General features: G+C 43.8%; 1 protein-coding gene and 1 long non-coding RNA gene across 2 annotated transcripts; both read left to right on the forward strand.

Moving 5' to 3' along the window:
* Positions 1-1868: 1868 nt before the first annotated feature.
* SEC62 (SEC62 homolog, preprotein translocation factor) lies at positions 1869-50589 on the forward strand. Its single transcript, XM_053308317.1, has 8 exons — positions 1869-2021; positions 21768-21876; positions 27691-27796; positions 28670-28886; positions 30238-30330; positions 43821-43881; positions 45733-45852; positions 48609-50589. Exons 1-8 carry the CDS (start codon positions 1986-1988, stop codon positions 49088-49090), a joined length of 1224 nt encoding a protein of 407 aa, XP_053164292.1. The 5' UTR covers positions 1869-1985; the 3' UTR covers positions 49091-50589.
* Positions 50590-63168: 12579 nt separating this feature from the next.
* On the forward strand, positions 63169-63774 carry LOC128352557 (uncharacterized). Its single transcript, XR_008320489.1, has 2 exons — positions 63169-63301; positions 63409-63774. It is a non-coding gene; the product is annotated as an uncharacterized LOC128352557 (long non-coding RNA).
* Positions 63775-72089: the final 8315 nt, after the last annotated feature.

Consider the following 72089-nt stretch of genomic DNA (forward strand, 5'->3'; position numbering starts at 1 on the left):
TTATTATACACCAAAGAATCCAAACATTTGAAAAATAGTGACCACACATTTTGCTCCATAACTCTACTTCTACAAGGTCTAGAGGTTAGCATTTTTAAACAAATGAAAGCTAGGAATCTGGAGAAATTAACAGGAGGAATCCGAATCTCAAATCGATTCGAATTGAATCTGGCACGATTTGGTTTGTACCCAAATCTAGCCAATGGACCACAGGGGTGATTTGTTCTGTCTCCAAATCAGCTAGTTTCGGGTAATTGATTCGCACATCCCTACTGTGCATCACAATTTCATCTTCAGAGACCCTCCAGGTGCTCCTGCTATCTGAGATGAGTCAGGTGGCTAGTGGAGAGAGGACTTTGTCAGCTGTATACTGAATACCCTGACTAGAGAAGATGAGCTGGTGCATATACCGTGTCTCCCCGAAAATAAGACAGTGTCTTATATTAATTTTAGCCCCCAAAAATGCACTAGGGCAATTAGTGGTACATCAGAAATTACTGCTAGGTCTTACTTTCGGGGTAGGTCTTACTTTCGGGGAAACAGGGTATTAATGTCTTTTTGGTGCTCGGCAAATGCCTTTCTAATTTCCCCAGGAGCTTTCCCAGATAGCAGGCTTTAGCACAAGCGAAGCTTTACTGCGAGTTCAGGGCATATCGGATACTCCAACACAAAAAGTGGATTTTTTCACCCCTGATATAAATTGGGCAAGGTTCCAATATGCAGAGAAAAAACCGAATAATGTATGGAGTGTCCTCCGATATGTCACATGGACTTCAGTTTAAATCCGGCCAATATATGAACGCACACCCACTCCAGTGGAGATGCGAGCTAAAAGCCCTGTCTGGGAATGCTCCTGGTACTTTAGTGGACAAAGAGGCACTTTTTAGACTGGTGGCTCTCATGCATAACGGGGGAAACCCCTATTCAGCCCAACACAGTGTCTTTACAGTGGCTGGTGCTTCTGAGCCTTTTGGGGACAGAGAGTCATTTTCTTATTCCTTTTGCTATGTAAACCACTTTGGAACTCTTTCTGTTGTGGAAAAATGGTATATAAACAATACAACTATGCTGCTACTTTCATTCTGATCAGCTGTTACTGAATACAACTGCCTCGTACATTTTTCTGGTTTTACGGTTTTGTTTCCTTTTTTAATGTGACGAACTCCCCTGGAAATACTTACTAAACGGCTCAGTTTGCAAACGCATAACATCAATAGTCATCCCAGGCCCTTCCTTCTTGTCATCATCTCAATTAGCACCCCAACAACACAACACAGAACTCTAACTCTCCCTAGTCCGAGTTTGTTTCGCCTTCTGTTTTCCTTCTCCCAAGGTTTATCTTTATCCGCTAATATTGACAGAGACCCCCTTTCAGCCTTAGGCGACTCCGAAGGCAGTTTACGATGAAAGAAACGAACAAAAAAGGCACACAGCGATTCAAATCTATCTCGAACTGCAGCAGGGGGGTGAGAGAGGGAGCCCGTTTAAACGAAGCGATTCGCCGAGGCCAGCCTGAGGCGAGGTGGCCGGTGGCGACGAGGAAGGCGGCCTTCTCGGCGGCGGCGGCGGCACCCCGAAGGGGGCAATCCGCCCGAGAGCAAGCAACTCCCCACGACGTGCTCCAGCGCCACTATTCCCTTCAGGCTGCCACCACCACACCGACCCGAGCCGGGCCCTCAAGCTTGCGAGGAACAAGGGGAGGGGAGGGGATGCTGCAGAGCCAAGCCGGCCACGCTCCCCTCTTCGAGGACCGTCTCCTCTCGTGGGGGGAGGGAGGGCCTCGGTGGCGGCAACCTTGCTCGCGCGGCCCTCGCCCTCCTCCTCCTCCTCCTCCCCTGCTGCTGCTGCTGCTGCCGTTGCATCAGGGCTCGCGCGGCCTCTCGCGAGGTTGCCGCCCGCTGCCCCTCCCCCCTCCGCCTCCCTCCCAGCTGCCCCCTCCACCCCCCACTCAGCCCCACGTCACCGGGAGACCAGACGGGGACAACATGGCGGAGCGGAGGAGACACAGGAAGCGGATTCAGGTACCGCGCACTCGCCTCTCTCCTCCCTCTTTCACCCAGCCGCCCGCAGGCATCGCCTCCCGCTTCCCGCTCTCCTCCCACCACCCCGCCTGGTCACCGCCTCCCCCCCACCCGCCACCCCTCAATATTTCGCCCCCCTCCTCCTCTTGCCTTTTCCGGACCCTTTATTCCTGCCCGGTCCCTTCCCCGCACAGGGCCCGCCGCCACGTCACCGCTCCCCATCGCAGCAGCATCCTCTCCCCTGCCCCCTTCTTCTCCCCCCTCTTCTCCCGTATGCAGCCTCCGAGCCCCCCCCCCCAGTCTCCTCCCCACCGCCCTCTCCCTTTCCCCCTTCCAGTGTGTCATCCTTTATGAGTACACCTCTCTCCCTGTGCCTCCCTTGGACACCCCTTCTTCTCGCTCCCTCCCCACAGAAACAGTCCCACACACATACATACCGTACGTGTTGTTGATAGAATAGGCAAGCTATCTCATTCATACACGCCACACACTAGTCCTCATTCCCAGGTATAATCTCTCACCAGCCTTCTAAAATCAATGCATCCATCCTCTTTCTTGCCATCTCTCTCTCTCTCTCTCTCTCTTTCTCTCTGTATTCCTCCCTGCCATGAAGATTGGGATGCAATTTGTATCTCACCTAGGTGCCCATCAGAACCTAAAGCCTTATTTTATTCCAACTTCTCCAGGTAGTTTCCCTTTGCACCTTCCCTCTCTACAGAATGTAACTTTTCACAGTGTCTCCTGCAAAGCCCTTTCCCCCTCCAAGTGTAATCCTTTATAATACCCCAACAAAGTTTCAGGGTAGCCCCACTAAATAGTATATATGTTTTCCTTTCCAGCACCTTTCAACACCCACCTCCCATCATGACAACTGTTACATCAACCCTCACCACTTATCTCTTCCTTCAGAAGCATATCCTTCTTGCACCATGGCAAAGCGTACAACCTCCCCCTTGCAACATTTCGCTGCTAAACGTTTCCACAAAACCCACAGCCAATTCCTTGATAAACTGTCTTATTATCATACAGCTCTTCACCCTTAGCACAGAAGAATGTCTGCGTCATGTACATCCAAAATATAGGTTTGGCGTGCTTGCCTCTGTCACACAACTGTAACTGAACTGTAACTGAGAATGTCATATTTAGTGAGCAAAGCACATCTGCTATTTAATCACTTCTGTACCTTTGCTTGTGGCATACTAGTAGATGCCACCCTGTTGCATTAAAATAACAGTTGATCACCTCTGCTCAGTCCTGATAACTGTAGCACGCCTGCCCATATAATCTATCATATGCATTCACACCTCCTATGTTGTCTCTGCATTCATATACACCCTCACACACACCTAGAATGAGTCTTTCTTTTTGGCTGTTCCAGATGTAGTGACAACATATGAATGAGTCACCTTTTCTGCAGTCAGCTGCAGTAATTATTTTTTGCTTTTCTTCTTATGAGAGATAGAGAATGGGTCAAATCCAATGCTTTAAATCTGCTGCCATATACTGAGCATCTTATGGATGCTATACACCTCTATGTGCTTTATGTGTGTTGTAGTGAACAAGTTTTATATCCTCAGAATGGTTTGGGGAAACTGTACAATGTTTAATAAGGGATGAAACTGTACAATGTTTAATAGGGAATGTTAGAGAAGATCACATGGCATCTGAAGTTGTAAAGTAAAAACACTTGAAAAGCTTATTTCTCCAAATATGTTCACATAGGAAGAATTGTATGTGTGGACAATACTCATGAAATAGTGCTGAAATTTCAATACTCATGAAATTAGCACCATGCGTAATACTCTATTTTGCAAATTTCAGCCATTTTACCAGCTTGCATGTAGTCTGACTGTGCACAAAGTCTAAAAGTGTAGCATTCTTTGGAGTATTCCTTAACAGTAACATATGTAGGGCTCAGGAAATCCACTAGTCTATGATGAGTGAAAAATGATGCCTGACAAGTGTTGAGAAGTAATGTACCAACATAGTTTGAGAAAACAACTGAAGTCAAATATTTTGTCTGGCTGGTGAACTGAGCCAACATTTCTTGACCTCTGAACATACGGAAAGAAATAGAATATAGTATATGATACTAGGGTGCTAGAATTAGTAATTATTATTTAATGCAAATAGTGTCTATGGCCAACAGTCACATTAGTTAGTCATGACTAAATACCACTGAAATCCAGACTAACTTAGTTTGGAGGTTGCCCAGTGTATGTAATGAACAATTATGCAAACAAATACACAAGAAATGTATTAACTATTGTTAGACTCACATAGGTATCATCCTGTTTCACTGAGGTTAGTTTCAAGATGGGTCAGTGACAAAACTGGTCTGGAGCAGGGATTCTCAACATTGGGTCCCCCAGATGCTATTGGATTTCAGCTCCCAAAGTCCTTTGGCTGGGAATTATGGGAGTTGAAGTCCAATAACATCTGGGGACCCAACATTGAGAATCCCTGGTCTGGAGGATCATGAATGAACTACACACTTCTATCCCACCCTTCTTTCCAGCTTCCTTCTCCGCCTTCCAAACCAGAATTGGAAATTCTCTTCAAATCATGGTTTCTGATTTGGTTTAGAGGGCAAGTGCTAACTGTCATTTGCCAGTTTATACGTCACAGCAAACTATGATTACTATCAAAATGAAAAGGAAGACACTAGCGGGGAAAGAGCAGCCAAGTCTAATGGAGGGCTGTCTCACTTGAGCCTGTGATAGATATTCCAATAGGCCAAATTCTGTGATTGCAAAGATCAGCAGAAGGGCCTTGCAATGGAAGAAGTGCATTCCAGTTCCTGTTACCTTGTGATCAGAATCTTAAACTGTTCTTTGCAGGGGTGAAATGGCCACAGGAAAGACACTTCAGTAGTGGTTGTCTATTTCTGCTTTCTCCTTAAGGCCCCTGTACTGGCATTAAATATTGGATCTGCACAGATAGTAGCATCAGTGTAGATCTGAGGATCCCAGGTTTTTCAGGGAAGTGCATGAGCAACTACTTGATGCAGCCTTTTCTTGAAGACCAGGCTTAAGAACATATTATGTAACTAATGGCTGGAGTAGGATATTTGTGGGCTTCCTTTCTACATGTCTGTAACTGTCTATAAATTATAGAAAAGAACATTCAACTGAAAATAATTTCACTACTGTAGAGGAACTGCAGGATAATGTTTATAACACAATGTGTGTGCAACAAATGATAATCTAATATTCAGCCCACATTGGCAAGAAATCTGCAGTCATCCCAGCACACACAAATTTCCCAATTTACTTCAATGCCAGGGCAGCTGTCTCCATGCAACAGGTATGTATGTGTAGATCTGCTGTTGGCTCTGCAATAAATTGCAAAGCTTTTCCTCTCATAGCAGCTTCCTTCTATACAAAAAGACCCTATATCAAAGTGAGCTAATATCAAACACATGCCAACTTTAAAACATACATCTGAGGGTTTTTTCCCTTCACTCTCTCCAAAATGGGAGTTAATTCCTGGATGACTGGTGTCTGTTAATTTATTAAACTCACCTAGTAAATGCTGGAAAGAGCATAGTTACCATGAATAATAATTTCATACAGAATTGAAAAATGTTTAAATTACAGCAGTTGTGTGAAGAGTGAATGAATAACTTAGTACTTCTGAACAAATGTATACTGTACATTGGTAAACCTACAATATAACATAAGTGAGTTGGATTATTTCTGATACGGTTTCCTGTAATAATTCTGCCTAATATTAAATGATGCAGATGCCTCTTATATATTATTATTTTTATGTATAACTTTCTTGTTGTGAGTAGTCTTGGATGGTTTTCAATATTTAAAGAGAACATTTGTAAGCATGTACAAAATCTGGCTTTTCATGAAATAATTTGCAGTTGTTCTTTTGTGCGATCTTCCAGAATTTATATACTCTTGGTGTAGTGATGGAACTTGTGCTCTTAGAGAGGGCTTCATATCAATGTACATAAAATGCAAACTTTCTTGCCACCATATTTCACTTATTCTCATGAAACCTTTTGTGTCTGCAAATATATATCTTTGCTTTGACAGAAGGATTTGAATTTCATGTGAACGTAGTTGAAAATATAAGAATGATAAAACAATGCAGAGAGATTGGGATTCTCTGTTCAAACACTAATGAACAAAATGCAGTCTTTTGCATGCTTACATGGGAGTAAGTCCTCCTGTTGTGCTTAGTGGGATTTCCTTCCAACATGGTTGAACTAGATTCTACATTATTTAATAGGAGAATAGAGGCAATGGAATAAATGCACAGGTGTAACTGGATCCAATTTTCCAATCTTTTCTGTTGTATATATGACTATTGATGTGTGCATCTGTAAAACAAAAGCAACTCAATCTATTTTTGGAAGGTGTTTTACATTTTCCTTATTTCTTTTGCATGCCAGCAAAGACCTCTATTCCCAGATTAAATTGAAGTGATTCCTTCCAGATGTTCCTGGATTTTTTGCTTCTGTGCCTTGATCTCATGTGAGATGCAGTTACGGGAAGCCTTGGATGATTAGCATATGTTTTGCCTGCAATGTGTTCCACAGTCATACCTTGCCAGATATGTGTTGGGTAGTTTTCAACTTTATCTTATTTATCTTAGATTTTATAGGCTGCCTCTATATTTATTTCATAGGTTTATACTGTTGTTATCGACATAGCACAAGGCAATTACAATAATAAAAAATGCAACTAAACAATAATAAATAACCAATTAAAATTACAATATAGAGAATAATTACACTAAATAGCTAAAAGTAGCAGATAACAATAAAAAACCATGACAAAATACAAAGCCAACACAATCAATGAAATATAACTTCTTATTTAATGAAGAATATTAGATTGGATTAGTTTATTTTCAAATACTCATAGTATTTCTTTCTTTCCAACAGTTACACAATCTTCTTGGCTACCCTAATTGTTCTTTCCTTGTCTTTCTTTCATCCCACTGACGTGTCATAGTGTTCTGTTCAAAAATTTGTAAAGATTGATACAAAATTCTTTCCTTGCTCTTTGTTGTGAAAAGCATTTGGGGATTGTCTTTACTAATACTAAGTGGATGTGGCCCTGCAGAAGTACCATAGGTTAGCCAGCATGGTGTAGTGGTTAGAGTTCTGGACTAGGACCAGGAGACCTGAGTTCAAATCCCCATTCAGCCATGATACTTGCTGGGTGACTCTGGGCCAGTCACTTCTCTCTCAGCCTAACCTACTTACCCCTACAGGGTTGTTGAGAGGAAAAACTTAAGTATGTAGTACACCACTTTGGGCTCCTTGGAGGAAGAATGGGATAAATAAATAAATAAAAATATTTTTTGAAATCATAGAATAAAATGCACATGTACATCTGAGGAGATTAATATAATTAAAACAGATGTCTGGAAACATTCCTTGGATTTTTTGGTTAATGAGAATTCAGTTTTCTTCCATACCAGATGTATGTGGCCTTTGCTTGATACAGTGGCATTAATTGGGATCAATCTTGTGATAATGGATCACAAGCTGAACATTAGTCAGCATGTGATGCAGCTGCAAAATAGGCAAATGCAGTTTTAGGATGCATTAATAGACCAATAGTTTCCAATTCAGGAGAAGTAGTAATTCCATTTTATACTGCATTAGTCAGACCTCATCTGGAGTACTGTGCCCAGTTCTGTGCACCACACATTAGAACAGAGTAGCCAAATTGGAACAGGCAATGAAAATGGCCAGGGTTCTGGAAGCAAACACTACGAGGAAAGACTGAATGAATGAAGAAAACTGAGGGGGAACATGATAACACTTTCCAAATACCTGAATAGGTGTTCTGTAGAAGAAAGCAAAGACTTGTTCTCTGCTGCTCTACAAGGCAGGACTAGATCTAGTGGACAAATTGTAGGAGGGTGAGTTTTGGTTGAACGTTAAGAGAAACTTCTTAAAGGTAACAGCATTTTGACAACGGAACCAGTTACTGACATGGAGGGATCACTCTCACTGAAGACTTTAACTTGACGGCCATCTTTAGGTAGTGTTCTAGTTCTGGATTTTGTGTACTGAGCAGGGGGGCATGGCCTACAAGGTCCTCTCCAACTCTGGTGCCAGAGTAAAATATTCATTCTATTAAACATGAATCTACTTTAGTCCGGTTTGTTTTCATTTATGTCATTTGACTTTGACTTTTCTTCTGGAAAGAACAGAATGTATGACTTCAAAACATGATTGGTTCAAATCTAAGGCCATTTCAGGCTTTAGGTGAGGAAGTTGGTAAAAAAAAAGTTCTGAGAACAGATTGTACTTGCTGGCTACTTGCATGAATAATTATATTAAACTGACCTAACCATTTGTTTTAAAAGTTCCTTTTTGTAAACTACAAGAATGAGGATAGCACAGTGACTGGTAATGGAGGGTATTGTAGACAGAGAAGCTAGGGAATCCACAGGCAACTCAGTCCTTGGCATCAATCCCGCAAAGTCCTGCTAGTGTGTGCTTGCCAGCCTGAACCCAGCACTGGTACTGTTTACAGGTATATTAGCTAAGGTAGGACTTACTGTTCGCTCTAACAGGGATTCCCAGATGCTCCTAGCATCCCCAGCAGCAATGGCCTTTGGCTGGGGATTATGGGAGTTGTAGTCAACAACATCTGGGAATCCCTGTTAGAAGGAACACTGTTAGGGCTGCTTAGTTTCAGCCCTTCAGCTGTTTTTGGACTACAACTCCTATAAACCCCAGCCACAGTCGCCAGTAGCCAGGGATTATGGGAGTTGTAGGCAAACATCTGCAAGAGGGCTGAAGTTGACCAGCCCTGAGCTAAGTGGTGACTGTCCATTCCCCATCCCATCTCCACATTCCATTTGGGAGAGATGATTTAACTGCCCTTCATGCAATTACTTGCAAAGGCATATATGGAACAGGCAGGGCAGAGCGAATCCTACTGTGATATATTACAGGTCCACCAGTGGAGCAGGCCACCTCAAACCAGGAAATCCTGCTTTGAAGTAGATTTGCTATACTGGTGGACCTGTAATGTGCCCCTGTCCCCGGACATGTATGGTTAAGAGCTCATTAGTGTAACAGCAATGTTAAGGGATTTCTACAGTTGTATTACTTGTTACGGTTGTACAGTTGTACTACTTGTGAACAAAGAGCAGAATGCAGTCTAGAGAAATGATACTATATCTTTAGTCTCACTCAAGATTTTTGATTAGTTTCAAAAGCATCCAAAGTGTTCATCTTTCGGCTTTTTAAATGGTTGTTTTATACATTTGTTAAAATTTTAAAATACTATAAAATGCTGTGCTAGGACATTAATAATAAATCCAAAAATTCCATTTCATATAAAGAAAACCTCCAAATATTTGACTTTTGTAAAGTTCACAGAGAAACCCTGAGATATTTGCAGCATGAGAATTCTCTATAAGTAACTATTGCATGTGGAAGGAAGTTTCTCTAAAGCAGGGGTTCTTAAACATGGGTCCCCAGATGTTGTTGGACTTCAACTCTCATAATCCCCAGCCACAATGGACGAATGCTTTGTGGAGTTGAACTATGGGAGTTGGATTATGGAAGTTGAAATTCAACAACATCTGGGGACCCTTGTTTGAGAACTCCTGCTCTAAGGGAACTTCCACATTCCTTCATTGTCACATCAGCCCTGAGAAACATTTCCTAAAGGTCAGGGACCCTTGGAAATGGGGTTGAGTGAGGCTGCAATAAATCATAGAGTACTCACAGAAAGTGCCTCCTGATTTGCAGTGATTTCCCCACCACAACCCTTTCCCAAGGATCACCTGACCCTTCTTGCTCTTTATAGCGGCATACAGGGGGTTGCTATGAAGAGCAAGGGATGGGGAATTTCCTTTGTGGGAGTGTCCTTCCAAATGCAGTATGGTAGTTTGGATCCAACCTCTTTTTAAAATCCATCTCTCTGAAGAGAGAGCTCCTGTACTGTGACAAACAAATTTTATAACTACTTATTTCCTGTAGCTTCACACTATCTAGTAAAAAGTTGTTCTTCCTGAAGAGTCTTAACACTTGCGGTTATGCTCTTAAAGTGGCTATTAATTTAAGTGGCAACTTATTTGAACTTTTTGGAAGATGCATATGTACAAACCTACTATAGCATTATGCTATACTTGAGAACTTGATAATGTCCAATGCCTACATATAGTAAGTGTATATATATTTAAAGTACTTCAGTTTCTAAACTCCCTTATGTGTAGTGGTTTTGAATGTTAAACCTGACAGAAGAATAACTCCACCTGCATTGTTTGTGCAGTATTTATGGTAGCTGGCTCTGTGCTATTCCACATGAAACACATATAGGGCAAACATTGCACTCAAGTGTTTCTTTTATAGGGTAATGCATGATTAGTGTTAAATACTTGAAGACAGCTTATCCAGGCTAAAAATACCCAGCTTCTTCAACTATTCCTCATAGGTCTTGCTTTCCAGACCCCTCACCATCTTTGTTGCCCTTCTCTGAACACATTCCAGTTTAACAATAAACATCCTTTTAAAAATGTGGGACCTGGAATTGGCCACAGTATTCCAAGTAAGTTTTTCCACCCATGTGCAATAGAATGAAATGATTACTTTTTGTATTGTGGGCACTATGTTTCTGTAATTGCAGTTTAAGATTGAATTAGCTTTTTTAGCAGCTGCACCACACTGCTGCCCCACATTCAGGTGATGTTCACTAAGACACTTAGATCCCTTTCACTTGTATTGCTTCCAAGCCAGGTGTCTCCCCTTCTGTATTTGTCTGTTTGATTTTTCTTACCCAAATGCAGGACTTTACATTGTCTCTTTTGAACTTCAACTTGTTGGTTTTGGCCACTGTTCCCTCTAAGGCGTGCACATGTGCACGCGCTCACAAGTTTTAGGATGTCCGCTCAGTTCATTTTCAATCCTGCTCAGGTTGAATCAGGAAGGCCCCACTCTGTATGCACGTGCACACACACTGCCTTGATACAGAACAAAACTTGGTCCGCACAGAGATGAAAAAAATTAGAGGCACCACTGGTTTTGGCCCATCATTCAAGCCTGTCCAAATTGAACTGAATCTTGAATCTGTCTTCTTTCTGTTTGTTGCTGGTCACAGACTGTAATACTGAATTGATCTAAAGCGTTAATTCTCCCCCTCCCCTCCCCTCCCCAGCTTTGTATCCTCTGAAGATTTTATGAGCATCCTTCATCCAAACAATTTATGAAAATGTTGAACAGCACAGGGCCCAGGACAGAGCCAGTGGGGCACTCCACTTGATACCTGCCTCCTGGATGACATGGATATGCTTTACACACATTTACAGGTCCTTTGGGGTCTGTTTTAAAACCTACTTATGTGATCATATATTCTGAAACAATACCCTTAGTAAGAATTGGTTGCTTTTTGAACTAGTTTTTAAAAGGAATTATTATAGATGAAGAGTTTAGTGCTCAGAATACTTTGGGATTGAAATTTATGCTATTTGGATCAATAAACTAGTCTCTGTTCCTCCTGGATTTTGTTTTTCTAATTTGCAATATTTGCACATCAAAGGGTTTATAGCACAATCCTGAGCATGTTTACTTGGAAGTAAGTCTTGTGTTCAATAGGACTTACTTCTGGGTAAGCATCTATAGGGCTGCAAGGCTGAATCAGATTGAGAGAAGAGCTCTTGATTAATTAGGGATTCTTAACTACTCTACAGTCTGTTTCACCTTGGGATAGAATATTGTGCAGAGATTAATGGAGTTCACTGTGGCCAATGAAAACACTGTATCATGATGAGAATGATCACACTTCAAAGGGTTAACCATGATTGACAAGCCACACATGCTCCCACAGAGCATGTCATGAGATCTCGGAATTTTCAGGCTATCCCAGTTAAATTGTTGAGGTTAACTGTCCTGGTCATCTATCCCCAGTTAAATGCTGGTTAATGTTAATAATTTAAATGGATAGCCTGGAAATTGCAGCTTCTCATGACATCTCCACGAGAGAACACAGGGGTTGCCAATGGCAACCATGTTCTTCAACCATGCTTACTCTCATCGTGAGAATGCGACCTGCGTTTATTGTGTGATTGGAATGAGTGTGCTATAGTGTGTTGCTAAATAACTCTCAGGTTACAGTCTGAATCAATAAGCTTGGTTTTCTGATCATATTCCATAACATTGCTGCTGCCTGCCTCTGACACCTGTTCCTTAAAAGTTTCTTTTCTGCTGTACAAGTGGACCTCACTATATGCGGATTTGTTATCTGCAATTTCGCATATCCACAGTCGGGTAATTGACACCCAACTTCAGCATACATGGTCTCCATCACAGTTTTTAGAAAGCATGTCAAATCATGGCTTTATACCCAGGCTTTTATATGGTTGTCTATGCTGCTGCTTCTTGTATTTTGTACTGTTTTTATGCTTTTGTTTTAATTTTTTATTTTTTTAATCAGATTTGTTTATATATATATTTAGCTCAGTGTTTTAATGTGTCTTTTTTATAATCTTGTTTTTAAATTTTATTGTGAGCTGCCTTGGGATTTTCTTAATGAAAGGTGGTGTATAAATTTAACAATAAATAAATAAAATAAAAAGGAGCCTAATTTCTCATATCTGCAATTAGGAGACAGTGAGAAATGACCTCGGAGGTCATTTTTTCCAGCTGCCATTTTGTAAAAGGGAGTAATTTTGTGGTTCATTTAGTTTAAAAAACAACATACACCTTGGGGGGAGTGAAAAATCATTGGGAAATTGATGTATTTGGACTTCTGGGGGGCATTGCTGCATAGCTGGAGGTCCCCATAGCATGGTAGGGCACTTCCCCACCCTTTAAAAACATTTTTTTGGCTATTTCCCCCTGCGATTTCCCACCCTCTGGGAACCTAACACCTCAATTTCCATAGGTGCAATGACTCGTTATTCATAGTTTCATTACTTGCGGTTGTAGGCAAGGAACGGAAACCCTGTAAATAATGAAGTACATCTTTATGTGTATGCATCTCATGCTACTTGGAATAGTAATTGTCCTTGGGCTGGTAGCTAACTGTAATCTTCCTTTATGAAAATGATGTTAATTGCATGCACCTAGAATATGCAGGTAAAGTGAAAGGTTTCTGCTCATTGTACATTGATAAAATATGGCCCTCTGCACAACCAATTGCGCAGATAATTTATTCAACCCATGTCAAGGAGATGAAAGCAAAGATAATTCTGTTAACGCTTCTAAGGTTGTGCACTTCAGAAATAACTAAATGGCGGTTTTCTACTCAGGTTGCACCATTCCCAAGCAGTATTCATTCCAAGATGAATGTGTAAGAATTTGAGAGATGATGACACTGTTTCCTTATCTGCAGTGTTTCCTCATCAGTACTGGCTCATACAGAGAAAACTATATGTTTCTTTCTGGCAACTGCTGCTTATGAACATTAAGAGCCAGGCTACACTCCTTGCTAGGCATAATACTTAAGGTTTCTACTGAATGAGTTCGGTTTTTTTGCACGGGTTCACATCTGCTGAAAGGCTTCATGTGAGAATCTGAAGATGGGATGCCAGAGAAACAGACCCTTGTCCTGTCCAGAACTTCCTCCTGATCTCTGTGAAGATGAGGTGCTGATTAGTCATTTGGGGGGGGGGCGTGGAAGGGGTCGATTTCTTAATTGTGGGATTATTCATTCAGTGGCCAGACGCCTCCCCCCCCCCTTTTAAATTCGGAAGCATTTTCAAGCATACTGTTTTGCAGATGTTTAAAGCTCTGATTCAGGACACTCCTAACCTGCTTACCAAGCACTGAGAGTGCTGAGCCATGTGCTGCTGATTATTGCTGCTAGTGTCATCCTAGATGGCATAGCTACCATCATGCCAAAGTAGTGATGGCTGCATGTAAATCCCTGCGATAGGAAGTATCTGTTGTGATGTGTTTACTCCCATTATTGCTGGAAGGGACATCTAGATGCTCTGACAGCACTTAATGTTATACCTAATGGACCTCCAGCTCTTGCAATTTGGTATTCCCATTGAGACTATGTTTGTTAAATATTCCTCGCTTGGTTCTGCTGCACTTTATTTTTGATTTTTTAATTGTTAATACAGGGAACATGGCACATGTGTTGTACTGCATACAGAAAATACTTTTCTCTGTGTGTGTGTGTGTGTGAGAGAGAGAGAGAGAGAGAGAGAGAGAGAGAGAGAGAGATTTGGATTGGATAAAGAAACAGTTCTTGATGCAGAAGATGTTACCTTCCAGTGTAAACTTTTTGATGCAGAAGATTTTACCTTCCAGTGTTTGTCTAGGTTTCACAATTTTATTTTTTCAAATATATCTAATGCTAACATAATTAGACCTTGCCCTATACTGGAACTAAGACCTTATGCTTACTGAGGTGGCAATTCTTTGTCTGGGTTGCTTTGCTTCAATCTGAAGATGGGGGCTCACTTGATTATATGCTCCTCCATACAAAAAGCTTATTGAACATAAAAATACTAGCATGTGAGGGAGAAGAGTTCGAGCCTAGCTTTCTCTCTGACACATAAATTTACTATGTGCAGGGACCTTTCTGCCCCCTTCAATGTGGGTATAATCAGTCAAGTGAACTTCTTGTTTCAGTTGGAAGTGATGCCATAGGTTGACCATCATAGTGAGCACAATGTTAAAGTGTGAGGACTTGTGCATATTCTTCCCCTGGAACCCTTGCTTCCATATCCCTCACACCTTCTGTTGTCTTTCTATCTGTCAAACTTTAGGTTTTTAGTTATTTGGGGCAGGACCTATCATTCTCATTGGGATATATTTAGTTATTTCTTGTTAGGTCCTGTAGAGGTTGCTGTAGATTCTTTCAATCTCGTTGTTCTGTACAGGACAATGACAATAAAGATTTATCGTATCGTATCGTATCTTATGTTACCTGGTAAAATGCCATGTTCACTGAGGGCACTTTGTATTTTGACCCATATTATATTCTCCTGCCATTTTGCAAAGAGAGGAAGAAGCAACTATGTAATTAATAAACTTGCTTCACATGCTCAACATGTTTAACATGTTTGTTCTTTCATAGGTGGAGGACATTCCCTGACATAAACAGTTTTTAAACTTACTTTTAGCTTTAATAGCTTGACCATGCAGGAATGGTCTAGTAACCATAACTTCACATGATCCTTGGCCTGTTTTGTGTGTCTATGTGTGTGTGTTGTTTTTATGAAGCTAGCATGTTCTTCCCATTTCTCCTTGCAAACATGGTGACTCCATTTGTATGCAAAATTTTAAAAGGTGAAAAATAGGGCCTGTGCAATAGATGCAAGTCCCAGAGAAAACTTTTTAAGAATCATGTATAGATGGTACTGTACACTATGAAGTTACAACAAATGTTTGCAAACGTAAAGTGACTTTGTTGGCAGTGTCCCCTCTTAGAGGGAACACTGATTGTTGGCATTATAAACACCATAATGGCACTTTTAATGCATTTGGTAGAAATGTAATTTACAATGAACTTACTGGAGAAATGTTTTGACCTGCCTTAAGAACTAACCGGATATGAAATCTCTTTAGAACCCATTGTACTTTATTAGGATATTTAAATAAATATACTGAATATAGACATTTAGTATCAATCCAGATTTTTATTGTTAAACAATGAAAGCAAAGGTGTAGCTATAATTGAGCAGATAGGTTCAAAGAACCTGGGGCTCCCAGATCCACCCCTCTCTATTTTCTTCATTATCTCTCTCACTCACTAGGGGCCACTGGGGAGAGGGATGAGCATGGGCCCCCTCTCCCCTAGCTATGCCCCTGACTGAAAGCAAGATGTGGATATGTAGAAACACTGTAATTGATATTTGATGCAAATGTATAAACTTACCTTTATCCAGGGATCTACAGATTTAGGCCACTAGCCAGCCATTATTTGTGTCTGATTCACTAATGATTCACTAGCCAGCCATTATTTGTGGTCACTGTCAATTCCCTCAGATCCTTTTCTGGCATACAGGTAGAAGGAAAGAAGTGGGTTTACTGTCATTTGCATTGGGATATGAAGCTGAGTGGCCAGATTTGGCTTTTTAAAAGCCAAATTCTGGCTTATGGCCCATTTGAACCATGAGTATACCCCTTAGGTTCTGGCAACCTTGATATGAAGATGGTAAGAAACAGTGGGAGCTCTTTCCTATTGCTCAGAAAGGATTCCTGCTGTTTCTTACCTTCTCAAAAAGGGCTGTGGAAATGAGACCTTTGGTGAGGAGATCTGTGTGGTGCTGGATGCCCTTCTCGCCAGAGGGCCGGGGCCACTTGCCACTGGTGAGTGGATTTGTAGATGCCTGCTAGTATGTGTGGGACAACAAGATGCATGTGAGCATTATTACTATTATAATTACTATTTTTTATACACTGCTATTCAACAAAAAGGTTCTCAAAGCATTTTACATAGAAAAAGAATAAGAATAAAGAGAAGGTTCTTTTTGAGATAGTGGGTTCATTTTATCAGCTGTTGGAATAGAACACTGCCCAGAGAAAATGTGTGTTTAGAAATTTGAACTGAGTGTAACAGGCAATAAATGATATTAGGTGTTCATATACCACGTGGCTATATGTACATTAGAACTGCCCTGCTGGATCAGGCCCAAGGCTCATCTTGTCTAGCATCCTGTTTCCCTCAGTGGCCCACCAGATGCCTCTGGGAAGCCCATAGGCAAGAGATGAAGGCATGCCCTCCTGCTGTTGCTGCCCTGCAACTGGAATTCAGAGGCATCCTGCCTCTGAGCCTGGAGGTAGTCTATAGCCATTAAGATTAGTAGCCATTGATAGACCTGTCCATGAATTTGTCTAAACCCATTCTAAAGCCATCCAAGTTGGTGACCATGACCACATCCTGTGGCAGAGAATTCTATAGATAACTGAAAAAGTGTATGAAATAATACTTCCTTTTGTCAGTCCTAAATATTCTGGCAATCAGTTTCATGGGATGCCCCTAGTTCAGGTGTTCTGAGAGAGGCAGAAAATTTTCTCTCTCTTCATACCATGCATAATTTTATAGACCTCTATAATTTATCCCCGTGGTTTCCATTTTTTCTAAAAAGTCCCAGATGTTGTAGCCTTGCCTCCATAAGGAAGGTGCTCTAGGCACCTGATTAACTTGGTTGCCTTTTTCTGCATCTTTTCTGGTTCTATAATGTACTCTTATCATATTGTAGATACTGAGGTGATTCTCACGATCAGCAAAAAGTGGGCTAAGGGAGCCTAGCTCGCTTTTTGCTGATTGTGTGCTGCAACGGGAGCCACATGGCTCCCGGTATCAAACCTTGGTAATTCCCCCTCCCCTTAGCCAAGGTTAATGGAGCGAGTGCGTTTTGATTGTGTATTGCCGCGGCTCGGCTCCATGCTGCGGCAACATATGAGGAGACCCCCGACCAGAAGGCCCGTGATGGAGCTGGTAGTCGTGTGAGTGACCGATCCGACCCCCCAGGCCTGTCTGGGGATCTTCTGCGGGGAAAGCCGGCTAAGCCCACTCTCCCCACAAACCCTCTTAAGGCGAGTCTCACTGATTGTGAGACTCGCCTCATTATCTGTGAGCACCTCATTGGTCATTCCTGCAACATTATGACTGCAGGGAACAAAAGTATATTTTAAAAATCCCCCAATCCTAAACACACTTATTTCAAAGTAAGTTTCTTTGAGATTATTAAGTCACTCTGCATACTGAATTTGTTTTCTCTTCTTCAGTTCTTAGATTTTGAATGAATATTTATTTATTGTATTTTACACTGTTTTTCTGTTCCAAGGTACACAACTTAAACAGTTGTTATGTACTGAATAAGATAAAATAAATAAAAATGATATGTAAAAAATGAGGGCTAAAGCCTTTGTTGTTGTTGTTTAAAAAAAACCCCAAAAAACACAGGACTAAAACTTTAACCAGAACATTTTGATAGGAAAAAAAGTTTAGCTTCCAGCTTGGTTTCTTTAACCAACATATTTTATTTATTTATTCATTAGGCATTTATAGACTAGATTACTGCCAAAAGATGTTACCCTAAGCGATGTACAAAACTAATCTAAAACCACAATCAATAAAATGTCCATCAACAGCAATAAAACAGTCAATAAGAACCAGACATGCAGCCAAATAAAAGAACTGATAAACTATATTAAAAGCAAGAACAGTTAAAACATCCAGTTAGCTGACAGCCTACAGGGGCATTTCAGAGTTTTAAGTTCCACCATAGAGAGAGCCTGGGTCTGCACCTCCATAGTAATTGCCTTCTGAAAGAAGGGGACACAGAGCCACATTTCCCCATGTATCTGATGGAATGGGGAGTTATGGGCAGGCAAAGACCCTCCCTAAGATCATAGGACTAGACAGTAGAGTATATGGCAGTACGCCAAATAGGGGCTATTGACACTGATGCCAAATCCTTCTCTGAAAGGAATGGCCTCAGCCCCTTAGGCTCACCAGTCTAAGCTGGTAAAAGATGCTCCTGTTGATCCACTGCTGCCATTCCTGAGAATGGTAGTGAAAGTTTAAGGAGCACCCTTAGGCGGTGAACCTTGAGGTGCTTCACACAATTAGTGAGAAACACCAGGAGGTTTGTGCGGGGAGAGCAGGCTTAGCTGCTCCATCACAGCCGCATCCGGCTGTGACTCCATCAGGAGCTCTGAGGATTGGGGGAAGGGGAGCGGTGCCCCAGCCCCTCAAACCCCAGGAAGTCCTGGAGTCTTGGAAGTTCCTGGAAGTTCAAACCCCAGGAAGTCCTGGAGTCTTGGAAGTTCCCTGGAAGTTCCCGGAAGTTCAAACCCCAGGAATTCCTGGAGTCTTGGAAGTTCCCTAGAAGTCCTGGAAGTTCCCAGGAACTTCCTGGAGTCCCCTCTCCCCCTGACCCTGAGTGTTCCAGCCGTGGCTGCAAGCAGCCACAGCTGACACATACGCAGAAAAACAAGGTTAACGGAGTGCCCACTCTATTAAACTCATAACCTCGTTTAAGAGGAGGGGTTGTCAGGTGGGCTAGCCACTGTGGGACCACTGGGCTCCCCTCTAAGCCAGGTGGTTCCGATGATCTCTGAAAACCGGGCTGGACTTAACACTCTTTGCATTTTAAAAGCCTCTCTGAGTGGATTTTTGTCTCATGAAACGTGGGGCTGAAAAGGGTTTCTCTGGTGCGACATGCCTTCAGCAATCTACCAGTTTTCTCACCATGTGTAGGCTTGCACGTGGGAGGACTTTTGAGTATTTTCCCCATAGCAAAAGAAGGAGAGTTTCCCTGGGATTTCTACTCCAAGCCCAGGGAGGGTCAAACTGAGATAAAGAGGGGTGGTGGTGGCCACCATTTTTGAAACTACCAGAAGTACAGGAAAGTTTAGGGGAAAGCCTAGCTAGGGAAGCGCAAAGGGGCTGATTCAGCATGTTTCTTCCCCTCATGTGTGCTTGCTCTGAGACAAAGGCTTTAATTAGCTACACCTGTCATTCAACTTTGACCGTTCCCTTGTATTTGAGGTGAAGTGAGGAATTATGAACATTCCATCTGTGGGGTTTGATCAGTGCTGGCTTATTAACACATTCTAAAGGGTTAGTTAAAAAGAACAAAAAAACCTTATGGCACCTGAAAGACTGACAGACTTATTAAGAGAGAAATCTGCAAGTTTTTAAGGCAGTCTCAGCTTTAACTAGTTGCCTGGTCACTTGGTGACCTGGAACTTGTCAGGATGAGTAGCACTGAAGGAATCTTTCTCTTTCTTTCTTTCTTTCTTTCTTTCTTTCTTTCTTTCTTTCTTTCTTTCTTTCCTGCACCTCTTTTGGCAGAGGTGGCTTCAGCAGTGCTTGGAGCACTGGTAAAATTTCCAGCAGTCTTGCCAGTCAGTTTCTTTCTCTAGGAAAATACCAGGAAATAACCCTCAGTCATTTTCTGGCACACTTTAAAGCAAAACAAAAAAGGTGACCAGCACCAGATGGCTGCTGGAAGTGTTATTAGTGTTCCAAGCACTGCTGAGGCCACCTCTGCCTGCAGACCCTCCAATGTCCAGAAACAGGCAAGCACAAACATTTAATAGGGAATTTCAGAAAGCTGTTAGAAGAGACAAGGTACAGTACTACAACAACATCTGTAAAGACCTTAAGAATGGAAATAGACACGGGAAAACAAGGAGAGTTTTTCAAAAGATCTCTGAACTCAGAAGGAGGTTCCAGCCTCAAATTGGTATGTTAAGGGATGCCAAAGGACAGATAGTAACTGATTCAGAGAAGATCAAACAGATGGAAGGAGTATACTGAAAATCTGTACAACAGGGACATCAACATCCAAGATACTCTAGAAGATATTCCCTACTTGCAAGAACCTCTAGTACAGGAAGATGAAGTTAGATCAGCACTCCAGTCATTACCAAGTTGGAAGGCTATAGGAATTGATGGAATAGCTACAGAAATATGGCAGGCAACAGAAGAAGAAGAAGTCAAAGCTCTAACCAAACTATGCCAGCAAATTTGGAGAATGACACAATGGCCAACAGATTGGAAGAGGTCAGTCTACATACCCATACCAAAGACAGGAGACTTAACAGATTGCACAAACCATCACACAATATGCTTAATTTCACACGCTAGCAAAATAATGCTCAGGATCATCCAACACAGATTAGAGCCCTACCTGGAAAGGGAAATGCCGGATGTTCAAGCTGGTTTCAGAAAAGGCCGAGGAACAAGAGACATCATTGCTGATGCACGCTGGATAATTGAGAAAGCCAAAGAATACCAGAAAGAAGTCAATATGTGCTTTATTGACTACAGAAAAGCCTTGACCATGTTAAGTTGTGGAATATCCTTAGGAAAATGGGCGACCCAGAACATCTCATTGTTCTCATGAGAAACCTATACACAGGACAGGAAGCCACAGTCCAGATGGAACATGGTGAAACAGACTGGTTCCAAATTGGCAAAGGAGTAAGACAAGGTTTTTATTGTGACACTCTATGGATGCGAAAGCTGGATTTTGAAGCAGCAAGATAGAAAAAGTATTGACGCGTTTGAACTTTGGTGCTGGAGAAGACTTTTGAGGATACCATGGACAGCCAGGGAAACAAACACATGTATCATAGAACAAATCAATCCATAATTTTCACTCGAGGCACAAATGACCAGGCTCAAACTATCATACTTTGGACACATTATGCAAAAACCCAGCTCCCTTGAGTAGTCCATAATGCTGGGGAAAGTTGAAGGAAAGGGAAGAAGAGCGCGACCAGCAGCAAGGTGGATGGATTTGATTACGACAGCAATGAATGCACTATTGAGAGACCTTAAAGGCCAAGTTGAAGACAGATCATCCTGGAGAGTTGACATCGACTTGACGGCACTTAATCAATCAATCAATCAATCAAATCAAATTACAAGGCTGCTTTAAGGTGCCACAAGGCTGCTGTTTTTATTCATACATGCAATTCTCACCTTGTGTAGCCATGAAATGATGAATGAGCATGTATGAACTGGTCTTTAGGCAGAGTTTGGACTTTTGAATGAATTTTCTTGGTACCAAGTGGCCGCTTGTAACACTAAATTATATTACAATAATGCTTGCTTGTTTCCAAAGTTCGCACCTTTTTACTTCCCTTACTTTGGTTCATTTTTTCCATTCTTAGAACTTCTAACTTCAGTCACTGAGTATTAGATGGGTATTTGAGGCACTTACATTTATAAGTCAGATATAATAACAATATGTGAAAAAGAACTAGGGAATTTTCTAATATTTTAAATCAAAGCAAAAATTAGCATTGCACTTTACTTCTGTATTTGTTCTGTATTACAGGAGGTGGGGGAACCGTTCAAAGAAGAGAAGGCAGTTGCTAAATACCTGCGTTTCAACTGTCCAACCAAGTCCACCAACATGATGGGTCACAGAGTTGATTATTTCATTGGTAAGGTTCTTTGTTATGCATATAATAAAACAACCCAGCAGCCACTCATTGTAAGAGTAAAGGTGAAAAGTTTAAGAATCGGGGTCATGAACTAAACCCTATTCAGACATTAAGTTGGACCTGAGTTTAGATGTCTGTACATGTGCAAGTGGTTTTGTTTGCATGACTGCAGCAGCATTAATTTCAAAAAGAGAATCTGACTACAGGTTCCTAACATGCATGGTACAGATAGGAAGTGTACTGCGATATTTGTATTCATCATAATATGTGAATAACTGTACCTGCATACACTGTAGACAGATTGCACAAGGGCTGAACATAATATATGAATAGGGCTCTTTCCTCTGCCTTTCTCAAGGAGATTGCAGGAGGGGAAGGTGAGAGAATCTGATTAAATGTATATTGATTGATTGAATGTATTTATTATATTTGCACACCACCCCAAACTTCTATCTCTGGGCAGTTTATAGCAGCATAAAACAAATTAAAATATAAATTAAAACCTTAAAACAATTTAAAACCATAAGTCTAATTAAAAAGCTTGGGTGAATAAATTTGTCTTTAGAGACTTTCTAAAAGTTTTCAGAGATGGGGAGGCTTATTTCAGCAAGGAGCGCATTCCAGAGTTTCAGGGCAGCAACAGAGAAGATCTGTTCCTGTGTAGCCATCAGATGAGCTGGTGGCAACTGCAGACGAACCTCTCTGGATTATCTCAGTGGCGATGGGGCTCATAGTGAAGAAGACGACTTCTTAAATACGCTGTGCCTAAGCTGTTTAGAGATATATCAGCACCTTGTATATTGCCTGGAAACGTATTGGTAGCCAGTGTAGTTCTTTTAATATAGGAGTAATGTGGTATCTTTGAATGACCCAGAGATCAACGTGGCTGCCACATTCTGTACCAACTGCAGTTTCTAGACTACATACAAAGGCAGCCGCACATAGAGCGCATTGCAGTAGTCAAGTCCGGAGGTTACCAACATATGCACCACTGTTCTGAGGTTGTTTATCTCAAGAAACAGATGCAGCTGGTGTATCAGCTCAAGCTGATAGAAAGCACCTCTGGCTGCTGCCTCAACCTGGGACCCCAGGGAGAGGTTTGGACCCTGAAGCACACCCAGACTGCGTACTTGTTCCTTCTGGGTAGGTGTAACCCCATCCATAATGGGTAGATCAAAATTGTCTCCCAGGTTCCATCCCCGCACAATAAGCAGCTCTGTCTTATATGGATTTAGCCTCAGTTTGTTATCCCTCATCCAGTCCTTCATTGCCTCTAGGTGGACATTTAGGGAGGTTATGCCTTCTCCTGATGATGTTGACAAGGAGAAATAGGTTCGGGTGTCATCAGCATACTGATAACACCCCACACCAAATCTCCTGATGATCTCTCCCAGCGGTTTCATGTAAATGTTGGAGACAGTATGGAGCCCTGGAGGATTCCATATAAAAGTTCACATTTTGAAGAACAATCTCCAAGTGACACCATCTGGAATCTGTCCAAAAGGTAGGAGAGAAACCACTGCAAAGTAGTGCCTCCCACTCCCTACCCCTGCATATGCTTAAAAGGATACCATGGTGAATAGTATTGAAAGCCACTGAGAGATCCAAAAGGGCCAACAGTTACACTCCCTCTGTCAGTTTCTGGTTGGAGATCCATCAGGCCGATCAAGACAGTCTCCACCCCATAGCACGCCCGAAAATGAGTTTGAAATGGGTCTAGCTAATCAGTTTCCTCCAAAACTTTCTGCAGCTGGGAGGCCACCACCCTCTCAAGTAGCTTGCCCAACCATGGAAGGTTGGAGACAGGCCTGTAGTTGCTTAACTCTGAGGGATTCAACTCAGGCTTCTTCAAAAGAGGTCTAGTGATTGCCTCATTAAGACAGGAAAACATTCTGCTCTCCCTCAGAGAAGCATTTATAATCTCTACCATGCCTTATAAAACAACCTCCCTACCCGATAGTATAAGTCATGTTGGATAAGGATCAAGAAAACAGGTGGAAGGCTGCACTGTTCCAAGCAGCTTATCCACATCATCAGGAGTAACAAACTGAAACTCATCCAGCATAAATTCATAGAAGGAGTTGTTGGACACCTCCACGTTAGACTCTGCAATAATTGTGGGTCTAAGTCAGCCCAAATACAAGAGATTTTATCCACAAAGAACTCATTAAAAACATCACAACAGGTAATTGTGATGATTATGAGAGCCAGCACAACGTGGTGGTTAGAGTGTTGGACTAGGACTGGGAAGATCTGAGTTCGAATTTCCATTCAACCATGAAACTCGCTGGGTGATTCTGTGCCAGTCATGTAAATCAGTGTTGTGGGGATAAAAATAGGCATGAGCTCCTCGGAGGAACAGTGGGATATAAATGTTAAATAAATAAATAAATTGATGGTTTCGAATTCTAATTCAAGGGAGGAGGGGCAGTTGTCAGATTTGGCTTTTTAAAAGCCAAATTTTGGGTTATGGCCCAATTGACCCACGAGTATACCCCTTAGGTTCTGGAAACGTAAGGGTTGTGAGGCCCTCACAACCCTAAATGATCCTAAAGATCATGGAACGAGATCTTGTGGATGCAAAACAGGCAGAAAAGAATTGCTACTTTGCTGCACATATTGCCTGAGCATAGGACTTCAAATGCACTCTATGTTGTAATCTGTAGGATTCAAGTAGAATCTTTCTCCACTTGCACTCCAGCTACCTTGCCGCTTCTTGGTATACAGTTCTTCTGTATACCAAGGAGCTGATATAGCTATATTCCATATAACCACAGCCCTATTTAATGACAGACTGTACATCTCCCACTCTGTGCAGCAGTGTCCAGTATACATTGTCCTTATTTTCATTGAGTTTTGCAGCCTGCTATATTCCCTGTAACTTTTAGCAAAACAGATATAAGAGTCCTATGGCTGCTGACGCCTTGTTATAGCAATGATGGTAGCTAGATGGATAGATTTACTATGTCTTCACACCCCATGCCATAATACTGACGATTGAAGTCTTCTTGGTATTGGTAAACTGATTACTTAAACGTAATACTTGAATGTACCTGTCAGATGTACTTGTTTAGTTAGTACAGCAGTATCTACTAACTGAAACTCACAAACTAAACTTTGAAATTTGAGTCCTTATTTCATAATGGTATGTTGAAATATGTGCATAGTTCAATGGAAATAGAGTTTACTGGCTCAAAATGACATGGTCACACCTACTGAAGCATCCATCCTCAAGCGAATCTTTCTGTGATGCATTATTATGGACAGAGATACTGCAGACGCTGCTTCTGAATTACCTTAGCTGTATGTTTTATTTGACTCTCTTCCCTGCAATCCCAAGCCCCTAGTGGCCAAAAAAACGTCCTTGCTACTCACAAGTGGTATGGTGCTTTTTTGACAATGGTTAATTGAGTTCTTTACTGATAGAGAAGCTGTGCTCTTCTACCTTGGAGTTTAGCTAGAGCCCAGTTAAAAATCTCATGTTTGCTATATGTAATCTCTGTTCCATGTTAATTCAGAGTTTCTCAATCTAGGGTTTCCAGTTGTTGATCTTCAACCTCTATAATCCCAAGCCACAATGGCCAACATCAGGGGACCCAAGTTTGAGAATCCCTAAGGTCATTCACACAACCTCTTGCTGGGCCAGGGAAGGCAGGCACGGGGAAGATGCCCACATGGCCAGCGCTGCTGCAAGCCACGCAGCATTCCGGAGCCCAGGAAAATGCGCCCTGGCCTCCAGATATCCCACAGTGGACCGTGCAATGAGCATGGTGCATTGAGGGATTCTCCTGTGAGTCGTGTGCTCTAGGCACTCGGGCGCTCTAGGCATACACACAACCACATACCTGAGTAAAAGGGTGCACTCGTGCCCTTTTACCCAGTAAAAGGTCAAGTTAAATTCCTGGGCTACCAAGGGAGGCAGTGCTGGGATCGGACTCAATCCCAGCACTTCACACAAGCAGCCCTACCTGCTGCATCTGTGGGATATTGTTTTGTGTGATTGTTATGAATACATACACAAGCAGTGCTGGAAAAACCTCATCAGACATCTGGTTGCTTGCATGCCTAAAATTTTATTTCTAAGCATTTTGATACTTTTTTTTTTACCCCTATGCAGAGCTAGTTCCTAAATGTTTAGTTCTTGCACATAGAAACAATTACTTTTTTCACCCTGTACATATATACATATTTTTATTCAAGTATGCCATATGTACACTAATAAGAACTTATCTAGCTATCGAAATTCAGCTCACAGCCTCCATGATAAGCTTTCATTGGTTTACTTTCACACTAAACTAAAATAGCCATCACATAGTTCCTTACAAACTGATTTGTTTTCCTTAGTTTAGTTGCTGTAAGAGTTCTTTCTAGTCTCTTGACGACCTGACTGCACTCTGCTTTGCCTAAGACTGCAGGTCTTACTACCACAGATGCAGTCAGCTTGTAAAATAACTTTTTAAAAAATAAAACCGGCGTATCTCACACATATCCATTAGATCAGTGGTTAAAAAATAAAAATGTCGGCAACAATTTCATATCTGCATTGAATTATTGAACACTACAGCATGGGGGAGGCACTCTGCAGGGCTCCAAACACTGTTGTCTTCTACATGCTGCCCTGGCTAGTTTGTCTTCATAAGCAGCTACAGCATTTTGCAGCTTTAAGGTAGCAGGCTTTCATCCTGCCTTCTATTTCCCAGCCAGTGAAGAATATTGGATACTGAAGCCCAAACAAACCTAAAATGTATACAAATACTCCCCTATTAGATGTATCTGTTTACAGTTCATTTGAGTTATAGCCAGGAGATGGCGATACAGCTCAGTGGTAGAGCATCTGCTTTGCATGCTGAAGGTCCCAGGTTCAATTCCTGGCATCTCTAGTTAGGGCTAGGAAGGACTGCTGCCTGCAACCCTTGAGAAGCCACTTCCAGTCTGTGCAGACAGTACTGAGCTAGATGGACCAATGGTCTGACTTAGTATAAGGCGCCTTCCTTATGTTCCAGTGAGCATACCACTACCCCAGCTTCTTTAGTCCAAGAATCTAGATATGTAATTCTTCTAAAAGTACCTGTCGCTAATCCCATGTGTGGCAGTTCTCGTGAGAGTAGCCGCCTGGGGGTTAGCGACAGGGACAGGAGACAATGGCGGTGGCGGTTGGCCAGAAAAGGTGGCAGCAGGCTGGCCTGGCCCAGCCACCTGCCTGCCCACCGGGGGGGGGAGGTGGTGGTGGTGAGCTGGCCTGGCCCTGGCCCAGCCACTGGTTGGCCGGAGGAGGCAGCGGCAGGTCAGCCTGGCCTGGCCAGCCACTGGAAGGGAGGAGGCAGGAGGAGGTGGCGGGCTGGCCTGGCCATCCGCCGGGAGGAGAGGGTAGGAGGAGGTGGTGGGCCAGCTTTCCTGCAGGCCCGCAAGCCAGAAAGTGCGGGGTGGAGTGGGGTGGAGGAAGTGGGCCTGCCAGCTACAAAGCGCTGGCGGGCGGGGGAAGCGGGGGAGAGCCAGCCAGAAAGCTGGGCATGCCAGCGTGGTGGTGGTGGTGATGGGGAACAGCGGCGGTGGGTGGGCTAGCTGGAGACGCAGATGCTCTGCACCCGGCCCAGCTAGTATCCAAGTATTTCTTAGGTTCTGTTTGGGCTCAACAGAACCTTTCAGGTATTGTCCTGAGTTTGTTTGTTTCTCTGACTTAGATGGGGCATCAACCAAGAGAAACTTCCATTACTGGTCCACATTTTCCTTTGGCTTCAGATAGCATCAAGGACTAAGAGTATTACCTTTCTTCTGTTTACCGCTCTTTTGACAGTTTTCTCTTTTGCCTTTCAGCCTCGAAAGCTGTAGACTGTCTTCTGGATTCTAAGTGGGCAAAAGCTAAGAAAGGAGAAGAGGCTCTGTTTACTACTCGAGAGTCTGTAGTTGATTATTGCAACAGGTAGCAGCTTGGTCTTTGAAAATTCTTGTAACCTTGTGAATGCTTCTAAATATGCTCTGGGTTATAACAGGGTACGCTTTACTGTATTTTAATTATTGTTATGCCAGTAAGTCAGAATATCTTCTTATATTAGAACTAGTCACTGTATCACTTCCTCACAGTTGTTGGCTTTCCTTGGAAGAAAAAGTATCTTGCTAAGAAAACAGGCCTGGCACTGGTTTCTTGTATCCCATTAGCCTACACAATTCTCGAGGCTGTTCTAGTAGAATTACAACATCCAGGTGAAAGTTACCTTTTGTGGCTAACTACAAAGTTCCACTGACAGGTTACCTTTTGTGGCTGACTACAAAGTTCCACTGACAGGTCCTCATTGCTCTGTTAGATTAGATTTTGATTCAGAGTGATCTTAATTTTTTTTTTAATGGCTTGTAGACATAGAAGAAATTACCCCAAACTGAGAAACCTGGCTTTAAAAAAAAAATCTGTATTTTATGAAGAATTTTCATGGGATTAATTAACTTAATTGATTGGAACTATATCAATTTGCAGTGTCATTCACCCTGTGTATTATAACATACTTAACACCATCAGTTGTAAAATGGTGACCAATTGTGAGAAGTATTGCACTGTTGTTTGTGAGTAATATCAAGGGGAAATGAAGCTCTCATTCTAATGCCTCTTTGGAAAAAAGCAAACTTATTTCTTTGAGAACTGCTTCCACTGTCTTTCTAAATAACTACCAAAGGTAAGGCAGAATAACAATTGATAGCTTACTTGTGCAAAGTTTTAGTTCTGAAGGTAACTTACTAGAGAATTCCACTCTAACAATGTTAATTCTCAAATGAAGAATTAACTTTATAATTTGTTTTTAAGGCTTTTAAAGAAACAGTTTTTTCATCGAGCACTAAAAGTGATGAAAACGAAACCAGACAAGGATATAAAGAAAGAAAAGGAAAAAGAGAAAGGGAAGACTGAGAGTGGAAAAGAAGATGAGAAAAAGAGCAAAAAGGAGAGTGGAAAAGAAGAAAAGGCTAAGAAGGAAAAAGAGAAGGAAAAGAAAAAGGATGGTGAGAAGGAAGAGGGCAAGAAGGTAAGCTTAAACCCACAAGGCCTGAAGAAATCAAAGCATTATATAAGTAGTGGATTCAATAATATTCCATTCAGAGTGAAATGGAAATCTGGCCAGAAAGAAAAAAGAAACACTCGAAACTCTACTGCAGAAAAACTAGTCCTAAAGGTGCAACAGATATTTCCTAAAATGATTTCCCCCACCCCATACCCTGTGTTTATGTTCCTTAAAATCCATATAGATCCTGATGAAAAAAATACGTTTAACAGTCTGGACTTGGAGATTTTACAGGAAAAAGCAAAATAAGTTATTACAAATATTTTCTCTCTTTAAGATAGGTAGTTTTATTTCGGTCATTAACTAGCTAATAATATTTTCTCTTTAAAGATATTTCATTATTTTATGTAGTTTTGTGAAGTGTACAGATCTGTAATCTGTAGTAATCAAAAATTTGTGCTAATGGAATTTTGTCTGAAAGCTTTGATTTGTGAAGAGGCACTATGCAGGGTATTCATTATCCTTTGCTCTTTACTTTGTCAATTGAGCTTTTAGCAATAGCAATTAAGTATGGTACTCACATTTCAAGCCTAGTAAGGTAAAGTGTGCCATCAAGTCGGTGTCGACTCCTGTCGACCACAGAACCCTGTGGTTTTCTTTGGTAGAATACAGGAGGTGTTTACCATTGCCTCCTCCTGCACAGTATGAGATGATGCCTTTCAGCATCTTCCTATATCGCTGCTGCCCGATTTAGGTACCAGCAGGTATTCAAACCGGCAAGCTCTGGCTTACTAGGCAAGCCATTTCCCGCTGCACCATTAGGTGGCTTCCACCCATGGTTCCTAGGTGGCCAGAAATGACCTCCAAGGTCATCTCCAGCCAAAGAGAGACATTTTGCCAAAAGCCATTTTTTAAAAATCCCGCAATATTTTTGCAGAAAATAGCTGGGGGGGGGGGCAACTCTACCATTCATGGCTGGAACCGCAGATAATCAGTGGTTGTATCTTTCTCACTGTGTGATCAGTAATGTTAGTGAGGTTAAATACCAGCTAATAGTTTAACTTCTTGATAAGGGTCACATTCCTTGATCTGCCTCTAGTTCATGTCAGTGGGAGATCTCCTGTGGAATTAAGGAAACATCTACTCATAAGAGTATATCTCAGCCCCCATAATCTCTAACCCAGACTGGAACCTGGTCCTCATTTTGAATGTTGTTCCTCCAGATCAATAGTTGATGGGCGAGAGTGAAGGGATCCCCAGAATAATTTGGGGGATCCCTTGGATCCCCAGAATAATTTGAGTGCCTCCGTTTCCCAGCTATATAGAGATTGATCATGACTTTTACTGACAAGTTGTCCCCAATATATGTCCTTAGGATGAGACTCCAGGCACACCTAAGAAGAAGGAGACGAAGAGAAAATTTAAACTTGAGCCTCATGAAGATCAAGTCTTTCTGGATGGAAATGAGGTATGATATCTGAAAAATCTCTGTTGCTGAAATGTTGACATTTTGCTGTGTGTAATGTTTACCAGTGATAACAATGTTGACAACTCCACTAGTCTGACTGGATTCCTTTGACCTGTTGATAGAATTAGAAGCAGAATGAGTTGGAGCGGTATTGCTTTATATGTCAAAGAAGGCACATCCAAGGGCTAATCTAGATGTGGGTTAGTCATGCCATTAGTCCTGGTGTGCTTGCTTTTCCTTGTGGAATTAGCACAGGGCTTGACAATTCCCAGGCGCCAGTTCACCATGATGCTTGGAAATTTAAATGTGGCTCTTGAGCCAGGCAGTGAAGTCATACAACCAAGAGGAGGAGGGAGCAAGGAAGGCCGGTCCTCCTCCTCCTGGTCGCACCAGTCCATTGCCTGCCTGTGCCAGACAGATGCAACCCGGAGCAGGAGGAAGCAACCTGCCCCTTGCCTTGCTTGCTCCCTCCTCTTCCTGGTCGCATCTCTCTGACTTAGGCAGGTGCTGGCCGTGATTGGGAAGCCCCCACTTTGCTTGCTCGCTCCTGCTGGTTGCATCACTCCATTGTGTGCCTGAGCCAGATGGACATGACCAGGAGGAGGAGGAGCGAGGAAGCAAGGAAGGGAATCCTCCTTCCCCATGGAGTGAAAAGTGTTGCTGAGGGCAAACTGTGTGTCCGTGCCCCCAGTCCCTGGAGCAAAGGGCATGGCTGGCTGCAAGGAGGCCTCCCCATGATGCAGTCTGGCTCCTAAATTTTTGGGCTGACTCCTAAAGCAAAAAAAAAGTGAAATCTATTGCTGCTAATGAAAACTTTTTTTGCTGTGTAAATAGCATGTGTCAGGGGTCTCAACCCAGACTCAGGACTACCCAGCAGGGGGTAAGGCTAAAGCCCCTCTACACCCCCACAGTCCTAATCTGTCACAGAGGCCCCACACATGCTATGTACACAAGAAGAAGCTAGCTCGTGAGGGCTAATAATTTGCCCCTCTGCTAACTGGGCAAAGAGGCACCTTTCAAGGTGGCAAGTTTCTCGTTTTATTTATCAGGCGAGAGCAACTCGTTCGATTCAGCCTCAGCACAGTATCCCTCCAGTGGCTGGTGTTGGCATCTCCCTTGTATTTTCTTTAGATTGTGAGCCCTTTGGGGACTAGGGAACCATTTTCTTATTCTTCTTTTTCTATGTAAACCACTTTGAGAACTCTTTTGCTGAAAAGCCATCTATAAATAATAAGCAGTGTCATGACTAATGTGGTGTGTAATTTGACCCTTCGTCAACTATTGACTAAACAAGAGATAGCAATAGAAAAACATTTACCATAACATCATGATGTATAAATTCCAGGCTCAGGCTACATGGCTCTGAGTCTGGTTCAACAAGACAGTTTTTCTGGCCTAGACCACTTGGGATTGGCTGCAGCTCCCGGCATGCGTGCTCTAACTGGCAAGCACAGGCTTCTTGCTGTGTAATATGTGAAGCGGCCTCTCAGATCCTGAAAGGCTGCTGCCATAGTCGGCTAGATGGACCATTTTCACTCAGTAATCAGGAACAGCACCTCCCCACTCCCCTTCCAGTCAAGACAAGAATTTTGTGTTGTGGCTGGATCTTTTGCAGCTGGCTCCATCCAGGGGCATAGCAAGGTTGGAGTGGGCCCAGAGACAAGATTTTAAAATGCCCCCCCCCCCCCATTAAAGCTCAGCTCATGTAGTAAAGAAATCTTAAATGAGGCTGAATAGTGGTAACAAAAAGCATAGTAAAATTTATATATATATAACCTATGTGCCACAATAGAACATCATCCTAAATTATTTTTTTAAAGGTTTGTTCTGGTAGTTCCAGGTGTTAACACTCACATCAATTTTGGGAGGATGAATACAACTGAAGGAAGCCCGGGTGGGTGCGCGGCTGGGGGAGTCAGTCATGTGACTTGCCTCTGCCCCCCCCCCCAAGGCAGTGGGCCCCCAGACAACTGTCTCCCCTTGCCCTATTATGGTTATGCCCCTGGCTCCATCTCTTTGTCTTTCAGATTGTATGCCTTAGACCAGGGATTGTCAAATGATGTCAAAGGGTTGAGCAAAGCACTGAGTGACAGAAGCAAGCTGCTGGTTCTATGCTGCTGCTCTGTGTGTGTGTGTGTGTGTGTGTGTGCGTGCGTGCGCGCATGTTTTACAGGGATATGAACCACTTGCTGCCTTGTCTTGAATTCCATTCCCCCCAAAAGGAGAGAAAACTGCAACGAGCAGGGGTTGCAGTGAGGAAGTGGTGGACAAGGAAAGATTAAGCACTCTTCATCCACCCCTGTTCCCACGCTCACCCCTCCAGCTGCTCCTGCTATTCAGAGAAGGGGCGACCTACAGAAACACTCCAGTCTAGTTCTCACTGAGGTAATAAACCTGTGTATGGGTTGTCCCACTTCAGACTGCAGTTGGGGGTTCCTTTTCTTGGATAGTTGCCCATTAAAAAATGTTTCCACATAGGAAACCAGTATGTTAGGAAGAACAGCTGAAGCTTAGCTTTCTTCTGAACATGTAGTTTTTTATGTGCACAGAATTGTTTTTTGTATAGAGGAGCCCTTCTAAGTGCCTTCTGAAGTCATAGAGCCCAGACACAAGCTTATTGCCTAACAATTGGGCCTTAGTTCAGAGCCAGGAAATCCCAGTGAGTTCTTGCAGTTCTCTGAGGAGAGGCACTAGTGAAAAGAAAAGTATCTAGAAAAATTGCTGGTGGTGCTGTTAACTTCCACTAGTGCCTCTGAAGATAAAGGGAGGCAAGAAGAGAGACAGCTGGGAAGGAGCTAGGTTAGCATTTCTATCACCAACCCACACAAAATAATGTAATTTGTGGGAGGTCAAAATCCTTCTCTGACCCTGGGGAGGGGTTGCACCTCAGTAACAGAGCACCTGCTTTACATGCACAAGGTCCCAGGTTCCATTCCTGGAATTTCCCAGGTAGGGCTGGGAAAGACCTCTGTCTGAAACCCTGGGGAGCTGCTGCCAATCAGAGTAGTTGTATGACCCTCAGGGTCATATTTCTGGAAACAAAAATGACTTTTGGAGGGAGTAGGGAGAAAATTCCTCACTCCCCTGCTCCAGTTGCACTTAGCTGCCGAAGAAGCCTTCTCTGCAGCCTGTTGCAAGGGCACAGTGCTTCTTCCTACAGCTGCAAAACATGTGGGCCAGAGAGACGAAGAAGCCCCACATCAAACTGAGTCAGCTTTATTCTGAGTACTTCATTTGGAGAACAGAACTTAAGCTAAACAGCTGTTTTCTCCACATAACCCATGGTATCACAAAATCACATGTCAGTTTTTCAGATTACAAAGCAGTAGGATTCATAGCTTGTAAAATGTATAGCAACTGATTTTTGATCAGTAGATCATAAAATATATAACATTTATTTACCTGAAGCAACCTTGAAACAGTTCACACAAATCCACTGGCTGACATCCTGACTACCAAAGCGAGGATGCAGTGAGAGACTGCTTCCTAACAAAGCTGGAGACTTCCTTGCTTCCACAAGATGGCAGGGGTGGGGGCGACAATTTCTTTGCCTCCAGAAGTGCATTGTTCCATCTGAAAATATGAATGGGAGGAGAGCTGGTCTTGTGGTAGCAAGCATGACATGTCCCCATAGCTAAGCAGGGTCTGCCCTGGTTGCATCTGAATGGGAGACTTGATGTGTGAGCACTGCAAGATATTCCCCTCGGGATGGAGCCGCTCTGGGAAGAGCAGAAGGTTCCAAGTTCCCTCCCTGGCATCTCCAAGATAGGGCTGAGAGAGATTCCTGCCTGCAACCTTGGAGAAGCCGCTGCCAGTCTGTGAAGGCAATACTGAGCTAGATAGACCAATGGTCTGACTCAGTATATGGCAGCTTCCTATGTTCCTATGTCTCTGAAGGCTGTGTGGCCCTCAGTGATATGTTTTTGGAAGGCACAGATGACTTCTGCAGACAAGAGAAGATAATCAAAAATTGCCCTGCTTTCTGTATATGGTGCAGAGCCTCCCACTGCATCCTTGCTTGCTTAGAATGTCAGCCGGTGCCTTCATTTATCCCTGCTAATTGGAAAAAGAGGCACCTTTTAAAGTACTGGTTTTCTTATATTTATCAGGAAAAGGGCAATTATTCCTAACCAGCTGCAGCATAACATCCCACCAGTGGCTATTACTGGTGTCTACCTTGTGTTTATTTTTAGACTTGAGGCCTTTTGGGATAGAGAACCATTTTCGTATAACTAATGCCATCTAAACCACTTTGAGAACCTTTTGGCTGAGAAATGATATTTAAATATTCTTAAACCTAATAGTTCGTTAATTCAGGATTCCTATCAGGTTACCAACTCCAGACAATGAAAACCACCTGCAAGTTATGGTGAAGCAAAAGTCGTGTCAACATTAGGTTTCTTTTATATGGAGATACAACAGAGAAGATATTGCAGTGCATATCCCCATACAATTGCTAGTGTAGAAGTCAAATACACTTTTCTGATGTAGTGTGATTTCCCAAAAGACTGTGGCTAGAAAATTGTTGAAATATAGTGTCTAATGTATGTACACTGTATTCTCCAACCAAAAAAATCAGGACTACGCAAAATAAGGAATTGCAGATCACATGCTTTTCTAGAACTTTGCAAGCATAAAAGGCAGGTAGTGTGCCAAACATCTGCAAAAGGACACTTCCTATTGGTCGGTATTAGAATTTGCCATTCTACAACTCTGAGGGAAATTATCAAAGGCAAGGAGTTGTACCCATACACAGATCAGCTCTTTGCTGGACGTGATAGATAGCATCCAGACTAGTACTTCTGCAAAAGGGAAAAGTTCCATTTGTACAAGTGGGAAGATGTGGTTTTTGCCAATTTCCCCTTTTCTCTGCAGCCCCCTGTGCCCCTCAAAAATATGTGGGGGACCTTCAGGAGCAGATTTGGAGGGGAAGCAGAGGAAACCGGAGGATCAGCTAAAATCACCACTCATCTGGATTGTGATCCATTGTATCCATAAGAACTGGGTTTCTGCGCCTGCGCAGGGACCTCCCGGGCTGACTAGCTAGCTCCTCTTCGCGCCCCGCCCGTCTGCACGTGCCTTGCAGCTTCCGTTAGAATCGACGGTTGGGGCGCCTCTCCTTCAGGCTGTTGCTCCTCAATTATTATCAAAAATTTGACTTCGGACTGTTTGACTATTCTCTACTGAGCGGATTAATTGGTTTGACTTCAGAACGAACAACGGACTTGATTTGGGACTCTGATTCTAACTTCGAAGTTTGTACAGGACGGTTTTGACTCGGAACGGCGAACGGACTTGATTACGGACTCTGCTTTGTTTGTTCCTAAGATTGTTTACTGAATTTGACTCGGAACGGCATTTGGACAATGGAAGCTAAGAAGACATTCAAACGGTGTGAAAAGTGTCGAGCAAAGTTGCCTTCGACTGATTATCACGACGCCTGTTTGATGTGCCTAGGAGAGAATCATAACACGGCGGCGTGTAAGATATGCTGCTCGTTTTCAAAACAAACTAGACAAAATAGAGCTCTCAGGCTTCGAGCTGCGTTATACGAGGAGGCACTTCGACCGCCAACTCCTCGTCCGTCGGCGTCGATGAGTTCCGGATCGACATCGGGAGCTTCGATGTCGAAGGAGTGCGGTGTGTCAAGCTCCCCGGGATTGGGTTCCAGTGGGTCTGCTGATAAGCAGTCTAAAACCACTGTTGACACTCTGTTTAAGAAACCAAAGGAGGTTTCCAAAAAACGGAAGCATAAGGATAGAGATCGTCATGCTTCTGAGAGGGAAGGTCGCCATCGTGAGGAGTCTCGCCATCGAACTCCCTCACCGACGGCAGCACAGATTTACGACGTGGACTCGGCTGAGTCCCCTACAGCCTCGACGTCGACACCTCCGGTATCGACGATCAGGATGGTTTCGGCTTCGACATCGACTTTAGTCTCGACATCGACACCAGCGTCGACATCGAGATTAGACCAAGGCAGTCTGGGACAGGCGTCGACATTGGAATCGACGTCGACGTCGATATCGGCGTCGAGGCATTTGCAAGTCTCGGCAACGGAGCCTCCCATAACTGCCCAGGCGGTGTATGCCATTCCTCCGTCGGCGTCCACGGTGCCGGAGCAGATATTGAATGTGAACACTGCTCCTTCGTCGGTGTTGACGGCTTCGACATTGAGGAGGATTCCTCATCTTTTGTCACCGGCATTGACGCCGGCACAGTCCCCCTCGACGCCGAGGACTCCGAGTCTGGCTACACACGGGGACGGACTTAGAGAACTGCTGGAGTCGAGTTCGAGTACCCCCTCGGGTGCGACGTTTCGCGGCTTCCTGTCGACAGGCTTAGACGAGGGTCCTGGAGGTGGAGAGCTGGCTGATCTGCCTCATGTTGCCTCACTGACACCAGCAGTGGTCCAGGATCCAAGAACCGATGTCGGGTGCTCTACGATGCTGCAGCCAACTCATTCCTGCGGTTTCCGCCATGGTGTGCCGGATGATTATGCAGAGTTCTTGCGTTGGAAAGCGGCACAGGTAGAAATGCAACCAGTGCAAGGGCTGCGGAATTTTGTGCAGGCTGGACAACTTGCTCAGCCGCTGCTGCAGTCAGAGCATGCAGACCATCAGGGGCCGTCTGTGAACTTGCCTATACAAACACCATTGGTGCAAGTTCAAACCTACCTTCCAGAGAATTCACAGTTACCTGTGGTCCAGACGAGGATGCCAGAAAAACCTGCTGGGAAAAGAAAGAGGAAAGCAACACCTCCTCCTTCTGAACCATCATCTTCACCCTCTGATGACAGTGAGGACGATGAGTCGGGACCGGCCTCTGACAGAGATGATATCAGTCGTAGGTCGGACCCCCCTTCGGATGTGCCACCAAAACTATCCACCTCGCCAACTGAGGAATTGAAAGCTTACCATATCCTCATAAGGGACATCGCTGAAGCCCTGGGCATGGACGTAAGCTCTCCGGATGCGGATGTTGCTGACCCGGTCTATAATATGATGAGGCGGTCTAAGACATCGCATCCTGTTGCCCTCACCATGATTCCTGGGATAGACAAGGCTGCGAAGGTGGCATGGGACTCAGTGGGGGTCGGGGCTCCGACTTCCAAGCGCATTGAGAATTTGTATAGGGTGACTGAAGGAGAGAACTCTTACCTGTTACGTCATCCTATACCGAACTCCTTGGTTGTCAGTTGCGCTTCATCCACCAAGAGTGGACACCGTCATTCCATGCCTGCTGACAAAGAGGGGAGGAAAATGGACGTTATGGGTCGAAAGATCTATAGCACCTCCAGTTTAGCAATTCGTATTGCTAATTATGCGGCGTGTATGGCACGCTATAACCATTTACTTTGGGATGCGCTCTTACAGGATTCATCCTCTTTGTCTCCGGAGGACTTCCAATGGAGATTTAATGATGTGTACGAAAGAACAACGGCAATAACGCGCCAACAACTGAGCGCATTCAAACACTTGTCGGAGACGGAATCGAGAGCAATGGTGACGGCAGTGAGCTTGCGCAGGCATGCATGGCTTCGCTCAGCAACCCTGCAGACAGACATGAAGGAGAAAGTCGAGTCCTTGCCATTTGACGGCAAAGGCTTATTCCATGAGGACACGGACACGTCAATGGAGATGTTGAAAAAATCTAAATTCACTGCCCGCACCTTTATGGTGCCTTCGAGCGGTTCCAGCTCAACTACAAGGAGCCGCAATTATTATCAGAGAAAGAGTGATCGGTATCGGGACCGCAAAGAATACCGAAAACAATTCAGACCTTACCAACGCGGTAAGGGCTTTAACCAAAAACAAAAAGGAAAAACAGCTCGTCAAGGCGACAAGGACGCTTCCAGCAAGAGCTTTTGACGGGACTGTTCGTCCACTGCATCAGTTTTGCAGCAGCCAATTAAGTCCAACGCTACAATCCAGGACCCACTACATCGGCCCTGTAGTTGCCAGGATCAACATCAAACTGGCAAGCCGTGCGCCAGCATGGCACAACATAACATCCGACCGGTGGGTACTGAGAATAGTGCAGACTGGATATGCGTTGGAGTTCGAGACAAGGCCTCCCTTCTCTGGACTGGTCTATACGCCGGCCACGGAGGTGTTGCGGGAGGAGGTCAAGGTGCTGCTGGAGAAACAGGCGATCACGCGGGTGCAATGGGCGAACAGACTGACCGGCTACTATTCCCGGTATTTTCAGATACCAAAGAGAGACGGTGGAATAAGAGCCATAATGGACCTGAGGGGGCTCAACCTCTTCATTCGGACCAGGAAATTCAGAATGGTGACGCTGCAGGGAATTCTGCCTCTGCTGGTGAATGAACAGTGGGCAGTTACTCTGGATCTCAAGGACGCTTATTTTCATATCGGGATACAGGAGAGTCACCGCAAGTTCCTCCGGTTTACAGTAGGGGCACAGATCTATCAATATGTGGTGCTTCCATTTGGACTTTCTACTGCGCCCAGAGTGTTCACAAAGGTGATGGCGGTGGTTGTAGCCCACCTACGAACTCAGGGCTTGAGGCTGTATCCGTATTTAGACGATTGGCTCGTGGTGAGCCACGACAGGAGTTTACTTACCCGCCAAGTGCAGATGCTGCTAGCCTTATTGGAGTGCCTCGGCATCAATGTGAATTGGAAGAAGTCGAGACTCGAACCCATGACTCGAGTGAACTTCATCGGAGCGGTGCTGGACTTGGAATTGGCCAGGGCGTTCTTACCTGCGGAAAGAATTACCCAAATGCACGAACTCATACGTCACTTTCAGAGGACTCCACGGCAGCCAGCGGTTCGAATCCAGCGGATGTTGGGTTTGATGGCATCATGCACCGCAACGGTGTCACACACGCGCCTCCGTATGCGCACATTGCAGCATTGGTTTCTCCACAACTTCCGACCCAATGTGGATGGCCAGAATATGCACTTGACATTACCACAACATGTCCTCGCCAGCCTGGGGTGGTGGCTAGACATGGGCAATTTGGGCAAAGGAGTCGAGTTTGTGTCCAAGGAGCCCACCTCCCGGATAACGACAGATGCCTCGATGGCGGGCTGGGGTGCGCATTGCGCCAGCGTATGCGTGCAGGGGACATGGACCCAGTTGCAGAGACTTCAGCATATAAATTACTTGGAGCTATTGGCTGTGTTCCAGGGCCTAAGGGCATTCGAACCTATGATAAGGGGACGAGCAGTACAGCTGGAGTTAGACAACACGACGGCGATTGCCTACCTCAACCATCAAGGGGGGACAGTGTCACTGTCTCTTTGCCTACTTGCGAGGAAAATATGGGACTGGTGCATTCAACATTCAATTCACCCGGTAGCAATACACATAAAGGGTATAGACAACTGCTTGGCCGACAGACTCAGCAGGGACATCAGTTTCAACCAAAGACACGAGTGGGAAATCAACCCGATGTATCTCGACAGGGTGTTCGAGATCTGGGGGGTCCCATCGATAGACTTATTTGCCACGGTTGCCAACAAAAAGTGTGTCAATTATTGTTCGCGTGCGGGCATAGGCCAAGGATCCCTGGGGGATGCTTTTCAACGGGCCTGGAAGACGGGGCTGTTATATCTTTTTCCCCCGCTGCCGTTAATGGGCCGTGTGGTTGCGCAGATATTGCGGGACCAAACGAAATGCATACTTCTGGCCCCATGGTGGCCGCGCCAGCCGTGGTTTGCCACACTTCTGGGAATGTCTCATTCAGTGTTCCACAAGTTCCCCAAGGCTCCAAACCTGTTGCAAAGAGAACACGGAAAGGTGTTACACCCCGATGTGCACTCTCTCAAGCTGACCGCTTGGAGAATCAACTATTAAACAACATCTTACTAAACAGTAGGCGTGCGTCGACAAGACGCAGTTAGGCCTGCAAGTGGAACCGCTTCAAGAGTTATATGAGGGGGAAGAGTGTCACGCCATTGCGTGCGACCCCTCGGGATGTGCTACGTTACCTGACATCGCTCAAACTGAGTGGATTGGCGAATGTCTCCATTAAGCTGCATTTGGCTGCAATCTCGTCAAAGCACAGGGGATGGGATGGGTCCACGGTTTTCTCCCACCCGGAATGTAAACGTTTCCTGAAAGGTGTTAATAACCTTTACCCGCCTGTGCGCAGCCCAATGGAGCAATGGAGTCTGTCTTTAGTACTCTCTGCCCTAACGGAGGCACCTTTTGAGCCACTGGCGACTGTTCCGCTGAAGTTTCTGACTTTGAAGGTGGCATTCTTGGTAGCCATTACATCGGCTAAGAGAGTGAGCAAGATGACGGCCCTGCGGATGGATAGACCCTACACTCAATTCTATCCACACAAGGTTGTGATGCGTCTCGATCCGAGATTCCTGCCGAAGGTGGTAACAGATTTCCACTTAAATCAGGACATAGTGCTACCAACTTTTTTCAGTAGTCCGGAGACAGACTTAGAGAAGGCCCTCCACACGTTGGACGTGCGTAGATCACTCCTATACTATTTGGAGAGAACTCATGACTTTAGGAAGAGTAAAAAGCTTTTTCTCTCCTTCCGGGGGCGTAGCAAGGGCCGTCCAATCTCTCGCCAGAGACTTGCTCACTGGCTAGTGGAACTGATTTTCCTCGCCTATAAAAGCCAGAAGATAACACCGCCAAAGACGGTTCGGGCTCACTCTACTAGGGCCTACGCAACGTCTGCGGCACATCTGTCAGGCATTAAAATGGCAGATGTCTGCCTGGCGGCGACATGGTCATCGCATCTACCATTCGTAAAGCATTATGCTTTGGATCTGCGGATGGCTAGGGAGGCGAATTTTGGAAGATCAGTGTTGAAACGTGTGTTGGCATAGCTGGGGGTCATCTGCACCCGCCTCCTTATGGGGTAGCTTGCTAAACACCCAGTTCTTATGGATACAATGGATCACAATCCAGATAAACAGGTTGCTTACCTGTAACTTATGATCTGGATGTGATCCGTTGTATTCATAAGTCCCTCCCAGCCGGCCCCGCTGCAGAATGCCTGGACTAGTGGATGCTGGTGTACGGATCGTCATTTATATGGTGGTCTGCGAGAAATCTGAAGGAGAGGCGCCCCAACCGTCGATTCTAACAGAAGCTGCAAGGCACGTGCAGACGGGCGGGGCGCGAAGAGGAGCTAGCTAGTCAGCCCGGGAGGTCCCTGCGCAGGCGCAGAAACCCAGTTCTTATGAATACAACGGATCACATCCAGATCATAAGTTACAGGTAAGCAACCTGTTTTTCCCTTACACAAGTCGAATTTCTTGAGTTCACAGAAGTCCTAGCCTGGATGCTACTCATCGTGTTAATGAGAACTATAAGCTGCAGTTCTCATTTGTCACATGATGGTGTTGTCTCCTCTGTTAAATAGTTCTAATGCCTGTGAGGTGAACAATACAACTAGATGATGTATTATAGATTGCTGACATCAGGTATTTGCTGAATTGCCCTTGGCTGGATGAAAGTCTGCCTGACTTGAATGGCATTCACTTAGCAAACAGTAATACCATTACAGAATCTGAGACTTGTTCAGAATATTGTCATTATTACATGGCTGGGCAAACAAAGTCCTTGGGATGAAGTTCTCTTTTCAGTAGGTTGCATTAGAACCCTGTACTTTGTTGTGCAACTGCTAAGGACTGTCCTATAGGACAGATGATGTTGTTCAGAAATTCTTTTCAGTGAAGATGCAACCCCTTCTTTGTGTGCATCTCCGTTTCCTGTTCAGCAACATTTGCTAGTTTCTCCCAGGCTGTGTTTTTGTTTGTTTAAAACTCCCTTCTTTTGTGTCTTTACATCAAAAGTGCTGGTTTTGGTGGGAAATTTTGTGACTGCCTTGTTTTTGTTGTGTTTTTAAGCTAAAGCTATGGTCCTATGTTCATCACTTTTAGAGCTATAGACTTTGATTTCCAACATTCTCTGTTGGAAAAGTCTGTGTCTAGAAGGATTTTGACACAGAAGAGAGATCCAAATTCAGTGGAAGAGCAAATGTATGTATAAGGTTCTACGTACACTCCCTGGCTTCTCAAATGAATCTTGAGAAGCAGATCTAGAAAAGCCCTGACTGAAGCCTTGGAGAGCTGCTGCCAGCCAAGACCTCTTGTAAATCAACTTCATGTTGTTGGGAGAGGAGAGGTAAATGTACAGTGTCCAGGCATTAAGATATGTTCTTCTCTAACTTTAGTCCTTGCCAATCTTGCAGCAAATTTGTTAGAAGCTTGCCATCAGACTTGAGAATCTGGTTATTTTTATTTCTATTTCTTCTGTTTGTCCCCAACAACTAGTATTTCGTTGCTGGGGGCAAACAGGAGGAGAAGGCGCTTATGAACAGCAAACCAATGTGCATGGAGGTTCCATTGAGCAGCTGTGGCTACAGCTATTTATAGATGTACGCTCTGTGAATTTGTCTAATCCAATTTTGAACCAATCTAAGCCAGTGGCCACCACCACACCATGTGGCAAAGAAATTCCTTAGGTCAGTTATGCATTGTGTTCAGAAATGCTTTATTTTTGTCTGCCCTGAATCTTTCACTGGGTGACCCAAAGCAAAGGAGAATAATTCCTTTCCACTTACTTTCTCCCTATAGTTCCTAATTTTATGAACCTCTTCAGTCCCTCTTACTTAATTGTCCTTTTCTTCTCCCTAACCAAATTCTTAATCCCTTTAGACTTTTTTTTGTAGGGAAGGTACTCCAACCCTTTGACTATTCAGATTGCCCCTTTTGGCACCTTTTTGTCACATTAGGCCATCCTTATGGAGATGGGGCACTGTACATTGTATTCCAACTATAGCTGCACCATAGATCTACATAATGGTATACAATGATACTGGCCATTGCTTTTCAATCCTTTCCTTAATAACCCCTAATATCGAATTTGAGTTTTTCACTGCTGCTTGGCAGTGAGTTGATATTTTCATTGAGCTATCCACCATGACTCCAGGATCTCTTTCTTGGCTACTCACCACCAGTTCAGACCCTATTAGTTTATATTTGACTGAATATTTATTTATTTATTTATTTTCCTCTATGTGCATCACTATACACTTACTTATAGGACTGTGCATGAACAGGTTCCCTTTCTGGAACGCTGAACCTGTTCGCACATCGGCATTCAAGCCAGCTTGATGGGTGGCAGGGGGGTGCCTTTAAAAACCAGGTAAGGAGTTCCTTACCTGTCCGCCCCCCCGCCCTCCCCCCGCCCCCGCTGGCAGTCATCTTAGAAACAGCATGCTGACGCCAATTGGGGCTGCAGAAAGGAACGCTGCAGCCCCACGCAGCTGTTTCTAAAATGAGCACCAGCAGGGAGGAAGCAGCAGGGAGAGGGCATACAAGTAAGGAACTCCTTGCCTGTTTTTTAAAAGCACCCCTCTCTGCCCCATGCTACAGTGATGAGGAGCTGTTACAAGGGGAAGAAAATAATCTCAAGTAGCTTCCTTATAAATGTTTAACCCCAGAATCTGATTTAATTTTACTTGTTCATTCTCCTTGCAGGTATACGTGTGGATCTATGACCCAGTTCATTTTAAAACATTTGCCATGGGACTCATACTTGGTAAGTAGGAATAAGCATTAATGAGTGAAACAAGCAATCCCATCAAACAAGCTGCCTCTTCCAAACCACATCTGTGGCTTTCCCAGGGGCAAAGTCTTTTTAGTGTTTACTCGTTGGCTCTAATATGCTGTACCACCTGCTTCAGGATGCCAGGACTAATGCGGGGGTGGGGGGATAAACAGCCATTTTGACTAAAACAATGAGAATTTGTTTTACATTCTCAGATTGATGCTGCAACAGAATCTATATTTTGGATGTTCTTTATTCCTGAGTGCCAAATTTTGATACAGTGGAGCTAGAAAGTACCTCAGTTCCCTGAGTTTCAAAGTTGTTTAATCCTTTGAGGAAGAGCTTACTTGTAGGGGAGTCTGTAGTGTGGTGACAGGCACATTAGAAATTCCCAGTACACTGCAAACTGTTTCTTTGATTATTGTGTATACAATCCCCAGTGGTTCTGTAAGTATTTGTAACCACTGGCTATGCAGTAGCATTCAGAATATTTTGTAATATGTATATAGTAACATTGAGACCTCAATGCCTATTTCAGGAAATATTCAACACAACAATCAGCATTATCTGCAAAAAAATCTCTAGAGAGCTAGAGTCCACTTAATGAGAGAGAAGAGGGTAGAATTGTTCCATGGAAAGTCTGATTCTCATAAATAGCCTGCACCAGTAGCAAGGTTGGTAGGTGATTCCACACCAAAATGAGAAACAGGCAGTAGAGTCCCTGTTTCACATTTTGGTTACCTTTCTATCAACATCCTTTCCCAAGAAGGTCTTGGGACAATTTCTCTGACCTTAGATAGTTGGGCATTTGAAAAAAACGAGATGCTTTTGCATTCGAAATTTGCCGTGCATAGTTGTTGTTGCACTGTAGATGTAGAATATGGAAAATGATTTCTAACACTTCCAAAAGAGATTGTGAATATGAATGATGTTACACAGAGGCAGGAGTGGTGACTGCTGATTTCAGACAGTATAAACCAGTGATTCTCAAACTTGGGTCCTCAGGTGTTATTGGACTTCAACTCCCATAATCCCCAACCAAAGGCCACTGAGGCTGGGGATTATGGGAGTTGAAGTCCAATAACATCTGAGGACCCAAGTTTGAGAATCCCTGGTATAAACTGAAATGAATAGATTTATATATCAGTAAATATAAGATAATAGGATGGAGTGTCAGAGTGCAGACATAGAACAGCTGAACCCCAGGAAACATTACAGTCCATTGTGAGAGCCCACTGGGAAGCCCTCTCTTGGCATGACAATCCACTATTATTTTTATTATTATTATTTTACATTTATATCCCGCTCTTTCTCCAAGGAGCCCAGAGCGGTGTACTACATACTTAGGTTTCTCCTCACAACAACCCTGCAAAGTAGGTTAGGCTGAGAGAGAAGTGACTGGCCCAGAGTCACCCAGCAAGTATCATGGCTGAATGGGAATTTGAACTCAGGTCTCCCCGGTCCGTCCAGCACTCTAACCACTACACAATGCTGGCTATCACTATGGAATTCTCTGTGCCACTCCCGTTGTAACAAATGGTCCCATTGAAACAAACCCATTCATTTTAATGGGACTTGTGCCTTCAGCTGGTAGACACAGCTTATACTTTTATAAGCCTCCTGCCAGGGCTCAAACCTTACATCCCCCCACTTCCAAATGCAAGCCAAGGCTGCAGGTCAACCAATGGTGGGGGCACAGTTGCTGCCATGTAAGAAACCCATGTTCCTGAATATATTGTTCCAGTGGCTGATGTGAAAGCAGATGTACTTCTCAAGCCATTTATTTCTGCTTTAAAGTCTCCATATTTATTATACTTATCCTCTCTCCTTTTTTTCAAATAGTGATTGCTGTGATAGCTGCAACTCTCTTCCCACTCTGGCCTGCAGAGATGCGAGTAGGCGTATATTATCTCAGCGTAGGTGCCGGCTGTTTTGTGGCTAGCATTCTTCTCCTGGCTGTTGGTAAGTGTACATGGTTTCTCTTCCCCACCCCTTCCCTCCTAATCCCAATTCTGCTTTCAGCTCCCAGAGGTTTACAAAATGTGAATGTTTCCCAGGTGGCCACTGTATGTCACCATTGCACCATTTGAAATATAGCTGGCTGTAACTGAGCAGTCATCATGTTTGACTTCACACTGGGCGAGGCAAACTTGATGAGCTCTCTTGCCGTTTGTCTCTCATGAGACAATCTAAGTGCATCAGTCCCTGTAGAAAGATCTTGCCTACTTTCCCCCTGACTAATCTTGCAGCAATGGCTTGTTGTAGAACTTCCTGTGCATAGCATTTCCCTCTAGCTCAGGGATTCTCAACCTTGTGTTATTATTGGACTTCAACTCCCATAATCCCCAGCCAAAGGCTGCTGGGGCTGGGGGTTATGGGAGTTGAAGTCCAACAACATCTGGGGACCCAGGATTGAGAATCCCTGCTCTAGCTTTAACGATGCAATTGGAAATCCCCAGTGATACAGGCGTACCTTTTCCTTTTGCTTACATTTGGATGTACCCAAACCCCTGAAAGGGTACTATGTTTGGCTTTGGTACGTAGGGCTGGGGAGTACAACCTGCAAATGTATTTACACTGCTCTGTGTTTAATGTCCGTGATTAGAGAGTGGTCCTTAAAAACGTATGACTATACATTTATATGGTAGAATCACACAACTGATTGTACAAGTTTATGCTTATACAATCATTGTACAGTCATAGAGCACCTTCCTCAGTGACAGATTAAAGGAGAGGCAAAGTAGGCATTTGCCACCCCTCTCTGGGCATCATCAATGTCCGTGTTTAGAGAGTGGTCCTTAAAAACTTATAACTATGCTTTTATATGGTAGAATCATACAACCGGTTGTACAAGTTAATGCTTATACAATCATTGTACAGTCATAGAGCATCTTCTTCAGTGGTGGATTAAAGGAGAGGTGAAGGAGGCATTTATTTATTTCATTTCATTTCTATCCTGCTCTTCCTCCGAGAAGCTCAGAGGAAGCTCATGCGTACTGCTTATTCTTATCCTCACAACAACCCTGTGAGGTACGTTTTGCCTATGATGGCAAAATTTGAGGAGCAGCAAATTTTGCCGTTCCTCAAATTTTGCCTCTCCTCTCTGGGGGCGGCAGCAGCTGGAGTGGGGGGGGAGAGGATAAAGTCCCCCCTTTTACCTTTAAAAAAACAAATGCCACTCCCAGCGGCAGCAATAGCTGCAAGGAGGGGGGGAGGGGAAAGTTTCCCCTTTTGCCCTCAACAGAACGCCACTATCAGCAGCAGGATGGGGCGTGGCAGCGGTTGCAGGGATGGGGGAGTGAGGAGGGGAGAATCCCCCCCTTTTACCTTTGAAAACTCAGCAGCTGCACAGTGGGATGTGGGGGTGGCGAGCTCCTTCCAGCTCCCGTCCTCGGAGTGACTGCACGGCTGCTCTGTTGTGCAGCCCATTTTCAGCCTTCCTCTGCACGTACAGTCATTTGTGAGGAGGGGAGTTGGAAAGAGCTTGTTTCCTCCACATCCAGCCGCGCAGCTGCCGTGTTTGCAAAGGTAAAGGCGGCAAAGGGGGAACTCGCCCTTCCTCACTCTCCCTCCCTGCAGCCACCATGCCCCATCCTGCTGCTGACAGAGGCATTCTGTAAAGGGCAAAAGGGGAAACTTTCCCCTCATCCTCCCCTCCTTGCAGCTCCTGCTGCCGCCAGGAGAAGCTTTAAAAAAAAAAAAAGGTAAAAGGGGGGGACTTTATCCCCCCCCCCCGCTGCAGCCACTGCCGCCCCCAGAGAAGGGTGGCAAATGCCTCCTTTGCCTCTCCTTTAATCTGTCACTGAGGAAGGTGCTCTATGACTGTACAATGACTGTATAAGCATAAACTTGTACAATCAGTTGTGTGGTTCTACCCTATAAAAGCATAGTCATAAGTTTTTAAGGACCACTATCTAATCACGGACATCAAACACAGCGCAGGGTAAATACATTTGCAGGTTGTACTCCCAGCCCTACACAGCATGCAAAGCCAGACATAGTACCCTTTCAGGGTTTGGGCACACCCAATTCTCAGCAAAAGGAAAATGTACACCTATATCACTGGGGATATAGGCGTTCTGTAGAGGGTGAGCAGCATTTAAAAAAAAAAAGTTAAAGGGCGGCAAAAGCCTTTTCGCCTGTGGGCAGCAAAAACCTTAATCTGCTCCTGACCTTCCTTACAAGGTAAGGCTACAGCACCTGGGGATTTTTAGTTTAGAAAAAAATTTATTTAAAATTATTAAAATTCATTCTAATTAAAAGCCTGCGAAAACAGGAGAGTCTTAAGGTTCTTCCTGAAAATAAACCAGAGTTAATCAGTGCCAACCAAAGTTAATCATTATCTGTCTTGTGAAAATGGCAGAAAACCAAAACGCTGGCTCACAAAGTAGTGAGGTGGTGTTTGAAAAAGTTATGAGCCTAATGGGAACTGGGTCGTCAAGTTTGTGTGTTAAAACCTTTGATCTGGATGTAGTTTATAGATAGGGAAAGCAATATATGGAAAGGAACTAAAGGTGGGGCGATAGAAGGCCTTTTAATTGCCTGAATTGCCTCTCCGATTGCCAGCCTCAAGCTTATGCTGGGTGACCATTTTCATCACATCATAAGATTTTGCTTTTGTTTACTATTTGAGGAATTTTGTCACTGAAAGTTAAAAATGCAGTTTTGTATTCTGTAAATATTCTATACAAAGTATTTGGGTGTTTTTCTTCTTTCAGCCCGCTGCATCCTCTTCCTTATAATATGGCTGATAACTGGCGGAAGACATCACTTCTGGTTCTTGCCAAACCTAACCGCTGATGTTGGCTTTATTGACTCCTTCAGGCCCCTGTACACGCATGAGTACAAAGGACCAAAAGCTGACTCCAAGAAAGAGGAGAAGTCTGAGTCCAAAAAACAGCCAAAATCTGACAGTGAGGAGAAATCTGATAGTGAGAAAAAGGAAGATGAGGATGGCAAAGGAGATCCACTGGGAAATTTGGGGTCAGAAGGTTCTGGAGGAGAGCGGCATTCAGACACAGACAGTGACAGGCGGGAGGATGACCGGTCCCAGCATAGTAGTGGCAATGGGAATGATTTTGAAATGATCACAAAAGAGGAACTTGACCAGCAAACGGACGAAGGGGATTGTGAAGAAGATGAGGAGGAGGAGGAGGAGGAAGATGAAGATGAAACAAGGCCTTTACATGAACAATCATAATTCATCTGTAGTTTAGGACTGAATATTGTGCAGGCAGTTGGATTTTCTGTGTTGGCTGGTACACCATCTGATAGTATTCTTTCTTCTTTATTTGCTGAAATAACAACAGCTTAGCCAAACAGCTTCATAATACTGTATAATTCCTCATTTGTTTTACAAACGAAAGAAAACCACTTATCTTGATATCGTTTTAAGTAATTTAATATACACTTACAAAAACTATTGGTTTCACTACTTCTCAATCAGTAGATGTTCTGATATTTTTAGAGAAGACAGAGGAACATAGTTTGGGAGATTGCATGTTTTCAGTAAGTGAAGGCTTTTCCAGATTAGTAATTAAAATTGCTGAATGACTAAATTTCAGTTTATTCCTGGTAGGTTAATTTGATTAATACATGCAACAAAGCACTTCTCAAGGTATTCTGCTGATACTATTGTTGATCTTCATAAAACTGTAAAACTTTCCTTAAAACTATTTGTTTAAGAAGAAGAAAACTTTTTTTCTGAAGACATACTCATTAATGGCTGATGGGTTTTAAGAATCTAACCGTGTGCAACCAGTGTAGGAAATCCAGACTTTTCTGCCCATCTGGTTCAGAGAAGAAGAAAAGTCATCTCCAGCAGGTGAAAAAAAAAAGAAAGAACAGCATAATTTGAAAGTTATAGCTGTTATTTTGACCTGCCCCAACATAATACAAAAAGTGTATTCTGTACATAACATACAAATAAAGCAAACCCCTAATTTTACCTGTTACTTATTATTTGGAGGTTTTATCCAGTTTTCATTTTCTATAATTAAAAGCCATTTCAGGATGTGTGTGCGTGTTAGGGAAATGCAAGTCATGAGGACTTCACAGAACCAGTGTGATTGGCAGCTGTTCACGGCGGCTTTTAGTTCTGTGCCAACATTCCACGTATTCAAGTCCAAGTAAACTGATTCTGATTCAACGAAAGCAGACAGCGTAGCTCAGTGTATGCCTTAATGTTAATCTTTTGATTTCTTTCTGTCTTCAGAAAGTAGAGTACTGTATTTGATGAGTAGACACTGCCACGAGAGAGTAGTCATCTCTTCAGAAGGATAGGCTTAAAAAAGAAAAAGCTCATACAAAAGATGACCAAGACCAAATAATTTCTTGAAATCTTGAAGGAGTTTGATTGTTCACTTTTTCTCTTGTGCATCCTTTATTTGACTAACGGGAGACCATTGTGTGTTTAGTTCTATAAACATTTTAAAGTTAAGACTACATCATTCCTCTGAATCACTGAATTTCAGCCTGAAACTGAAATTATGAATACTGGTTCAGCTTTTTCCTAGCAAAATGTCTGTGAGGAGATATTGCTAGTTATTTGCTTGCATTCTCAATGGTTGACTTAACAGATATCTCCTTTTTGCCTTGAACTGCTTTTTCCATCACCAGTGTTTTGACTGAAGATGTTCATTTTTCTGATTGTGCAAATATATACATTTTGTGCGTGCATTGATAAAAACCATTCACAAATGTGGTCTGATCTGCTTATTACTTCTTCTTGTTTAGAAGCTGGGAAGATAAAACAGGATGTGGTTTTAATTTTTCTAGACATCTTGTCAGTTTTAAGACGCTTATGCGATTTCTGCACTTTGAGTTCATGTTCAGTGATTTCTTGCTGAAAAGCCTTGTCACCACCATCTTAACTTTATTAAGATGTGCCTGTTTTATGTTTCAGTACCTTTGCTCGGAACCCTTCTCTTATTCAATTAGGCAGCTGTTTCTAGTAATCTGTGGTTCCATGCAGAAGCCGATATCTGCTGTTCTTCTGCTTTCCTTTATTTGGTGGCATAGAAAATGGAATTGAGGTTCTTTGAATAAACTACTTTGTCTCCAATACAAGTTTAAATAAGTGCATAGCATGCATAGATTGAAACGGGCTTAGAAAAGTGTGTAGCCTGGCATAGTTGTAAAACCTGTTCATATTCTGTGCTTGTCAGTTTGCAGGTAATGAACCCCACTTTTTTGCTTGGTCCTAAGCCCTCTTCCCCAAGCTAAGCATGTAGCTAGGACATTTTCAGGTATGGAGTTTGTTATGGAGTGGTCCACACCTTTCCAGTTGTAGTTCTCTCTGTTGTTTCCATCAAGTTTAGCTTCAAATGCTGTAACATCATACAACACATTTTGTAACATCATACAACACATTTTTTGCTAAAATAATTGTATTTTTACATTGAGCTTCTCTGGACGGAGCAAGGGCCTTGAGAGTTGGCTTGATATGAAATAAAGTGGAGCTACAGCTAATACAACAGTAGAGACTGACAAAAATGCTCTCTGGACCATTTGCAACCTGCTCGTGTTTACTTGAGAGTAGCGAGTGCTATTGTGGGAGGATTTGTCTTGAGCCAAGCATTTTAAGACAATGAGTTCTAGTTCTTAGAGGACAATGGTAAATATCTGTTTTTCATGCCAGTGAAGTATAGACCTTTCACGTCCGCTTTCGCCAGTGTATAGAAATGTAAACTGATTTGGAGGCTGTTCACTTTAACCTTTGAGTCCATGGTAGCTGTACCTTTTTCATCAGCATATGCTGACTTTTGGCTATGTTACGGTGGGCTGAGTTGGTTATGTAAACACTAACAACACATATAACACTCCAGTAAAGATGTATATGCTGACTTTCCGTCACAGTACTCATTGGTAATAACTGGGTTCCAACCCCTGATCTGTGGTTAGTACCACAAAGCAAGTTGATCAAGTTTCGTTAGCTATAAACAGCCATCACATCTGCCTGTAGATAGCGTATGTTTGTAGCACAGCATAAAGCTTGGGGGAAATGTAGTTTAGTAGGCCTTGGCTTAGGGTTGCATCCCAACCTCTTCTCACATCAGTAAAAATAAGTGCTTGATGGACTTGACTTATCAAGTGTTGTAACAAAATTACCAGTATCGAAATCTATGCAGATCACTGATGCACATTCTACACTCTGACAAGAGGCTAACTCCATTCTCTGCAAAGCCAGGGAATACTTGATATGCACACTGGCACTACAATATTGGATATTCCCTGATATTAAGAGAAGTAAGAAGCCCCTGCTCGTCCAGAGCTCCATGTATGTACACTAGAGATGCAGGTTTGTGGTGCATGTTAATGTTTTTTAAAATCATATTCTGCCTTTTCTCAAGGTGAGTTACAAACAGTAATCTTAAACATTGTAAACATAAATACAATTTTAAATGTAGTCATAAAAAGAAACACCATGCTAGAACATTAACATCCAAATAAGCATGTTAACACTGGTAGTGAAAATTCAAGAGAGAATTATTTACCTATAAATCCTATTTTATGGGCTTCCCAGAGGCAGTCGTTTGGTCACTGTAGGAAATAAGATGCTGGACTAGGTGAACTTTTGGTGAGGTAATAGTCCCCTCCTAAAGACATGGTTTGATATTCCCTGCAGCCCTCCAGCATTGGAAACAGGACAGTGGGTCTTCAAGGAGCCATCCACATCTCTGTACTGAAAAGTGTCTTCTGTAGCAGACAGCACGGAGAGGGAGTGATGTTCAAGTATCTCGCCTCCCTCCAAAAGCTGTTTCCACTTGTATAAATCTGTTCCTGAGGGCTCTGCAACCCTCAGGGACATCTTTATACAAGTCAAAAGGGCCTTTGGGGGAAGGGAGAGATGCAAAAATCTGAAGCCACCAACACCAGGATGCTGAAGGCTCCTTATGAAGTCCTCATTCAATCGCCAGAGGGATGCCGAGAATGCCAGGCACCGGCTTCGTTGTTGTTGTTGTTGTTAATGTTAATAATAATTCGATTTCTATACCACCCTTCCAAAAATGGCTCAGGGTGGTTTACACAGAGAAATAATAAATAAGATGGCTCCCTGTCCCCAGAGGGCTCACAGTCTAAAAAGAAACATAAGATGGACACCAGCAACAGTCACTGGAGGTCCTGTGCTGGGGGGTGGATAGGGCCAGTTACTCTCCCCTGCTAAATAAAGTGAATCACCACATTAAAAGGTGCCTCTTTGCCAAGTTGCTTTGTGTTGCCAGCTTGCAGATCTTCAATTTTCAAAGCCACTCCAAGCTTTCCTAGCCCGATTTCGCCTGATTGTCATTATAGCCTCATTGTCCTATGCAGCACCTGAAGTCTTGTGAGGGCCCCTCTTAGCCAAGAGGAAGTATCTTTGGTGTGGAATAGCAGGAACAAGTACAAGGAGCAACAGGCCTTAAAACACAACTGTCAGTCCTTGTTACAACACAAAAGACGCACCTCTGCAGAAGCTTCACCCCCAATACTGCTCCCCAATCGATATGAGCTGTGCAAAGAATACAATAGGGGGAAATGGGTGAAACAGCCATTAAGTTCCACCATCAAGCACGCTTCCGAATCCTGGTCAAAAAAAGTGGCCAAACCCCACTTGGATGGTTGTGTCCAGAAATTCTCTCCAATGAATGTGGCAGCCCTAGACCCAGGGCATGCAGTTCCACAGCTATAATTCAGAAGGCTCTCTCCTGCATAGCCAGCAGATCTGCTTCTGATTAAGGTGGGATGCCCAGGCGGGGTCTTTCTGGATGCCTTTTGCAGACCAGTCATGTTCGTATGAGGGGCAGAGGAGGGTCTTTAGATCTTTAAAAGGTATCTTCTTCTTGAGGTATTCTGTTGCTGTTGTTGTCAGACTGGCCAGGAAAGTGTATTTTGTATAGAAGAGCCTTGCTTTGTATTGAAGGGAGAGAATAATGGATGAGGGACTTCTGGAAACAGACAGTACACTACAACAAATATCCATATACCGCTTTTCAACAGAAGTCTCTAATGTGGTTTAGATAGATCGATAGATAAAATGGCTCCCTGTCCCCAAAGAGCTCACAATCTAAAAAGAAACTTAAGATAAGACACCAGCAACGGCCACTGTGCTGGGGATGGATAGGGCCTGTTGCTCTCCCCCTGCTAAAGAAAGAGAACCACCACTTTAAAAAGGTGCCGCTTTGCCCAGTTAGCGGGGAAGGAAGGCATGAATGCAGCAGAGCACACAAAAGGTAAGACCCATGGAAGTTCACATGACGAGAGGGAGAAGCAAGAGAAAGCAATGAATGTTCCTGTTGTTGGCGCTGATGCACTAACTGCTGCTGCTGCTGAAGTTGACTGTGTGAGACATCACATTTTAGGAGGCATGCCCAAAGGAGGGGAAATGGTGCTGAAGAGGAGTGATTAAATAAGGGTCAGGCTACAATAGCACTCTGTTTTTTTAAAAAAACAAACATATATGATAGCTAGTCATCGAAGGCTTTGAAAGGTTTTCAGGGAGAGGTCTCAGTGACATAAAACTACTTTGGATACTAAAGGCTGTGGTTTTCTGCTTTGAATACATGCAGGCTGAGCCATGAGAGGTTCAGGCTTTCTTGTCAATGCCAATGTGCCCTTGCACCAAGCAGCTGTTGAGATTTGTGCACAGACTGCCCAGCAATGGCGGGTAATAAATGTGTGTGTGTGTGTGTGTGTGTGTGTGTGTGATGCTTTTGTGTTGTTAAATCAAGCACTGGATTGTTTTATTTATAGCTTAGCAACAGATGAGGCATGTTTTCTGCTTACTTCTGTTCATGTCCCACAGGTTCACATACAGTGCACCAGCCGTATCATTTGCCACACCATTGTATTTACGAAAGATTATTATCGGGCAAGCCAGCAGTTATGTTGATACTCAGACCTGCATAGGGGTTGCAAATGGCTACCCTGTGGATTGCAATAAGCAGTCAAAGATGCGATCCTCATCCAAAGTTTATACCATTTTGTCACTTAATTGGCTGTATTTTAGGATATTAGGAACATAGGAAGCTGCCTTATACCAAGTCAGACCATTGGTCCATCTAGCTCAGTATTGTCTACCCAGATAGGCAGCGGCTTAGCCACCTAAGTGCGCAGCGGGGAAATGGCTTTACTACCAAGCTAGAGGTTGCCGGTTCGAATCCTTGCTGGTATAAATCGGGCAGCAGTAATATAGGAAGATGCTGAAAAGCATCATCTCATACTGCACGGGAGATGGCAATGGTAAACCCCTCCCGTATTCGACCAATGACATCCACGGGGCTCTACGGTCGCAAGGAGTCAACACCAACTCGACGGCACACTTTACCTTTCTCCAAGGTTGCAGGCAGGAGTCTCTCTCAGCCCCATCTTGGAGATGCTAGGGAGGGAACTTGGAACCTTCTGTAGGCAAGCATGCAGATGCTCTTCCGATTCCCTAAGGGGAAAATCTTACAGTGCTCACACATGTAGTCTCCCATTCAAATGCAAACCAAGGTGGACCCTGCTTAGCAAAGGGAACAGTTCGTGCTTGCTACCACAAGACCAGCAATAATCTAAAATAATACTGTGATCCTGGGCAAGATAGTTGCCCTCCACAGTTGCTCCACACTCAGTAAAATGGGAATAATATCAATCTTCCCAATTCCACTGAGAGGCTGGAAAGCACCCTGAACAATTTGCATAGGTATGCTGTGATGCAACAAGAAGGCAAGTTCTTTCTCATTTCAGATCCTAAAGTTTTTAGACCTTTCTACATGTAAAAAAAAACAAAACCCAAAACAAAACAAAAATCTCTCTGCAGGGGGTGGGGGGGGGAATAAGCTGATCAGAAAGCAAAATTCTAGCCGAGTCCAAAAAAGCATTCCAGGACAGCATCCTCCCATCTGCCAACTATGGAGGTACAGTCCATTCTACCAACTCATCCCCACTTCATTCTGCCTCACATGTAGACCAGGTCTAACTAATGTATTGTGGCATGATTTGCATGTAAGATGAGGGAGAACACTGCCAAAACCCCAACACCTGGATGCTCAACTTTTGTTGTGCATCATGGTGTGGCAGAAACTGAGAACACCATTATTGCATGACGAGGCCTACTATGGGTCCAATCTAGGCTTGGTATGGCTCAAGGGTGGGCAAACCTGGCCCTCCAGCTGTTATAGAACTACAACTCCCATCTTCCCCAGCAACAATAAATTGTGGCTGGGGATGATAGGAGTTGTACTTCAACAACAGCAGGAGGGCCAAGTTTGCCCACCCCTGGTATAAAGTCTAGATCAATTTTTCACACTGTATAATTTTGAGATGTTTAATCTGGTCCCTCCAGGTTAATTTCTGAGCCGAGTTTGGGTGGGAGGAGCTACTTATCTCGGGCTGCGTCACTGCTACTGTATCTAGGGTTTTTTGGAATTTCAACAAACCTGACCATCAGGTGCTGGGGTGAGTTTGAAGTTCCTATGGAGTTTGAAATGTTTGTACTGTTCTCCAAGTAGAGTCAGAGATGTCTTCATTTTGTTGTCAACTAATTTGGTGTAGGTAATGGTGGGGAAGCCACCTAATGGTGCAGCAGCGAAATGACTTGACTAGCAGGCCAGAGGTTTCCAGTTCGAATCCCTGCTGGTATGTTTCCCAGACACCTACACTGGGCAGCAGCGATATAGGAAGATGCTGAAAGGCATCATCTCATACTGTGCCAGAGATGGCAATGGTAAACCCCTCCTGTATTCTACCAAAGACAACCACAGGGCTCTGTGGTCACAAGGAGTCGACACCGATTTGACAGCACACTTTACCTTTAATGGTGGGAAACCTGCCAGTGGTTGGATGTCTGCTTCCCTCTGTTATGCTGAGGTGGTGCTAATTCTTCAGAAAGCATGAGATTTCAATCTCAAGCCCCAAGGCAGGAGAACATAAGAACAGCCCTGCTGTATCAGGCCCAAGGCCCATCTACTCCAGCATCCTGTTTCACACAGTGGACCACCAGATGATGTTGGAAGCCTACAGGCAGGAGTTGAGGGCATGCCCTCTCTCTTGCTGTTACTCCCCTGCAATTGGTACTCAGAGACATCCTGCCTTTTAGGCTGGAGGTGGTCTATAGCCCTCTGACTAGTATCTGTTGATAGACCTTTCCTCCATGAAGTGATCCAAACCCCTCTTAAAGCCATCCAGGTTGTTGACTGTCACCACATCTTGTGGCAGAGAATTCCACAAGCTGATTATGCATTGTATGAAAAAGTACTTCCGTTTGCTGGTCCTAAATTTCCTGGCAACCAATTTCATGGGAGGACCCCTGGTTCTAGTGTTATGTGAGAGGGAGAAGAATTTCTTTCTATCAACTTTCTCCACACCATGCATTATTTTATAGACCTCTATCATGTCTCCCTGCAGTCGTCTTTTTTCTAAATTAAATAGGCCCAGGTGTTGTAGCCTTGCCTCATAAGAAAGGTCATCTTGGTTGCCCTCTTCTGCACCTTTCCCAGTTCTACAATGTCCTTTTTTCGATGTGGTGACCAGAACTGTACGCAGTACTCCAGGTGTGGTCGCACCTGGAGGAAGTGTTGTATTCAAAGGTGTTTGGACATTAAATGGAGAGAGGGAAGATCAATCCATCAATATGATCTTATAGCACAGTAAGGATATTGCCTTAAAATAGCTGATATCCAGACTAACTCTGCACTAGTGCAACAGAGATGCTCACACGCAAGAAAGTAGCGTAGCTGAGTGGATTCTAAAGCTTGCCAGTCTCTTGCATTCTTGGTCTGGTTGTGCGAGCATTGTGTTTGAGCAACAAAGATAGCAAGGTAGCTTTGCGTCATTCCCCGCGGCACATAAAGACAGAAGGAAGAGATTTCATAGTACAAGGCAGACCACAGGTTGCTCAAGCACACCCGATGCACCATTACAACACTCATCTGGATGGAATGCATGCTCCTGACTTAGCGGAATTAGCTACCGCAACATCCTTGCATTATTGCAATGTGTAGAGTTAGTCTGGATGTCAACTACTATATATAGAGAAAATCTATTCTCTTGAACAACTGGGGGTGCAGGGAGAGGAAGGAAGAAAACCTTTGCAGAAGAACTTTACAGCTTGCAGCATGTGAAAACTTGTATGCATAGAGATCCAATCGTACCAAATTTCCTCTTTTGTCGCCTTGGACTGATGCAGCTTCCCTGTTTTGGAGGCCCCATCCTGGAGATCACAATGTGTCTTGAACAGCTGCATTATGGACCAGAGATTGGGTCATCATGGCACAGATCTTTTAATAGGAAATGGATTTTGGACAGAATCGTGTAGAAAAGAACCCAATGTTTAATTTGTTTATAATTCTTGGCTGCCTTGACGTAAGCTGTCCTATTCCATAACCATTTGTGGTGGATTACTTGTTTGTGTTTGTTTTTTGTTTCTAAATCCCCAAGGAAGATTTCACAACCTCCCTAGACCGTTTCTTCCAGCGAGCCCTGAACTTAAAATAAGGACACAATTACATGTAGGGTTGCCGCATTCATTGAAGAGAACTCCTGGACACAATCATTGAAACCTGGGCCTCCTGTGAATTTTCAAACCTTATTTTTAAAATCCAGAATAGAAAGAGCCTTCAATGGTGGAGCTTGGCAGCTGTTTTGCACATTCCTCTCTATAGTGTTCTTTGCACAGGAGAGGGTTAGGAGCATTTAACAATAAAGGACAGTTGTGTTTTAAGACCAGTTGCTCTTTGATTTTCTTCCTGCTGCTGCATACAGGAGGCCTAGGAGGGGACTTCACAGGACTGTGGGTGCCGCATCATGAATTTATTCATTCATTCATTCATTCATTCATTCGAATTCTATACCACCCTTCAAAAAATGGCTCAGGGTGGTTTACACAGAGAAATAACAAATAAATAAGATGGATCCCTGTCCAAAGGGCTCACAATCTAAAAGAAACATAAGATAGACACCAGCAACAGTCACTGGAGGTACTGTGCTGGGGGTGAATAGGGCCAGTTACTCTCCCACTGCTAAATAAAGAGAATCACCACATTAAAAGGTGCCTCTTTGCCAAGTTAGCAGGGGTTGGGGGTCCTACTAGAGTTGGGGTCCTACTAGAGAGAAGTGGGACCCCAACAATGTCACTAGATAAAAGGAGGTTTTCTCTTGTCCGTATTCTTCACAGCTAAACCCAGAGTCCTACTATCACTCTTACTAATTCTAGAGATGACCCACAAAGGAAGGGCTCGCTCGCTCTCTTGCTCTCTCTCTTGAGCCATAGAGAGCGAGAGCCAACCTAGCCAATCGACAGCATGCGTGCAAGAGCAAGGAGAAGTATGGAGCTTTAAAACATTGACAGCATGTACTACAATGCCTGGAGAAAAGCATCAGAAAAATGAATAAAATGTGTTAAAGCAAAATTCCTGGACATTTTGTATCCAGGATTATACCTTTCCTACATCCTGGACAAAGCCATCTGATTCCTGGACTGTCCAGGCCACTATATAATCAATGTATAATCAAAGTGTAGCTGGGATTCCCCTACAACTCCCCCTCAGCCGCTTCTTCTAAGGGGAAGTGGAGGTGGGTGGGTGCTGCATAACCCTTCCCCAACCTCCACTCTTCACCTGCAACGCCTCCAATCCATTCTCACCCCACCCCCCCGGACTTGAGGAGGGCTGTGGGGACTGGCCGTAGCTTAGGGCTTTGTATGCAAAAGGTCCCAGGTTAAATCTGTAGTATCTCCAGTTAAAGGAATCAGGTAGCAGCTGATGAGAAATACCCCCACCTGAGACCCTGCAGAGCTGCCACTCACAACAGGCTAGAGCTTGGGAAGGCTTATGGGGACAGCTGTGAAACTGAAGAGAGGCAGCAGCCCAGTGGCCCATTAGCTGGAGTTGAGTTTGATGTGACTTGCAGTTTGCAGCTGGGCTGAACATGAACAATTTGTGCCCCGGAAACTACTGTGTTTGCTGCTGCTGCTGCTTGCATACCTTATTGTCGCCATCCCTTGGTTATATTTTCCTTTTGTTCCCATGAGGATTGTAAGGTAGATTCCTGTCATAGCCCATGCTGTGCATTTGTACGGCTGTTATGGAAGCATTGCTGTGATATTTTGAGTTGGTGTTTATCTTTGCAAGGTGCACTATTGAGATTTCACCATAGTACTCTAGAGACATAATAGCCGTCAAAAACCACATGCTTTTGTGTACAAATAAAATCATGTGTAACTGCGTGCTTGCTTAGCATCATAGGAAGCTGTCAGAAGCAGGCCTACATCCCCGGAAATGGTCAGAACCAGGCCTATACTCTCATCCTGGAAGTTCGGCCCTCCATCCCACCCCATCCTGTACCTGTACCCAAAGGGCAGAGCCTGGCTGTTAGTCCACAGGAAATAGCTGAAGCAGGACCAGTTGCAGTACCAGAACAAGCATAGCAGTTAGAGGCAGCAGCAATGGGGAGTGGAGAGCAGGACCCTGAGTTAAACGGGAGCCCCCTCTGACACTGCAACAGAGGAGAATGACAAGACGCCAACAATAGCTGCAAGTTATCAGACAAAGTAAATGTCTCCTTTAAAAGGCAGATAAACCCTGAATCTGTGCCAGCTGAGAGCAATCAAGCCAGGCTATAAATCAAGTCTGCAGGCTGCAGCCAGATGCTGGAAAACAACACATGCCTATCATGGAGCATACACCAGCCCCAGGCTGAGCAAAGGAGATTCCCAGCCGTGTGCTGGCCTCTGTGACCCAGATGGGTTTCCTACTTGAATCCTGTCTCCTGCCATGCCCTGTTCTGTTCCCTGCTAGACTCTTGCATCATTCCTCCTGGGAGTGCTTTACTTTCTTGCTTTGTACTGGCTCAGTGGAATCTGGTCAGAGAAAGCATCCAACGACCATGACCTACCACCTAGACTTCGACACCGAGCAAACAGGCTGCTGAGCTGACACATGAGTTCATCAGATTCTGAGACAGAAGCTCCTGTGAAACGAAAGCTGCATAGGAAAAAAATTGTACCGTAAGTAAGAGAGCTGCTTGTTAATGAAGCTGGTAAGAGGGAGGCTGCATGTCCTGAGTCAGCACAGTTTGTCCAGTTTTGGTGTATTCACCTGGGTAAATGCGGTTTCTGTTATCATATATGTAGGAAGTTTGCATTAATGTATCAATACGTTTATAGAAAAGCATTTTCCTTAATGTTTGGTTTGTTCGTTGTTGCATCAGAATTTGAAAAGTTTTTGTGGAGCAACTCATACTCCCCTGGAAGAATCCCCCTGGCAACAGGAATTGGAGAAAATAATAAAGAATATTTATAGCAACCAGGGTGAAGATGCTGACTTTGAGAAACTGTTTAGACCAGGCTTCCCCAACCTGCAGTCCTCCAGATGTTGCTGAACTACAACTCCCAGCATACCCAGCAACAATAAATTGTGGCGAGGGATGCTGGGAGTTGTAGTTCAGCAACATCTGGAGGGCCGCAGGTTGGGAAAGCCTGATTTAGACGTTCATGGTTGGAAACAATGAGCCAGTCTCACGATCAGTGAGACACGGTTTCAGGAGCTCAGCGGGGAGAGTGGGCTAAGCCCACTCTCCCCACTCACGATCATGGAGGGAGCCCTGGGTGGCCAGATTGGCCACCCACACGATTGCCGGCTCTGTGAAGGAGCCAGCAGGGGCTGGGGAGCTTGGGGGCCACGTGGCCCATGGAAGCTCTAGTATGCCCTGCGCGACCACTGGAGCCAGGGGGAGGCTTTTCTCCTTGCCTCCGGGGGTCTACTCATGAGTAGCCATGGCGCGGAGCCACACTGCGGCTACTCACGATCAGGAAGCCTGGGTTTGCGGAGCACTTGCTCCGCAAACCCGGGCTTCGGGGAGGGCTAAAGGAGCGGGCTAGCCGCTAGTAATTTTGCCTGCGAGCCTGGTGGTTTACATGATCAGGCAAAATCGGGCTAGGCTCCCCTAGCCCGATTTTGCCTGGTCGTGAGAATAGTCCCAATGTATTTCTGATGAAGTAGCAGCGAAACAAGATTTATCGTGAAATCTTGTTAAATATATCTTCATTGTATTGTATTGGTTATACATTATTTGCACTGTAGAAAGTTAATGTATTTCATGTTTACATAAATAGTTTATATCTTGTTCATTTAGTGGTATTGTTTTTGTTTTGTTTATGCATAGCACCACTCCCCTATACAATATTCTTTTTTTTTCAAGCAGGCCCTGGCATTTTCAGTGTGACTAGAAGTGTTGCTGGTCTAGTGTCTATCATTCTAGCCAGCGTGGTGTAGTGGTTAGAGTGCTGGACTAGGACCGGGAAGACCCGAGTTCAAATCCCCATTCAGCCATGATACTAGCTGGGTGACTCTGGGCCAGTCACTTCTCTATCAGCCTAACCTACTTCACAGGGTTGTTGTGAAAGATAAACTCAAGTATGTAGTATACCGCTCTGGGCTCCTTGGAGGAAGAGCAGGATATAAATGTAATAAAATAATAGTAGTAGTAGTAGTAGTAGTGAAGATTGGCCATAGTGTGATTGTCTGACGCCAGCTTCAGACAGCCCAAGATCCTTTTACTGAAGGGCTGTATGTTTTACTTCATGAAGCCATGGATGGCGGTGTGCTCACAAAACCCGAAGACCAAACCCTAATTGAGGAGCAGGACCAACTGGTAAACCTGATGTGTTTTAATTTGTTTGCTTTTACCCTGCAGTATTAAAACATTGCCATTGTTTGTGTGGGTCAGTGCCTTTGAGAACATGCACCTTGGGCATGTGAACATATCCTCCATCACATGTGCTTGCATTGATGGTGACCAATAAAAGAATTTTCTTTCAAATATGTGTGTTCATACCTGTGTTAAACAGCACCATGGCAATGCATGAGAAAATCCTAAATAAAGTATACTACACCCCTGGGAGAATGGGGAGCTTCGGAGGTGTAAATCCACTATTTCAAGAGGCCAGGCAGCACAGTAAAGCGCTGAGTAAAAAGCAAGTGGAGACCTAGTTTTCAGAGCAGGACACTTATTCTCTGCACAAGCCTGTGAGGATTTATTTTAAAAGAAACAAGACATTTGTTTCGAGGCGGATGCATAATAGCAGGCATATTTAGTGGATAGTGATAGATAAACATGAACCGTGCAGTAGTGGCTGGTAGAATAGATAACACCTCTCAAGCATGAATTTAAGTGTGCCGAAAATGTGAAAGATGTATTGCACTTGGTCCCTTGGGCAAGAGTTACTAGCATAATAATGCATCTTGCTGACCATTGCACAGGCTACAGCTGTTTTGTTTATGCAATTATCAGTTTATGAGACTAAGTGTGAAACTCCTACCTAGTCATCACGCCCCTAATTAGGGGGCTTTATATTGTTGAGCTCTAGGAGCCGATCAATCATTGAATGTTTTGTCCTTCCGGTGAGATGTAGGAGGATAAAGTTGACTCCAAAAAATATTTTCGGAAGGAATTGGTAGGTAATAATGGATACATAAGGGGGAGGCTGTGGATGGTACTAAGATGTTAGCCTGGCAATGCAACTATTTTTGGAATTGTTTTGTATTTATCTTGTATGTTTAGAAGCTTTGGAGCTCTGAGGAAGAATGATCGAAATGGGTTTGAAAATTTCCCGGGCCAGCCCATCAGCTCTGTCGTATACAGATACTCTGCACAGATCTGCTCACTAGCAATTATATTACACCTTCGTTCTCAACATTCCTGCACTTTATCTCAAAACAACAAGCTCCTCTTATTTCTATTTATCACCTGGAACTCAAGGACTTGTTATCTCAATGCAATGTTTGCAATTGTTATTTTAGTTATGTTAGAATTCAGGTGATTTGTGACTCTTGTGATTTACACAAGTAGATCTATGTGATTAACACATGAAAATTATATGAGGTCATGTGATTGTATATATTCAAATAATTATGGATATTTATTCAATTTTGCAGTCTTTTCAGTTTTGTTATATACAAGTATAAGGTGGGTTTCCCCCACAGAGAAGAAATTTGTAATTTTCAAAACTGTGCCTGCTTGAGAGGTGTTATCTATTCTACCAGCCACTACTTCACGGTTCATGTTTATCTATCACTAGCTGGTTGTGCAGTCCCGCATTTTTGCCATATTTAGTGGATATGCAGCAGTTTTCTAAATACAACAAAGTCTGCAAGTACATTTTGACAGTGGTGGATATTCTATCTAAATATGCTTGGGGTGTACCTCTAAGGACAAAACAGGTAGGGGTGTGGCCATGGCTTTTAAAGCTATTTTCAGGGAAGACCGAAAGCCTGGCAGGCTCCAGACTGTCAGAGGGAGTGAGTTTTTAAATAAGCCAGTATATGGCCTGTTATTGGGGTTTACCACTTTGTCTCGAACAATGATGTCAAGGCTGGACTGGTGGAATGGTTTAATAGAACTTTAAAAACAAGAATGTGGAGGTGTTTTACTGCTAACAACCCCTTCAGCTTTCAATGTCTTGCCTGAACTCCTAAAGTGCGAAAACCACAGCTTTCACAGACCCATCCAAATAAGGCCTGTGGATTTTAACTCTGCCAATGTCCTGGCAATCAATATCCAGATTGTCAATGTTCCAATCTGGCTATTTGAAAAGCAGTTTACAGTAGCACTCTGCACAAGAAAGCCAAGAGAAAGAGATCACATTAGGATTTCCAAAATTAAAGGAGTTTTTGAAAAAGGTTATGAACAGAACTACACCATGGAGTTCTTTATAGTGGACCAAGTCATCAGAAGAACCAAAAGGCCTGTCTACCTGTTAAAGATTACATTGGTGAAGCAGTTCTTGGCAGCTCTATCCTGAAGAATTACAGGAAGTGAAAGCGGAAGAAGACAAGGTGTAGAGCATTGAAAACATTCTAGCTACAAAATGCCATGGCAAAGTAAAACATTTAGTGGCATGGCTAGGCTGACCTGACAGGTTCAACAGTTGGATGCCCACCTCAGACCTTTGTGAACTGGTATACAATGGGTGACAGAGGATTTTACATTACTCTCCCCTGTAATGCTATCAAGAAGGCTTTCCCACAGAATACTAGTTCACTATCCAATTAGTAAGGCCCCTAGATCTTTCTGGGGAGTGGAGAGTGGGACTGATTGAGAAACACTATCCACACAGCTGAGACACTATTTCAGAGGATGTTAAGGGGTTAAAGAAGTAGTCCTTCTACTTACAAAAGGGATATTACTCCACCATTACAGGTTTGATGGATGATATTAATTATATTTTAAGCAACCAATGCTACACTTTTGCCCCCAGAGAGGTCTGCAGCTTAAAAAAAAAAAGCCAATTCTGAAAGGTTGTAGGGAGTTGACCCCACCTTTTACAAGACCTATTACAGGGCCTAGGCAGGAAGTGCCTTTCCTGACTACATGGGTGCCCCAGTCATGTATGGGGCAGGAACTGGTGACATATTCCAGAGCCTTTTCCGGAAAGCAGCCCAGTCCCTCTTTTGAGACTGGGATTGAAGATCCTTAAGCCACACATTAAAACAGCAGCTTGGGCATTGCTAAAGACATGGTGGGCCACATCCCTCACACTGGAATTACATTCCTCACAAGGAGGAAAAGGTCTGATGTATCTCAAAAGAAAATGAAAAGCATCACATGTGCAACTAACAGATCCTCCACGCCCTCTTAAAAGAAAAGTTGTGAATTAGCAGATGCCTCAGAAGTGCTAGAGAAGCCCTAAGTGAAATAGGAAGTGCTCTGCTGGTGATATCTTTCATGCTACAGTGGCTTTTATATACTACAGCTCCGGAGAGTGCACCAAATCCGAACTGGACCTGTTCCAAATTGCGACTACACAAACCATTATTGAGAGAAGTGTATATGCTGAGGTGCCATCCCTGACCATTCTGACAGACACTGCCCCACTGGATTTCTTTATTGCTGGCACTGGGGATTTTTACCTGGATTTGAATAACACCATTTAAAAGTATGCTGTAAAACTGTCATCGAGGATGGAACCAACCTTGAACAGGATGCCAAAGTGGGCCTAGTGAATTACCCATTGCAGCCATATTTAGCCAGGTGCATGTGACCTTGGGAGACCGACTTGGCCGGAGCAGCGGCCAGTAGCAGCCCATGATTGCACCTCTGGGGGTGGGTGGGTGGGAGGCAGCTTTAAGAGTAAAGTAATTCGGGACTCACCTCTGCTGCCGCGGCACCTGAATGCTATTCGGATCCGCAACGTGCCACCCAGCAGCCCTTACGACAGGGAAGCGCCTCCGCCACTCACCTGGCTGCTGGCTGGGGCTCGGCTCCATGGAGGCCAGTTGAGTGGCAGAGGCGCTTCCCTTCTGTAGGGGCTGCTGGGTGGCACTTGGCTCCAAATAGCGTTCAGGTGCCGCCATGGCAGAGGTGAGTCTCGAATTACTTTACTCTTAAAGCTGCCTCCCGCCACCCCCCAGAGGCATGTTCACAGGCCGCCACTGGCAGCAGCACCTATCCCTGCAGGGCCTTCATTGAAGTGATGATGAATTATCTCAGCAGGCTTATTTTATAAAGATACTGCAGGGCAGTATGAAGTAACTGCCCCAAATGGCAATTATCTTGGCTTTAATAACAGAGCTGCCTTTATGGACAGAAGCCAGACCTACTGGGGCATCTTCACACTGACCTGTTTCCCCCCCCCCCGCCCAAGAAAACCTGCTTTTAAACTGTGTAAATGTGAAAATTATGCTAATGGAAACAAGGATTTGTTCTGTTTGATGGCTCCTGGAGCTAACCCCTGTTACAAGTTGAACATCTTATCAGCCTCCCTCTTTATTAAGAAATGTTCTCTGAACCTGGCAGTGGACCTGGACACATGCTGAGGCTTTGCTAACAGCCAATGCAAAATACCCACTGGACCATGTGAGTATGAAAGTGTATAGCATTCTGGCAGGAAGTAGTGTCAACAATCAGGAAAAAATATGTTTAGGATAATTACCAAAATCTGTCATAATCAGTTTTGTGGATAATAGCAATAGCAATAGCAATAGCACTTACATTTATATACCGCTCTATAGCCGGAGCTCTCTAAGCGGTTTACAATGATTTAGCATATTGCCCCCAACATTCTGGGTACTCATTTTACCGACCTCGGAAGGATGGAAGGCTGAGTCAACCTTGAGCCCCTGGTCAGGATCGAACTTGTAACCTTCTGGTTACAGGGCGGCAGTTTTACCACTGCGCCACCAGGGGCTCTAATGAATAATGATTAGAGCCCCTAATCAGCCCCTAATCAATGAATAATGATTAGAGCCCCTAATCAGCCCCTAATCAATGAATAATGATTCATTAAGCAGGGCTTTCTCCAAAAGCCCCATTAATTTCAAACATTATGACACCAACTTTGCCCGCCTCTATATGGACAGCATTCTAGTGCCCATGAAACCTTACTAGCCCTACTTTCAATCTTATAATTTTGTCCATGAGTATATGGGAATGGTGCATGCCGCAGGCAAGCACCTGGAAGACAGAGATCTGTTCATAATAGGGAAGAATATGGGAAAGGCTACGCACCGCTTGTGTTTGATCTGACTCCAGACCAAGAATGTGGGGGCCACTATTACCTGATTAAAACAGGGAACCTGAGAGCTGAAATAGGTTTTGCCAGGTCCCTTCAAGTAACCATCAATATGACTGTGTACCTTGTATTGGACAACCTCATTGAGATAAACTACAGGAGGAATGTCCCATCTAACATGGATGGTGTACAGTTAACGTCTGCAAACCCCTGCACATGCAACAAGGCAGTCTTTCAATCCCACCAGCTACAAGCTCCTGATTCTGTGACCTGGGGCTACCACTGTGTTTTTTCTACAAGAGAGGGGCAAGGAGTTTAAGCAGATTTAAGAATGGTTTTCTGAGGATTTAGAAAGATATGACCAAATGGTTGAGCAGTTTGTTGGGTTGGGGGATGCATGCCCAAACATACCCCAAGTTGTTTTCAAAACATTCGAGTGTGTGAGCCTTGTAATGATTTTCATAGCTCAATAAAGCACCCCAAAGGGTTTTTAAAGTGTGTGTGTGTGTGTGTTCCTGGGGGGAAATGCAAGAATCAGAGTCAAGCTCAAAGTATTTATTGTTTCAACAACTGATCATAACAAAGTTGTATACAGAGAAGCAAATATATGTAACAGTAAAGCAGATAAACACAGTGGCCAAAGTGATGAGGGAAATTACTCAAAGTATTTTATTTATTTATTTATTTATTTATTTGTCACACTTTTTTACCACCCAAAATGCAAGTTCTCTGGGCAGTTTACAAGACAATAAAAACCAATAAAAAGATTAACCATTTTGGAAGGGCAGTATACAAATAAAATAAAATAAAATAAATAACACATCAAAATTTAAAATGTTAAAACTATTAAAACACAAAACAATTTAAGCATTGCCCAACTTGTCCTTTTTATTTCAAGGGGACTATTTTGAGTACTTTTCCTCCTCATGTCAGCCAATATTCCAAATATAATTCCAAAAATCTGTACCCAAAGTAAATCAGTTCCAAATCTGTATACAGTTCCGAATCCGTACACAAAGCAAATAAAAGCAGTAATTAAAACAATCTACTGCATGAGTAATATTGGATCATTGGCTTAATTTCAAGGTTTGAGAACCAGAAAACCAAGCCAAGAGTCAGAACAAGCCAGGAAAGACAATCATTGGTCAGGCAAAGTCCTAGCATAAACCGGAAGGCTTTAAAGCCTTTTCTGTTGGAGAAATCCTATGGCCAGCATCAATGGGCAGAGACACTCCAGTACCTGGGGAACCCTCTATTGCCCACATTAGTTTCTTTGTCTAACTGTAGTACTAGCGGGACACCACACAGGGTAGCTGTGCACAGAGTTGTGGGTTCCTGGTTGAAGTCCTGAAGCAGGGGTGCTTCTTTCATGAGATGAGGTGACAGCTGCCCCAGGCAGTAGATTACTGGAATACTACTAGGGGATGCTGCCACTACCTCATTTGCATCTTTCTTGCACCCACTGCCCTCAGAGTAGCTCTTTGTCAAGCAGTGGCACAACCACTGCTCCGCAAACAGCCCTTTCAATACTGTAATTCCTTCTCCTTTGTTGACGCACCTGCACCTTTCCTATATGCTATTGCCCTTTCATCATTTCCTCTCTCTTCTAGTTTGGCTTTCAGCATGCAAGGATACATGCCGAGCAACATGGCAGTGATGGTAAGTACCACCACTGCAGAGGAGGAGGTGGAGGAGGAGGTGGATGTAGAAGCCGAGGAGGGTGTTCCCACAGGCAGGGGAGAGATGTGCTAACAAAAAAAAGGTGTGCACAAGGAAGGAGGCCACATTTGGCACCATCCCTCCAGCACATTGAGGTCCTGAGCCACCATTGCCCTGATGGCTCCTGACAACTGGCCAAACTTGCCTCATCTTTGTGCCCTCTGTCTTGCTTCCCCGTGCTGTCTCTGTCCATTCTGCTAGGGATGTAAGCAGAGAGTGAACAACGTTTAGTTAACTAACTAAAGACATCAAAAGCTTGAGATCCATTCAGGTTCTTGAATTCTCCCATTTTGATTCCAGTTCGAACACTATGTTGAAAACAAAATAGCCTGGTACAGTAACTGGTTCAGCAACACAATTTTTGTTCATTTCAGACATATTCCTATATGTTGTCTCTCCAAGCAGTGAAGAACAGCAAGTAAAAATGTCCAGATAGAAATGTGTAGTATAGTAGCCACTTATAGGTTTTTGCTGATCATGAGAATAGCCCACTTATCTCCCAGGAAGTACTGGAAAAGAAGAGACAGAAAGCATTCTGAGACTGGTAGTTCTCCTTGACTTTGATCCCAACTACAAACTTCTTGTCTCATATAAAGGCAAAAATGCTCTTGTACCTGTCTGATTGTATGGAAGCAAGGTAAGAGGATAGCTCTCCCTCCTACCTTGCTTCTTCACAATCACTTCTACCCAGGTTTCTCTCTTACCTTGCTTCCACACAACCAAAAATTGGGAGCACACACAACTCCCAAACCCAGGTAGAACACAGATTTTGATTGTGTGAAACACCTCAATGTGTAGCAAAATCCTTACTCCCCTACTAATGTTCTTTGCCCTCCTTTTGCTCCCACAAACTAGGAGGTTCTACACAAGATCAACGTGTGGAGTTGAAGGTTCAGCGGGGAGAGCAGACTTAGCCCACTCTCCCCGCACATGAGCAGAGAGCCATCCCCTGGCGGTCAGATCAGCCGCCCACACAACTCCCAGCTCCTCTGTTACAGAGCTTGTAGGGGCAGTGAGGATCGGAGGCCTCCCGGCCCCTGGAAGTACCAGGATGCCCTGTGCGAGTGTGTGGGGCATCCTGGGGAGACCCCCGACATCGGGAGGCTTGTTGTAGCCTCCCAGTCAGAGGTCTACCTGTGTGTTGTCATGGCACAGAGCCACGCCACGGAGGCACACAATCAGTAAAAAAGGGTTAGCGGAGCGAGCACTCTGCTAACTTTGTTTTAGGGGAGGGGTTCTTAGGCAGGCTAGCCGCCATTTAGACCAGTTTCTCTCCATCGTGAGAATAGCCTCTAGTTATTCTAGAGTTGTCCCTGCAAAAGAAAAGCTAATCAATTAAGCTGTGGGAGAGTTTGAAATGTCTAGAGAAATAACCGTTCAAATGATGAGTGGAATAAGATTGGTTTTTCAATCAGAAATCTCCAGACAGTTCATATTATGACCTTGAACCGTTCCTTGGAGTGTTCAGGCAACAAGAAGACTTTTCCCCTCACACATATTGGTCCCTGGCTAGATTATTATATCAATGAGGCTTGTCGCAATTAAAGTTAAAGGAAAACATAAGAAGTACCTTGCAAATAAAACTAAGGTCTGTCAGATTCAGCTTTGTGTTTCCACGGAATGCACCTCAGATACCTCTGAAAGCTCACAAGCAGGGCATTGCATGGCATGATAGCAATCTCCTGTTTGTCCCCACCATCAGAGGTGTACTACCTTTGAACATGGAGGTTCCATTTAGCTGACAGGGCTAATGGACTTGGATAGACTTATCCACTATTCATTTGTCTAATTCTTTTTAAAAAGTCATCTAAGTTAGTGGCTATCACCACATCTTATGATTCCACATGTTAATTGTGAATTTTTCAGTACCTACTCAAGCCATCTTCAATGGGTGGCCCACGACTAATATTGTGAAAGTGGGAGACAAAATTATCTGTGCTGTTCCCAACAGCTGTTAGCCAGATCCCAATTGCAAAACATTATTATTATTATTATTATTATTAATTTACATTTTATATCCCACTCTTCCTCCAAGGAGCCCAGAGCAGTGTACTAAATACTTAAGTTTCTCCTCACAACAACCCTGTGAAGTAGGTTAGGCTGAGAGAGAAGTGACTGGCCCAGAGTCACCCAGCTAGTATCATGGCTGAATGGGGATTTGAACTCGGGTCTCCCCGGTCCTAGTCCAGCACTCTAGCCACTACACCACACTGGCTCTGACATGACATGAACATGACAGCAACACCTAATTGTTCAGCATTTGAGGGAGAAAATCCATGCTCAGTCCATTTCTCCATTTGCTCAGGTCAATAACTGCTGGAGTGACGAGAGTTTATGAATTAAGTCTGCATTTGTATGTAAGTACATACATATGTGCAACAGGTTGAGGTAACCCTGGAAACTATCTGCTGGTCATTGTCACACAAAAGAGTGTTTGTGTTCAGCTACTGCTGTTAGTTTGCTTAGCTTGATATTTTTCTTCTGTTACGCAGTAACATTTCCTGTTAATTTCAGCTGTGTTAGAGTTGCAACTGTCTTCTGCAATAAAAACACCACCTGCAGCCTAATTCCACTGTCAACAATGACTTTGCTAATGTTTTGATTTATTTGTATGTATTATACCTTCATTCAGTCAATCATCTTTATTTGGTCCATCGACCAGCAAAATACCTTCATTGTGTTGCTCCTTGGTAAAGATCAGGCGTGCCTACATGGGGATCACAACAATCTCTCATCAAGGGGCTCAGCTCCAGCATTTGTTAGGGTTGTTGAAATGTTATATCTAGCGCAGGGTACCTATTCATCCACTGATAAATCAGTGGGCAGGTTTGCACAAGCCGCAGAAAGTAAGTTGGCAGTAAACACATGCTCCCAACATGAGCTGACAGTTACACACATTTCATGTCACCTGAACTCACCAATGTTGGGTTCCATTGCCACCCAACATTCTTCACCCAACTTCACATGTAGGTCACAGACATTGGGTGGTGGGAGGGAACCAGACATTGGTGGG

Source organism: Hemicordylus capensis, chromosome 3, assembly GCF_027244095.1.
Source record: "Hemicordylus capensis ecotype Gifberg chromosome 3, rHemCap1.1.pri, whole genome shotgun sequence".
Taxonomy (NCBI): Eukaryota; Metazoa; Chordata; class Lepidosauria; order Squamata; family Cordylidae; genus Hemicordylus; species Hemicordylus capensis.

Excerpts from the sequence above, each read along its gene's own strand:
- SEC62 (XM_053308317.1), top strand. The coding sequence starts at position 1,986 with ATGGCGGAGCGGAGGAGACACAGGAAGCGGATTCAG. Across the intron at positions 30,331-43,820 it reads TCTTTCTGGATGGAAATGAG|GTATACGTGTGGATCTATGA; the intron begins GTATGATATCTG and ends TTCTCCTTGCAG. Across the intron at positions 45,853-48,608 it reads CATTCTTCTCCTGGCTGTTG|CCCGCTGCATCCTCTTCCTT; the intron begins GTAAGTGTACAT and ends TTCTTCTTTCAG.